Consider the following 72,089-nt stretch of genomic DNA (forward strand, 5'->3'; position numbering starts at 1 on the left):
CATGGTTCTTTGCCCCAGAAGAGGAGATCTCCTACCTGGGATAGGATCTTTTTACAGAACCCTGACATTTGTCAAGGAGAATGTCTTCTCCAAATAATAAAAGCAGCTATAGACTTGGTTGTGGTACCTTTGGCATAGATCATAACCTTGAGTCTTGTCCTTGAGTTGAGCTGGCTCCCTGCAAGGGTGTTATCAGATCCTTCTTGACTTCTGGTAGAATAAATTCTGAAGAGGAATTGGACGAGGTAGTAGCTTTTGGTAGCACCTAGCGTGACGTGTCACATAATTGCTGGTATGAACTAGAGAGTATTGGATGCATATATCATTTTTGACAGGGTGGGTATAGTCTCTTGAGGACATGAAGCTTAGTCTCTCTGCTGCATTCTGTGGCAGAGGGGGTTTGGTTAATACAGTAAACCATGTGTCCTGCGATGGAGGAAAATATTTTTAGTCCCTTTAAATGTGCTAATGGATAGATGGGCAGATGAGGTGTATTATCTGCCCTGACTGCACTGCATATAAAATATTTGTTTTGCTTTACTGGTCAACCTTTCTGCCAAGGTGCAAGAACTACTTCCATACCAGAAACTACAGTTTGCTGTAGTGACTCAGAAGACTTATATTAGCTTTAAGAGTGTTCCAGTCACAGTAATTCACTATAATAACCATGTTGCCCTTTTTCATAAGAAAACCTGGCTGTCATAATCTTTTTGGTTTCTTGCTTGCTTTTACCATTCTTTGTTAGGTCATCTGCTGCATTTTAGGAGATTGGGAATGAAATATTTTAATTAATAGAACTCCAGAGACTTTAAAACCTCTGGCCTTTAAATCTTGCAAATAGGAGTGACAGCAGAAACTGGGCTACATAAGCATGTAGTGAAGTTTGAGAGAAAAAACTGCATTGTTTTCACCCAGTAAAACTAGAAGGGTAAGCATACTAGATTCTGGATACTGGTATCTAACAGTAATGTTGAGCTATCAGGCCTATTCATTGCAGGCCTTATAAATGACTGCTGTATCTGCAGGCCTAGATCCACTTTGAGGTTATATGTTATTTAGCCCATTAGTGGGGCACATAGGTTCGCTGTATAAGAATTCAGCCTGCAGAGCTGGCATCACTATAAGCAGATGCAGAAAATGCAGAAGAAAAGTATTTTTAATACACTTTGGCCTTCTCTGAAACAGAGGGTTTTTTATTCTAGTCACGTGCTTAACTTTTCATGACTTTTGCAAAGAGGTTTCAAGCCCTGACAAATCTATTTCTAGCTATGTTCCTAAGCAGAACTTTATGTCTGGAGTCTTACTAGCAGAGACTTGTGTGATCATGGCCTTTGGGTTCTACAGAGTTAGAGGGTGCTTGGGGATATAGCTCTCATACTTGCATTGCTCTTTTGTGTTCCATTTTAGATTTTTAAGCCTTTTTGTGGAATCTGTCCTTCAGTAAGAGCAACAGCATGCATACTTGAAGGATGCCAGTACCATGTGTGACAGACTGTGTCTGGATTGCTTCCTCTGTTAGTCTACTAACTAGGTTTGCTGGATCTTATTTGTTTACTTCCTGAAAACATTGAAGAAGTTGTGCTCATATTAACCAATACAAACAAGTGTTTGAAAACCAACTATAGAACCTGGTGGGTACCTTGCTTTAGATATTAGAATAGGAATTCTGCTCTACTGTTGTGCATCAGTAGTAATTGATTAAGGAGTTAAGGCTATGATGCAGGAGTGACAAGTATGAGACTAAAATCTCTGCGCCAAGAAGCCCTGGATTTCAAATTGAGGAAGATTTTTCAGAGTTTGGGTAAGCACTGTTTTTTCCTGTAACAGTCCAATGAGCTTTACTGGATGTCAAATTTTTTGAGGGACATATCTTAATTGTAGGATTATGTATGGCATTAAGTACAACATTGTGTAACCTTAATAATTTTTAGGAAGAATGAGCTACAATTCAAAGACAGAAGCAAAACAGGGACTGTTAAAAATGCATTTCTCACAGTAAAAAATATGTGAGGGTCTGTCAGCATCAGTTGTGAGCCAACATACCCATGAAACGTTACATGAAATATCAAATGTCATGATGTACTTGCTGGGAAAATGAGAAAACAAAATGCAATTTATCCAGAAAAAAATGATGTTGTGACTGAGACAAAGTTTCTCTGCTCTGTGACTTACAAGCAATGCATGAAGACCTTACCAGACTTCTGACAGTGATTTAATTTGAATTTGGATTCAAAGTTAGAGTATAATAACACTTTGATTGCTACTATCCTAATTCCTCATAGGAAAAATGTATTCTACGCTATTTACAATTTCAACTGGGACATTACCATATAATAATAGGTAGAGGTTTATGATATTATAACTCACTTTACCCCGTGATGCCATCATAGTAGCAGAATTTACAGGAAAAGGCTTTTTTTTTTTTTTTATCTGTGACATTTTAAGAAATAATGTCATTAATCTGATGTGGGGATGAAAGAAACAGATCACTTCTTCCTCCTCACCTCTTATCCCGAAGGAACATATCTTTGGAGATTCTTGATGTTGACAGAAAATCAGAAGCACTCTTCCAAAGATGGTCAGCTTTTCCTCACATTCTTAAGTCACATCATCAGCTTCTATTTTCAGTTGCACAACATGTTTTTTATTATTATTTTTCTTATTCTAGATATGTGAGAGACATTTCATTCTTTGAGAAGGATATACTGGAGTTTTGAACTGTTATTGATAAGAATTTTTAAAGTTCTCTGACATACATGGAGTGATTGTAGTCACTGCGGTGCCTCTTTGCAGGAAAGATAGCCCTTCTTCTAACACTATATTAGCTCTCTGAGTAATTTCTAAATCAATACCAGAAGCAACTTCATTATTGAGTGGAAAGCTAATGAGGAAGGCACTCTCCCTATGTTTAATATGAAATTTTTGGTAGCCCACTTAAGAAACTTACTCCTTAGGGTACAAACTGCATGAACTCCCTCCTATTTATTCTACATTGTAATAGATTCAGTACATCATTCTCTTACATGGCAGAGGGGTTGGAAGGGAGAAGAGTCTTGGTTTCTACCTAGATCTTGGACTGTTAACATATTTTACATTAAAGAACTATCAGATAATGCTATCAGATAAAATATAGCATTGGAAAAGGGAATAAGGTGCCACACACTGGGATATTATCACACCTTTTCTTTTTGATTTTGTGCATCTTGCACTTCTTTGCACAGCTTCAAAGATGAACAGTTGTTTGGATAGATAACTACATCATATCAAAAATATTATTTTTGATCCTCAGACTTTGGAAAGCATGGAGACTGGATCAATCTGTTCCTAGCCATGGAACTTTTCTGTTTTGAAAGGAAGGGACCAATCAGTCAGATGATGTACACCAAAGAACAACTCAGGAGTCAAATAGAGGAAGAGATTCAGGCTCCGATTCCTAGTCTTGAGAAGTCACTTAATTCAGTTTTCACCCATGTATGGAATAATGGTGGAATTTCAGAAATAACCTCTTTTTAGTATTTCTTATTAGCCAATGTAATCAGCTTCATTGTGCAACACCATTTTCTTTCTCCTTCTCCAAATACTTTGACTGATAAATCCCTGTTATTAAGGCACCTAAGTATGTGATCAAAAGATTTAGCTGTCAGCTGAACTGGGTATTTGAACCATGTTATTTTTTTGAGAAAATATTTGAGGCTGTTCCTGTATTCTTTCTAAGACACACACACACACACAAAAGCAACTGATATATATATAATTTAACTTTTGAACTATAAAAATGAAAACAAAAGACAATTGAATACTTGAATGGAAGTGTTTTCAGTCTCTCTCTCCAACTAATGTTATACAGCAGTCCTCCTTTTGAAAAGATGAAACACTTGATCCCTTTTGAAAGCTCCAAACATCAGATGTAACACCTAATAATACTTTAACAATAGAATATTAAAAAAAACCCTTTTGTGCAATTTTTCACTGTCCCCATCTAATTTTTTAATAAATTTATAGCAACCAGAAAGTTTATTATTCAGACCCTTTACACTCTTTTACCTATTAAAATTCAAGTATGTATTACAATTTTGTAGCAGTTTATCATTTTGAAATTAAGCTGTGTGAATAAGACTTGTTTCCCTTGGAACATAACACAAAGGTTACTGAACTAGAATGATTTTCTCCTGAAGTTTAGTTTAATGAAATTATTGTATTCTGCTTTACTTTTATTAATCTAGATATGTCTAGTGTGACTCCATTGGTCTCTCTCAATATACGTACTCTGCTTCATGGTTACCCTTGGAGATTAAATTTCTGCTGAATAAAATAATGTACCATTCTATCTTGCAGGTCAAATTGTATAGGTCATGGATTAAAACAAATAGACAAACAAAAAGCACTTTTTGTATCACAGTCACAGTACACAAACTTTCCCTTTTCCTCATCTTTGCTTGCAATCCACACTTTAGAAAAGAATAATAAAAAAAAAAATAAAAAACTTAGGTGAGCCTGTGCTGAGAACTGTGTCCTTGAGGTTATCTGAAATTCAGCAGGACAGACTCATAGCTTTCCTTCTACTGTGCTTTCCACATCACAAGGTATTTTCTACCTTCTTAGATATGTTTTACTACATACCCTTGTCTCCTAGGTTCCCTTTTCTGAAATGGAATTTACAATTTAGGGGGTTGTGGGAAACAATTCAGGTAGAAAAAAATAATTTAGTTGCCTATGAATAAAAAGGCTGCAAAATATGCTCTAATTCAATCATTTGGGAGTTGAAGTAAGACTGGAAAATAATATTTTTTAAAAATACTTTCACGTGATACTGTAGCACTGTTTGGGACGGAGAGGTTTGGTAGCCTTCTAAAAACTAGAACAGCAATAAATTAACTGAACAATAAGCTGTTTTAAATTATTTCTGACATGGAAAACTAGGATTTTGAATATTTTAGTAGCAATATTTGCCCTTTAGATATGGTATATAAATTAATTTAGCAATCACTGCAAAGAGATTTGCTTGCTTTGACTAGGCTTTTATCATTATTTACAATCACAGCTTATTCTAAATGAGAAAACAATTGCTGTTTTTAAGCATTAGCAAGCTGCATAGGAATGTTTTAATGTACTGATTTCACTGAAGATCTCTAAGCATATTTCTTAGGTAAGAGATGGTTGCAGATCCCCTGAGTTTTCAACATCAATAATTTAACATTGTAGCATTCAAAATTAAACATTTATCTTAACAGGACTGCTGTGATGAGAACTGATTCAAAAATCGTTCCCACTGAAATGGCAATGTAGGACAAATAAAGCAATACTATAATTTCTGTCCATGGCTCAATGGAGGCTGTATGGAAGAAGGTGGTTAATGCTGTTTTTGAGGGTATCAGCTTGGTAAGGAAGCAGGTGTAAGAGTGCTAGATAATATTTGGAGGAGTATTTATCTATATCAGGATGAGTTATAATGTACGGCTACAATATCAATCTTAATTAAGTCAATATTATAAAACTGTTTCATGTCCTGTTCCACATGTCTTGACCTCTGCAGATGTATACTGGTCACAAACAATGTTCACCTAGCAGTTTTCATTGTTAAGAACCACCCAACTCAAAATCATCTTATGGTCAGAAGGGAACACACTGTGTATATGGAGCCAAGAATTTATAGTTAGTCCAGCTGTTTTTTTAACAGTCTAATAGTCTAAATTATATAGTTAATACAGAAAAGACTCAGTAATAATACAGTTAAAGCCATTCTCCCACACAAAGCCCCCAAACCAAGAACACCCTCATAATAGCTGTCCTTTTTTTTTCTTTGTTGGTGTTATGTTCAACTTCCCAGTGCTCCTCTGCCTTTCAGGCTGGCCATTTTGCACTGTCTTGAGGGGAAGGGTTGAGGAGTACCACAAGTCCTTGCCAGAAGGCATGTGATGTTCACAGTGGAGCTTTCTTGCATTTCTCTGCCAATGAAAACATGACCTCAGTATCACCACCTTCTTTATCCTCAGCTTGGAGGCCTATTTGGGTTTGTTATGACAATCCACCTCTTTTTCTGAGTGATCAGGGAAGCAGGACCAGTGTTCACCAAACAGTATAACACAGCCCTGGCTTACTCTGGGGAGGCTTGAGTCACTCACCCCCAGGCAGCTGGGGCGGCCAGTGCCACCTGGACAAGGACCAGGCTCCAGAAACCCCAGAGCAGCAGCTGGGAGCTTCTACTAGTGATGGCAAAAATCACATTTACTGGGCTACAGAGTTCAAAACTTTTTATAGGGATAGTTACTAGTCCTTCTTCATGTTTTTTGAAACTCAAGAGCCTTAAGTCTAAGGCTATGTTTTCCAAAGGTGACCTCTAATTTCTTGGGTGTTGGCTGACCAACTTCACTATGGTCAGAGGGTCTGTTTTTTTTCCCAAGCTGCTGAGTTCTCCCAACACTGAGATCAGTATGAACGGTGAGTACTGAAGCTGATGTGTGTCTACGTGGGCATCAAAGCTCTGGGTAAGTGAATTGTGTTGGGATGTAATTCACTTACTCAAGGTCATACTTTGTGTCAGATGGAAGCACGCAATCTGCTGATGCAAGGTCCATGGACTCCCACTCAGGTGCTGAATGCATGGATTTATACTTCCACCTGTTGTAATTCATGAAGGGAATATAATTTAAAAGAAAAAGAGATCATCTGAGTGAATAGAAATTCTGTCTTTCAAAAGGGAAAATGCTTAGTTGTTTGGGGGGCTTTCAGAAGTGGATTATGGTATGTTTAGATTTTACACAAGCAAACTCTTTTTGTTACATTTGATGTCAATGTCAAATTTAACTCTGAAGGAAATCTCTGAGGGGAAATAAAACATTGCTTTGAGAGAGTCTACTACCTGAAATATGCAAGTGAGCGCTTAAGTTCCATTTAGCAGGTGAAAAAGATGCAGTGTAATCTTCTCAATTTTTTAAATTCAGTTTTCTTTTATTGGGAGGTCTTCAGAAGTGGACTGGCAGATTAAGGGGTAGAACCAGCATGTCAATAAGAAAAGCAAAACAACCCTTAAAGGGCAGATTTTTTTGAATTATCTAGTAATTCTCCACATGAGTTTAATCTCTGTTGCTAGCAATTAAATGTTCTCATTCATTTTTGCTCTCCTTTTTCAGTATGCATCTTTCATCTGGGAGGTCCATTATCAAAACTCACTTATCAAATATGGCATCAAAAGAGCAAGATGCAGTTTAGATGGAACTCTGGGTCAAGGCTAATAAACATTTATCAACAGAGAATGTTGTTCGACTGATGAGATGCTGACTGTCTTCAGCCAAGAAATTTCTGGAAACTGAAAGCACTTCTAAACTCTGCAGAGAGAGACCCAGCAATATTTGGTACTTGCTATAGCTGTATTCTGCAACAGTCATTATATGTCTTCAGTTTTGTTTCTTAAGGTTGCACCATAACGGCCAATCATTCTATAGATTTTAATATCAGTTTTAGTATTGACGATGTTATTTTTTACATCTAGAGTTTTAGATTGCTTAATAATATATTCTTTCATAGTTTTAGTGTGTCTGGTGTGTTTACAACTGCTTGATTGTGATTTCTCAACAAAAAAACAGTTCCTAACATTTTTACTGGTTATCTTCCTATCTCCTTGACAATTAATCTAAAATATTCCCTTTCAAATATTGTCCCACAACTTCTTCTATTACAGCCCTGGGCTATATAAACTCCACTCCCTGTCTGTGGGAGCCTGGGAGGCAAATAACCTTTCTGTGCTACATCTAGAAGCTGTTGCCTAGGGGAAAGGGCAGATCTGGGGTTCTCTACCAGTGAGGGGAGGTTAGTTGTGGTTAGGTACTGAAGATGGCTCTGTAATCATACAAGCTCTCCTATCTGAAAAAAAATCTATTTGTTCTGAGAGTCTCAAATGAAGGGAGGACTTTGTGAAGTAACTCTGGTTTTGAGTTGCCTCAAACTTCCTGAGGAAGAGCACTGTGACTGAATGAACCTTTGAAACTGAACTCCCTCTGGAGCACCTCTAGCACTGCTGCAGTGAATCACAGAATAATTCAGGTAGGACAGGACCTGTGGAGGTCTCTAGTCCAACTTCCTGCTCAAAGAGGGGTCAGCTAGATCCAGCAAGGATGAGCTTTGCTGGTAGCTGTATCCAACTACCTGAAACCTGGAGGCAGGGTAAGTTGCTTTCTATGGTGCTGGAGAGGGGTTATACGGGGAGAAATTGTCGCTGATAGATGGCTTCACTATTGTGTTTAAGGCTGCTTGCTTATGACTAATGTTTTGAATGCTTCAGTACTTGCAAAAAATGTCATTTCTTAGTTGTAGTGATTAATAATCCTTATTGTTACCTTGTAAAAGATCTTTGTAGGTGTTTTTCTGTAGAAGTTTTGATGAGATCAGATGAGGCTGATTTAAATGAAACCTGCACTGGTTTTAGTACTTCTAGTAGTAATAGCCAATATAGCAATTCCCATAGGAAATGTTTCCTCACTTTAAATAAAGAGAATGTTTGAGTTAGAACTTGGTAATAGACCTTGTATAAAACAGAAGAATGGAAAAACAAGGCATAAGTCTTAGTTCAATGAATTGCTAATGCTCTCAAAAATTGCGTTTAGCAGCCTGAGGCTTTAAAATAACCAAAGACCCACATAATGCCAAAATGATTTAATTATTTGATGCAAATTTGTGTAGGAATAATTTTCTTACTCAAGTGTTTGAGTGTTAACTATTTTGAACCTGATTTTAGGCATATTTAAAACTGGTTTAGTACAAAATTAATTACTCCATACAAAATCATCTATCAGTTGGTCACATTTCAATTTCTGCAAATGCACAAAAACATTAAAAAGATTAGCTGTGTGTTTAAAGCACCTTAAGGATCTGGTGGTGCTGTTATTTTTCCTTCTTACTGTAGTGAAACTTTTTTTTTTTTTTTGACAAGACAATGAAACTTTTCTAAGTAGCTTTTCTGTTTGAAAAGGCAAGGTAGGCTTGAAGCTTCTTTTCCTCAGCAGATTATTAAGTACCTTGCTGCTTATTCTTTTTGGAGAAATGGAATAAAATTGCTAACGTTGATATAATTCATTCAATAGGGTGTCAACAGGTAAGTAGGGCACTTTATAAAATGTGATAGGCATCACAAATGATATCCTTTCATTTCTCTGTGCTAGGCCTTTGATAATGTCAGGTAGACTTACTACTGATTTGCTTCTAATTCTTTCTTATCCACTTAACATAAAAGCTTCTTTGCAATTTCCTTGTAACAAAACAAAAAACCCCGTGTTTGCTATCGAATATTGAGAACGGGGCAAAATGCAAACAGAGTTCATGCATCTGGTTACCATTTGATCATCTTGAACAATGGTAGAAGTGGTTCCAAATCAGAACTCCAGGTATTGTTATCTTTTTCCCCTTAGGAAATGCAAGATCTGGATGGGCATTTAGGCCAACAACTGTAAAACCATGTACAGAGTTAGATACCTAAATAGATATCAACTTCTGCCTCTGCCCTGTCACTATTTGGGAGCTTACCTTATGTGGGGAGATGATCCAAAACAAGTGGCAGTGCTTTGGTCAGGGGTCTCTCCTCTCATTGTGCTGGGCCCGAGGTTGCCCGGCAACAGTGAGTCCTGAGCTTGCCCAGCGACAGCAACATGGTGCTGCTGGGAAATGACCACAGAAACCACCAAGGAAGGGTGTATAAACCGCTCACTGAGAGCCCGATTTGAGCACTCCTGAAGAACGGCTGGCCCATGCCTTGGTGATCTTCCCTTACTTGTGATGCCAGGTAAGGATACTTTCCCGGGAACTGAGTGATACCTAACAGGTAGACTATAAGGAATTTCGAATAGAAGCAGAAGAGTCCCCACTCTCAGGCTGGTGTAATTGTTACCTACTCAGTAAGTGTCTTATCCTAATAAACCTCACTTTGTGCCTTGGACTCGGAACCTCATTCCTTCAAGGAATAGATAATGGCAGAGGGTCTGACTGCAGCACCTCAGTTATTTCCTTAAATCAATGAAATCTGTCTGTTGAAAGAGCATTACAGAGTATACTGAAGAGGCTTTTCTTTTTTTTAAACCACTTTCACCAATAGGAATATGGATTGCTGAATTTTAATCTAACATTCAGAAGTCAATTTGAGAGGGCAAAAATGAAACTAAAGTTGTTTCCTTCAAGGCTTATGTATTTAATCTTACTATTATTATTTTTTAAATCAATTATTCTTTTTTTCCACAAGTGTATTGGTACTGTCATTGTTATTAACTTATGTAACACATTAGAAGTTTGAGGACTTTGACAGTTAAAGGAAAAGCTCTTATGACACTGCAAGAAGCCCATTCACTCTTAAAATGTCCACTGTGTGTACTGCAGTGAAACTGTGCAAATCTCTCGTATTAGGAAACTTACTTGACCTATTCTTTCCAGGAGATCCAAATAGGCCAATGTCTTTCTAAATGAAATTTTAAACACTGAACTGCTTTATGTTTTAATATGATGATACTTGGAGAATAGTATTCTATAATAGTCTGCTTGTTCCACCCAAAATGAACATAGTAGAAACCAGAAGACTGAAGAGATTTACTGTCTGAAAATTGTGATGAGGATGCTGCCAAGCCTCTGATGTTGTGAGACAAGAGTGAAAGAAGTTTTATCTGTTTCATGTATTTTGATAATAAATATTTATGTATTCTTATGCATTCTAGCAAAGAAACAAGATGAGCTGAAAAATCAGAAAACAGACCAGAAAATATTTTCCCTCAGTTATCTAGGGAGAGGTCTTATATTTTTTTTTAAGGTTGGTAATAATCTGTTACCTATGTATCTTAATAGGAGGAAGATTGTATAGGAAGTGGTCATTGTCAAAAGTACCATTGGTGCCGTGGTTCCTTGATGCTGCTGGTGAAGGAACAAACTCAGATCTCCATTCTTTGTCAGTTACCCTAAAATAAATTCTGTCAAATTTTTTCTTTTTTTTTTTCCCCCAAAAGGCATTTTCTGGAGGACCACGTACAATACCAGCTGCTATGAAACAGTGATGGCAAAGTTTCATTACAGTGTTGGTATGTGTTGAAGTATTTTCTGAAACAGTTACTTAAAACATCTGATAATAAATTCCCTAACAGTTTTATAATGACTAGTTTTGATGCTAAGCTGCATTGGATCTAAGTATTTCCTTCCTGTTTATCAAAGTCCAATATGATTAAATTAGTAGAATGAAAGCCGTGGCTCTCCAGTAAGTCAGAACCTGCGAAAACATCATGGAATGAAATTACAACAATAGCAAAACTTTTTATATGAAATTAGTATAATCAAACTGTAGGCAGTAAAAATGCTTCAGTACTAAAGTATGTAGAACTACAATTTTAACTAATATCAGCATATACTTCCTTTCTTAAACAAAAATAATTAACAGGGGTAATAATTGATTTATTTTCAGCTAAGTGCCTTTGTAGGCATACTGTGTAGTAAAACATTAGCAAGAAGGTAATTCAGTGGCACTACCGCTTGTACATACTTGTTTAGGAATACTGAATTAAGTCACTCAGAATATATCTGAAGCTTTGGAAGAATTTTTGCTTTTTTCTTATCTGAAATAAGGAAATGTACAGGTTTTTTTATCATTTTTCTTAACCTCTGCTTCTCAATTGGCCGTGAATTCATAATTCCATTTCTCTGACTTTTCCACGCTTTTCCATTGTGAAATTTGAGACTGTTTGTCTACTTTCTTTTAGGAGTTTTATGCTATGTGACAGTACTGAAATAAATTCAGTGCATAAAACAAATATCAAAATATCAGTATCTTTTAGGAAGGTTCAGTTGACTGATACAGTCAACACCCTTTACCTTGATATTGTAGCATAGTTGAAACATAAAGGCAAATCTGTCCTATAAATGATTCTTTAATGACAAGAGTAAATTAAATATTGTGTGGGGAAAAAAAAAAAATCTGCACTATTCTGAGATTGAAATCTTGGTGGAGCTGTTGTGAATTAGGGGCCTGATTTTCATCACTTCAGCATAGCTCCATCAATGTGAGCAAACTGTATGTTAGCATCCTGCACATGAATTCTCTTTGCACAAAGACTGACTCCTGTTTCTTGCATCTCCAGATATACAGATGGTAGTCAGTGAATAAACACTAAGCTTTGTGTGTTGCATGGCTTCCCTGTATTGGGGAGTTGAAGACACTGTTTCTCCTTTAGCACCAGACAAGTTTGGAGGCTTAAAGAGGGAGGCAATTCAGCAGAGACTTTCACAACATTAGGTCTCAGCAGATGTCTGAAGACAGCAATTCATTAGTTGTCAAGTGCAGAATCAAAAGATACGTAAGAAATACCGACTGTGAATCATGTTTTTGGGTTCTTCTACTCAAAGTGAAAGACTAGAAATGCTAAGTCTGTGATTTGTTCAACTATAATTACTAAGGGCAAATAAAACAAACAAACAAACAAACAAATAAATAAATATGTTTACCTTGCCACAGAGATTTTTTTATTTTTATTTTCCTGGGTTAATTGTAAAGGTTCACGGAGGTGAACAAAGTCTTTTTCTAATCTTACTTTTTTAGTGGGGAGAAAAAGTGATAAGAGAAACTGAAGACTAGAGTTGCAAGTCTTCATTTAGACTAGTAAGATTAAGTAATTTAAAATAGTATTAGTCTGTCTAGTCCTATTCAGAAACTTAATATAGATCATACTTTCTGACACCTCTTAGTACATTTGTTTTAGTTGTAATATGCTTGCATTTTGCAATAGCAGACATCCAGATATAACTTCTGATTTTTTTCTGAGACTTGAAGAGATTATAATTTGATTCTATAGGTATTTTGATCTCTAATACCATCTGTCATCATTTTCTCTTGCATCTTAATGTAAATACTTCAAGTGCTTTGTATCACTTAATCCTAACGTACTTTTCAAGATAAAAACCAAATGCATGTAAGTGATTAATTAAAATGGGAAAATAATTGCTTGACTTGTTCAAGATCAGAAGCAATACCAGCTTTCTTCCTCTAGAGACTGGTCCAAATATCAGTGCTGGAGTATGTCTCAGCAGCTCAAACATGTATTTTTGGATCACTGCTTTTCTTTCAACCTATTACAAAATTAGAGATAACCCATTGCAAAATTAGAGACTGTTTATAGACTTGGAATGTTTGGATTTGTTTCCGATTTGGGTCTATTTCGAAATGTAACGTTTTTATGAGCAGTAAGCTATATGCTCTGTGCTAAATTATCTCCCATGCGTGTGAGATACTAAAAGCTGAAAGTGCCTTACAGACCCCCATACATGCTGCTGTCAGCATTTTCTTCCTCTTTTAAAGATGTATTCTTTTCCTAAGTCCCTTCCTTGCAGTGTTATCAAATCAGGGGAAATAGATGTAGTTTATATAACTTGGGAATTCATTTTGATGAATTCCCATTAGCAGTTTTCAAAACCTCTTTTCATTTGCTCTTCCAAGTGTTTACAAATCTTCTAAAATTATAATTTGTTTCCCAAGCCACTAGCAATGATCTTTGTGATGTTTCTTTTTCAGCTTTTCAACTGCCAATAGAGCTGATTTATGTTCTTTTTTGAAATCTTCCCTTTGGTACCAGTGATAGGGCAATTGTATTTTGCTAAGCAGTAACATGCTGAAAATTAATAGTTTCCTACTGACATTGTGAACTATCCAACACTCCAGGCTTCAGCAGTTTTTTGTTGTTGGGGTTTTTTTGTTGTTGTTTTTTTTTAAGGAAAAAAATTTATCCATTTCCTTCTGCATGTTCAGTGTCTCATTTTCTTACATGAATGTTATTAACCTGAGTTATACAATTCATTAATTTTTTTTCTTACCGTGGCATTCTTTAAATAGTAATAGTCAAAGCACTGGCAAGGCACATAAAGGGGAAAGGGCTATAAATGAATAAACAGACACATGTATTTCCCCCTCTTCTTCTTAAGGATGGAACTGTCATAATTAAAAGCATAAAAATGTTGTTTAGTCAGTGAGTAAAATTATGATTACTGTATTGTCCTCAGAGAGAGTTAATTAAAAATTTTTAAATCAATTGATCCATTACGGAACTCTGAATATTGACAAACTGTGAGTAAAACTTAAGCCAAATGTAATGTTTACAAACTACAGATGGAGTTAACCAAGTAACTTGATGGAAATTTTAAAAATTCCTTTGGAAAGGTGCAGCTGATAAAGTTCAGTGTGAAGTTAAGACAAAGAAATCTTTTAAAAATTTCAAACTAATTAAAAGGCTAGAACGTTTCCTTGCTTTTCAGTCTTTTATTATTGCGGAAGTAGGTAAGTTACCTTTTACGGATTCGTTTCAACTGCTCTATGCATCTGTGGGTCATATAGGGTAATTTCCACTCCCCACTCCTCTTCCCCCACTCTATCTTTAGATATTCATGTGCTGCATAGCTTTACTTCTAATCTTTATTTCCAGAAGGAAGGAAAACTACTTCTCTGATGATTCTCTAAAGCTACAGTGTCACAGATGATAAAGGGTTTCCATTCACTTTGCTTGGTCACCAGATTACCTGACTCTTTCTTTGTGCAGTGTTGCTGCTGTTTTTTTTTTTTTTTACCTGAACAAATGATTTATTAAAATCAAAGTAGTTTCTGTTATGGTAGTTAAATTCCCTAGGAATAGTCTCCTGGAAATTGCTTGCTAATGCCAAGAACACTTGAAAGGTTTCAGTCTTTTACAGCCATTAGTGTTATTGCCTTATTCACTACCTGAACGAGCTGTGTTATATATCAGCTTTGAGTTATTACAAATCCTAAAACTTTTCTCAAGATCAGAGGGAAAAAACGTTGGAGTTCAAATTATTTAGCTTTATATAATTTGTGTTGTGATTAGTTTGGTAGCCCAGATTAAGAGAATGGACTGCAATACCTTGCTTAGCATGCAAAAACATTGCTGCCCTCTACCATTGCAGTGAACTTTGTTGATGTGGTGGGTTGACCTCGGCTGTCTGCAAGACCCCACCCAGCCACTCTCTCACTCCCCATCCTCAAAAGGACAGGGGGAGAAAACAAGATAAAAAAGGTTGTATGTCAAGATAAAGCCAGGGAGATCACTTACCAATTACTATCAGTAGCAAAACAGACTCAACTTGGGGAAAATTAATTTAATTTATTGCCCATTAAAATAGAGTTGGATGGTGAGAAACAAAGACAAAAAAATAAAACACCTTTCCCCCTGGCCTCCCTTCTTCCCAGGCTCACCTTCACCCCTTCATTCCTGACTCTTCTACCTTCTCCCCATCAGTGGCACAGGGGGATGGGGAACTGGGGGCTGCGGTGAGTCCATAGCAGCTCCTCCCTGCCACTCCTTCCTCCTCACACTTTCCCCTGCTCCAGCATGGGGCCTTCCCAGGGGCTGCAGGGAAACACCTGCCCTAGCAGGGTCTCTCCCGGGGCCGCAGGGGAATCTCTGCCAGAGCGCCTGGAGCACCTCCTCCCCTCCTTCTGTAATTTCAGATTTGTTGCAGATTAGTTTCAAAATTGGTTTGCAGTGAAGGCTGTTCATATAACTTGTAACAAGCACCAGTCATAGCTGAATTTTCAACAAGCTACCCTGAGGTAAAGGGTATTGCATTTACTGTCAGGTCAGAGAACATTGGTTTAAACTCTCAGCAATACATTTTCTTCTTGACCTTGCCACCAAAAAGCATCTTTGAGTCCCTAAACATGTTGTCAAAAGCTATATTCAGTGACACTTGGTTTTTATCAATGCCCTAAGATATTAAAATGGTGTCTTAAAATACTTAGAGGATACTAATTATGGATTATAAGTCCACTTGTGTTAGAACCTTTAACTGTAAACAATAAATACTTCTTAAATAGGTTTTGAAAGTATTGAAAATGCTAAAAATGACACAGGATCTGTGCTCCTGGCATATTTCAGGATATCCTGTACCTAATGCAGCCACATTCCTACAAATTCACTTCAGGTCTGTCTGCCTGCCTCAAAGGAGAATATTTCATTTCCTGTTTCCTTCCACAAGACTTCTGTAAACATGATAAGTCCAGGATTTTTTTTTAGTGAAAAGCTTTAGTAAGAAATAAGCTTTAGAGCACCATTTAAGAAAGGTGCCGACTGTGACAACCTGGAGGAAGATGGATGTGGACAGTGCTATCAAGTTATGATACCACTGAGATTGCAGGAAAGCTGTAGTACTTTTCAAGAACAGAGTTGAAGTTTGGGATCTCCATGCATAGCCCAGCAAATGTTATATTTTTTGTCATCACTAGCAGCAGCCCCCTGACTCCCCAGTGCCCTGGGGTGAGGGGTCTGGGGCTTGCGGAGCCTGGGCCTGGTAGGGGTGGTGCTGGCTGCCCTGGCTACTTGGGGGAGATTCTTGCCTCTCTGGGTTGAACTGGGACTGCGTGATACCATCTGTGCTAATGGTGTGACAGCCATGGTCATTGCTGCATGACAAACCCCAGCCTGGGGTGTCCCAGAGTGCCAGACATGCTGCCCTGGGTGCCTGCAGAAGGATGTGGAGGGTTTCTGAAGAAAGGTATGAAAATAAACCTAATTAGGCTTAGGGCTGAGGAGGAGGATAGTCACTTCCATAGATAGTGAACACCATATTTCTCCTGGGAGAGACCTCAAGAAGGTGATGCTTTGTCACAACCACCCCTACTCTTGTTGCTGGGGACTGAAACTCTTTGCTTTAGGAGCCAGAGGAGCCCTGGAAGGGTGAGCAAAACACCAAAAAGGAGGGGTAGAGACAGGGTTAGTTGGTTGTTTTTTTTCTGCAGAAAAAAATTAATTGTATCATTGAGACTTTCCTGTAATAATCTGAACTAGATGTGTTGTACATAGACTAACAATTTCTGTTACTGGTCTCTTAAAACATGTATTAGACTGTCAATTCTTAGCTCCATAGCATGTATTACACGCAACATCCTGCCCTGAGACTCCTCCTTGCAGGTTGTTTGTATTTCTTTGAGATCTGCCCTTTTCCATATTACAAAATGAGTTGGCATAAAATTTGGATAGGAAATTTTCTTTGCAATGTGCTTTTCCCATGCTCGGAAAATTCTGAGCTGTGTGAGCTGGAGAGGAGGTCTCGGCTTCAGAGTCTGCATCAAAAATTGAAGTTAGATGGTCTTGGGAATATCTGTTTAGAAGACTTAGTTGTGCGAGTCTAGTTAAGCAATAGGTAATGCTTCGTGATGATTAAGTCAAACTCTTAAGTATGTAAGGACTTTTTTGACATATATATGAAACCCTACATATAGGTGATTGTTATCTATATCTGTTTTACTGAATAAGAATCATGGCACCTTCTGTCTTGCTGCTTAATATAGATATCGAGCTACTAGCTGAGTCATATGAATATACAGTTGGACTCGATGATCTTAAGGGTCCAACCTTGACAATTCTATGGTTCTATGATTCTATGATTCTATAACTTGTGTTTCTTGCCTTGGCATATTCTGACAAACTTAAGCTATTGAGTGACCTACTTTACCTGCCATAATGATTTTCTTTAAAGCTATTTCTTTGTTCTGTTTTGGAAAGCTAGCATGCACTTGTACTGGCCACAGTATTTCATATATGTCTATTTATATATGGTGTTTTGAACTGTCCCAATATGAAACTTTGGTCTTGATCATATTCTGTCTTCAGTATTGATTTTTTAAGAGAGCAGAATTGGGGGGGGGGCAAGGGGAGGGGCGTCGATTGGGAAGAGTGAATTGGGAGGGATGGAGAAATGAATCATTTCTTGGTGACTTCTGTGCTTGCTTCTTTGTGCATTGTTCCAATGTTCACATGCTGACACTTAGCTTGGTTAGATGTATCTTATTCACTGTCCTACGGCAATGGAAACATGGTACTTTTTTTTTTTTTTTCAATTACTTTGTTAATTTATTCAAACTTGATTATAAACATATTGGATATTTTAACATTCCTCCTATTGATGTAGTAGGTTGAACTGAGTGTTGATTTAAGCAGGCAGTGCTGCCACCCCTCTTTTAGGCCACTGTGTTCACACATTTTAAGACAGAATCATAGAATCATAGAATATCTCAAGTTGGAAGGGACCCATAAGGATCATCAAGTCCAACTCCCTGCTCCTCACAGGGCTACATAAAACTAAAGAATATGACTAAGACCATCATCCAGATGTTCCTTGAATTCTGACAGGCTTGGTGCTGTGACCACTTCCCTAGGGAACCTGTTCCAGTGACCGACCACCCTCTCAGTGAAGAACATTTTCCTAATGTCCAGTCTGAACTTCCCCTGGTGCAGCTTCATTCCATTTTTCCATTTCCTCATGTCCTGTCACTGGTCACCAGGGAGAGGAGATCAGCACCTCCTCCTCCACTGCCCCCCTTAAGAAAGTTGTAGACTGTGATGAGGTCACCCCTCAGCCTCCTCTTCTCCAAGCTGAACAAACCAAGTGACTTCAGCTGCTCCTCATAAGTCTTGCCCTCGAGACCTTTCACCATCTTGGTCACCCTCCCCTGCACACACTCTAATAGTTTGAGGTCCTTCTTATATTGAGGCGCCCAAAACTGCACACAGTACTCGAGGTGGGGCTGCACCAGTGCAGTGTAGAGTGGGACAATCACCTTCCTCGACTGCCTAGCTATGCTGTGCTTGATGCACCCCAGGACACGGTCGGCCCTTTTGGCTGCCAGGACGCACCGTTGACTCATATTCAACTTGCCATCAACCCAAACCCCCAGCTCTCTTTCCGTGGGACTGCTCTCCAGCCTCTCATCCCCCAATTTGTACATATAACCAGGATTATCCCAGGTGCAGAATCCTGCACTTGCTCTTGTTAAATTTCATACAGTTGTTGGTTGCCCAGCTCTCTAGTCTATCCAGATCTCTCTGTAAGGCCTCTCTACCCTCGAGGGACTCTACAGCTCCTTCTAGTTTAGTATTGTTGGCAAACTTACTTAATGTACCTTCAACTCCTGCATCCAGTTCATTTATAAAAACATTAAAGAGCACTGGCCCTAAAATTGAGCCCTGGGGAACCCCACTGGTAACTGGCCACCAGCCTAATGTAACCCCATTTACTGTAACTCTTTGAATCCGACTCATCAGCCAATTGCTCACCCAACATATTACGGACTTGCCTAGCTCTGTGCTGGACATATTGTCCAGAAGGATACTGTGAGAGACAGTACCAAAAGCTTTCCTAAATCCCCAAACCCCACATCTACTGGCTTCCCTTGGTCAGCCAGATGGGTGACCTTGTCATAAAAGGAAATTAAGTTGGTTAAGCAGGACTTTCCCCTTGTGAACCCATGCCTGGCTATGACCAATGACTGCCTTGTCTCTCAAGTGTTTTTCAGTAACCCCAAGAATAACGTTCTCCATAATTTTACCAGGCGCTGAAGGGAGACTGCCAGGCCTGTAATTACCAGGGTCTTCCTTCTTACCCTTCTTGAAAACTGGGACAACATTTGCCAGCTTCCAGTCGACTGGGACCTCTCCAGATTCCTAAGACCATTGAAAAATAATGGAGAGAGGTCCCACGATGACATCAGCCAGCTCTTTCAGTACCCCTGGATGAATCCCATCGAGCCCCATAGATTCATGCATGTGCAGCTGGAGTAGCAAGTCTTGAACAAGTTCAGAGTCGGCTGGGAGTTTATCATCCCGCCTGTCAAGGTCTTCCAATACAGGGCTCCGGGGGTCCCAGGGCCCATCATCAGTGTTGAAGACAGAGGTGAAGGCGGCATTAAATGTCTGCATTGTCTACATCCCTATTTGTGAGGTGACTAACCTCATCAAGTAACGGACCAATGTTATCTCTGATCCTCCTTTTGCTGTTAACATATTTCAAAAAGCCCTTTTTGTTATCCTTCACAGTGCTGGCCAGCTTGAGCTCTAATCGAGCTTTGGCCACACAAATTTTCTCCCTGCAGCGGCAAACAGCATCTCTGTAGTCCTCCTGTGTTACCTGTCCTGGCTTCCAACGTCCATACACTTTCCTTTTCCACCGAAGTTCTAGAAGAAGATCCCTGCTTATCCAAGCTGGCCTTCTGCCCTGCTTGCTTGACTTCCAACACTTTGGAACTGTGTGCTCCTGTGCAGGCTTTGACCTGTTCAGGAGCCTGATTGACAGAGTCCCTTGGCAAGCAGTCCTGAAGGACAAAGGAGTCCAGGAAGGCTGGACATTCTTCAAGAAGGAAATCTTACAGGTGCAGGAGCAGGCAGGCTGTCCCCATGTGCTGAAAGACAAGTCGGTGGGGGAGAAGACCAGCCTGGCTGAAAAGAGAGCTTCAGGTGGAACTCAGGAATAAAAGGAGAGTTTATGACCTTTGGAAGAAGGGGCAGGCCACTCAGGAGGACTACACGGATGTCATGAGGTTATGCAGGGAGAAGATTAGAAGGGCCAAAGCCCAACTAGAACTTAATCTGGCTACTGCCATAAAAGACAACAAAAAATGTTTCTACAAATACACTAGCAACAAAAGGAGAGCTAAGGAGAATCTCCATCCTTTATTGGATGCAGGGGGAAACACAGTGAGAAAGGATGAGGAAAAGGCTGAGGTACCTGACGCCTTCTTTGCCTCAGTCTTTAATAGTGAGACCAGTTGTTCTCCAGGTACCCATCCCCCTGAGCTGGAAGACAGGGATGGGGAGCAGAATGAACACCCATAATGCAAGGGGAAATGGTTAGTGACCTGCTACACCACTTAGACATACACAAGTCTATGGGGCCAGATGGGATCCACCCAAGGGTACTGAGGGAGCTGGTGGAGGTGCTCACCAAGCAACTTTCCATCATCTATCAGCAGTCCTGGCTAACCGAGGAGGTCCCAGTTGACTGGAAGTTAGCAAATGTGACACCCATCTACAAGAAGGGAAGGAAGGAAGGCCTGTCAGCCTGACCTCAGTGATGGGGAAGGTCATGGAGCAGATCATCCGGAGTGCCATCATGTGGCACGTACAGGACAGCCAGGGGATCAGGCCCAGTCAGCATGGGTTTATGAAAGGCAGGTCCTGCTTGACTAACCTGATCTCCTTCTATGACAAGGTGACCCACTTAGTGGATGAGGGAAAAGCTGTGGATGCTGTCTACCTGAACTTTAGGAAGGCCTCTGACACCATTTCCCACAGCATTCTCCTGGAGAAACTGGCTGCTCATGGTTTGGACAGGTGTACACTTTGCAGGGTAGAAAGCCAGCTGGATGGCCAGGCCCAAAGAGTTGTAGTGAATGGAGTAAAATCCAGTTGGCAACTGGTCACGAGTGGTGTTCCCCAGGGCTCAAGTACTCGGGCCAGTTCTATTCAATATCTTTTTCAATGATCTGGATGAGGGGATCAAGTACACCCTCAGTAAGTTTGCAGACTACTCCAAGTTGGCTGGGAGTGTCAGTCTGCTGGAGTGTAGGAAGACTCTACAGAGGGACCTGGACAGGCTGGATCGTTGGGCCGGGGCCAACTGTATGAGGTTCAACAAGGCTAAGTGCCAGGTCCTGCACTTGGGTCACAACAACCCCATGCAACGGTACAGGCTGGGGGAGGAGTGGCTGGAGAGCTGCCCATTGGAAAAGGACCTGGGGGTGTTGGTTGACAGCCAGCTGAACATGAGCCAGCAGTGTGCTCAGGTCGCCAAGAGGGCCAATGGCATCCTGGCTTGTATCAGGAATAGTGTGGCCAGCAGGACTAGGGAAGTGATAGTGGCCCTGTACTCGGCACTGGTGAGGCCGCACCTCGAATGCTGTGTTCAGTTTTGGGCCCCTCACTACAAGAAGGACATCGAGGTGCTGGAGCGTGTCCAAAGAAGGGCAATGAAGCTGGTGAAAGGTCTGGAGCACAAGTCTTACGAGGAGCAGCTGAGGGAGCTAAGGTTGTTTAGTCTGGAGAAGAGGAGGCTGAGGGGAGACCTTAGTGGTCTCTACAGCTACCTGAAAGGAGGTTGTAGCGAGGTGGGAGTCGGTCTCTCTTCCCAAGTAACAAGTGATAGGACATGAGGAAATGTCCTCAAGCTGTTACAGGGGAAGTTTAGGTTGGATATTAGGCAAAACTTCTTCACTGAAAGGGTAGTTAGGCATTGGAACAGGCACCCCAGGGAAGTCGTTGAGTCCCCATCCCTGGAGGTATTTAAAAGATGGGTAGACGTGGTGCTTAGGGACATGGTTTAGTGGTGGACTTGGCAGTGCTAGATTAATGGTTGGACTTGATGATCTTAAAGGTCTTTTGCAACCTAAACTATTATATGATTCTATGATTCTATGATTCTTAAGAGATTGCTCTTAAAAAGTGACCAGCATTCATAGACCCCAATACTTTCAAAAGGAAATTCCCAGGGGACCTTACTGACTAGCTCCTTCAGCTGCCCAAAGTCTGCTCTCCCCGTATCCAGGGTCGAAGTCTTGCTGGCAGTTTTTCTCCTACCTCCAACGATCTGAAACTCAACTACTTTGTGGTCACTGTGACCAAGACAGCCATCAATCACCACTTCACCCACAAGACCCTCTCTGTTTACAAACAACAGTTCTATAAGGGCACCTTTCCTAGTTGGCTCCCTTAGTACCTGCACCAAGAAATTTTCTTCAACATGCCTCAGAAATTTCCTGGAGCTGTTTGTGTCTGCTGTATGATATTCCCAGTTGATGTCTGGGAAGTTAAAATCACCCATAAGGACAAGGGCAGTTGATCTAGAGATATCCCTTAATTCCTTGTAGAATAATTCATTGATGTCGTCATCCTGGCTGCGTGGTCGACACTAGACTCCCACAAGAACACCCGCTTTATTTGCTTTCCCCTTTGTCCTTACCTAGAGGCTTTCAGATGTGTTGTCACTAACTCTAAGTGCCATACAATCCAACCCCTCCCTTACATACAGCACCACCCCCCGCCTCACCTGCCCTGCCTGTCCCTCCTATAGAGAGCCTATAACTGTCCATCATGGCACACCAGTCACAGGACTCATCCCACCAGGTTTCGCTTATGCCAATGATGCCGTAGCTCTGGGAATGCGCCAAAGCTTCTAGCTTCTCTTGTTTATTTCTCATGCTGCGCACATTAGTATAAAGATATTTCAAATGTGCTCCAGTGTAGTCAGCACATTGTTGAGCAGACTGAAGGAACTCACTAGCACACCGTCCCTCTAACATTGGTGTGCAACACCCAGGCTTATCTCTAGCGAGCCTGGTTTTATCCCTTTCCCCCTTTAAAACTAGTTTAAAGCTCTTTCAATGAACCCTGCAAATTCTTGCATAAAGATCTTTTTCCTCCTTTGAGAAAGGTGTAAGCTGTCTGAGGCTAGCAGGCCTGATGTCTTGTAGACCAACCCATGATCAAAAACCCCGAAGTTCTGCTGGTGACAACAGTTTCAGAGCCAGGTATTGATCTGCTGGCTCTCCCTGTTTCTTCCCTCATCATTCCCTGCAAATGGAAGGATAGAGGAGCACACTACTTGTGCTCCTTACACCTTAACCAGTTGTCCCAAGGCCCTGAAGTCTCTCTTGATTGCCCTTGGACTTCTTGTTGCAACTTCATCACTGCCTACATGAAAAAGCAATAATGGATAATAGTCCGAGGGCCATACCAGGGTAGGAAGCTTTCTCTTCACATCTTTAACCCAGGCCCCAGGGAGGCAGCAGACTTCCCTAAGAAGTGGGTCTGGTCTGCATATTGGGCCTTCTGTTCTCCTCAGGAGAGATTCTCCTATGACAATTACGTGTTATTTTTCTTTATGGAAGTGGTGTTGACATAGTGCGTAGGCTGACTTAACCTTGGTGACACCTCCATCCTAGATGAGCCATCATCCTCATCATTGTTTGGTTCCACTTGCAGAGCCTCATACCTATTATGCAAGGGCACCTGGGAAAGTGGGGTAGTCACAGAGGAGATTTGCCTGCTGTGCCAGGCAGGAACTTGTCACCATTCTCCCCCTATCCCTTAAGTCACCGCATTCTGTGGGATGGAGAGAGGATAGGGAATCCTCCGTATCATGTGTCCTGTCTGCCTGTGGGTCCTGTCCCAGGGAAGGTAGGGTGTGGTTCCAGTAGTCTCTCTCTCTCAGACTTCCTGATACTCCTCAACCTACTCACCTTCTCCTGGAGCTCTGCCACTGAGCAGAGGAGCTCCTCTACCTGGGCACACCTCCCACAGGTGTGCTCACTGCTGCCATCCGTTAGTGGTGTAAGAGTAGGGCACACCCTGCAGCCTGACACCTGGGCAGTAGTGTGTTCCCACCAGCGCTCTGTCTGCGAAGCTGTGTCAGTTGTGGTGGGTGCAGAGCTTAGAGAGGACAAGGCCTTCTGCCTGGTAGATACCATTGCTCCTTGGTCCAGCTGGCAGAGCTACAGCACTCTTTGCAAACTGCTGTGCCACGCCCTGGTCACTAGCACTCCTCAGGGGCTTCTTTTATATGTGTGGGGAGCTTTGGCTGCCGTTGGTCCTGGCCCAACCAAGGTCTTGTCAGCCACTGTCACATGAGCTGCGGGCTCCTGGCAGGTCTCTCCACTCCCCCTGAGGTTTCCCTGGTTCAGGAAACCCCACTGTGCACCACACTAGAGCTCTTCGCTGTGGATCCTGCTGGCATCAGAGCTGCTTGCCTTGGTGAGACGAGTGCAGAGAGATTGTGCAGGTGGGATATATACAACTTAAATGTATAAAGTAACTATTTACTGGTACACACATACATAAAAGATAGTCAAGGCTTAATGAGCTGTTGGGTTAAGCGTTTGTATGTTCACCACCACCAGTAAGCTATCCAAAGATGCTTTCCTCACATGTATTGGTCAGGAGGGGAAGGGCTGTCTCCAGTGTCCTCACCATTCCTAAGTCTGTCTGCCACTAGCTCTGATGCTGATGACTTGGCCAGATGTTTCCTAACTGTCCCCCTTGTTTATTTATTTTTAAATTATTTTATACCATACCCTGTTGGTGTTTTTCCTCTTGAATCTTTTAGCTACTGATGATCACCATCTCACTCAACTTAACTTTTGTCTGGAGTTTTAGCTTATTTTTCTCCAAATATTCCTACAATTTTTCTCACTATTTAACAGTTTTTAGTGAAATCTGAGCTAGGGTGATGCAGCTTTGCCACAAGAGCTGGGTCTTGGATCCTTGATACACAAACAGCTAAACCTCTATGTGGGAAGCAGGAACTTTAAAGCAGGGGACTAAAGAGAGGGTTACAGCTCCACCCCTCAAAGACTTCGTATATTTTGAACCATGGTGACATTGACATGGCTATGCTTGGTCATAGGGTCTGGTATCAGGCTGAGCCTCTGCTTGCTCCTCTGTCTAGTGGGAGGTAGCCACCAGCAGGGTTAAGGATCTCCTTACCAGTAGCAATAACAGCTAAGCCTAGTCTTGCCCCTGTTACCATGGTTCATTCAGGATGTGATGCTGCTGTGAATTCAGGCCTTGAGCTGTGATTCAATTCAGTTTTTCTTAAAAACAGAGACATATTAATGAATGCTTGACAATTTCCTGAATATTTGTTAGTTCAAGATACCAAAATTAATGAAAATTGTCTGGCTTCAGTCGTTACAAATGTAATTTTACCTATTAGATGATGTAATGCTCTGTAGTGTATATGTAACTTTAAGTACACAAAAAAGTTGTTAAATACTGGGTTTTATGTATATATGTGTGTCACATACATATCACTGAAAAGCAATTAGTGAGGGAGCAATTGTGCTAGGGAGAGATTTGGATCTGTCTACTAGATATGGAGATTGTTTCAGTTCCCTTTCTATGTTGGGAGGGGAATAAGAGCTAAAGAAGGCAGTGAAGTAATTAGGGGAAAGGATGTAAATGGTGGAGGGATTACAGTAGGGAAACCACTGAAATGGCAGACAGTCACTTTGGGCTAGATTTTCTCTAGATATGTGTCACCCATGCTGCTGCTGCAGAAGCAAACAATGTATGTGTGACATTGCTTGCAATCAGTCTGCAAGCTATCTCTATGAAAATATGGTAAAAAAACTTCCCATAAAATGTTCCAGTTGATAATGATACATTCTGCATGTTTGCTTCTACCTGATGGAAAAAAAAATTGACTTCTATTTAAAAAAAAAAAAAAAATCCTTTCAAACTGAATAAGGAAATGAAATTCCTTCAAAGGATCTTCTGCTTTTATTAATAACATGAATGAATTTGCAAGGTGTAGAAAGATTCCTTCAATTATTTTTGTGTATAACATTGAAATGAATGACCGTTTAGACAATTGGATGTGATCTAATGTAATTAAGAGTACCAGTCTACTGTGATAAAACTGTAATAGATGATTGTGTATTCATAAAGGATGTTTAGAATTAGTGGATCAGTTCCCATCTTATCAAATATTTAAATTACCAGCATACTTGGCATTGGTATAACTGACAGTAGAAAGTTGGTAAGTACTTACCAGTTATCTCAGCTGATGATTTTTTGGCAAGTTCAGCTCAGGAATGAATTTTGGTTTATGTGCAAACATTAATTGCCTTCTCCCAAATAGGTTCTTCCCTTGTTTAACTGAGGAGAATAATAATTTGGAAGAAAGCCTTTGAAAATTTCAAAAGGTGTGTTTTTAGAAATACTAATTTTAAAGGTCTTATACTTGCCTTCAGCATCATTAGTGATCTCTCTTTGTTCTGTAATTATAACACTGAATATGATAAACCTTTACATTCTCAGCTTGATATAAAAACAGTTTTTCAAGTCAAAGTACTTTACAGTGTAAGATTTTTCTCTGTAAATGGATAGTATTCCTTTACTCAGAATTTGTTTTTTGCTAGTGTGCAAGTGATTTTTCCTTGCTCTTCTTAAACCGGCTTTTTATCTTAGGCATAATCTTTAATCCAAACTTCTAGTTGCAAAATATCAGAGCGAATAATTATAGTGAGAGGCTATTGCAAATGAAATAGCAATTGTAAATTAGTTTCTCTGAAGTTTTACTAATTTTTCCCCCCTTAATATGTTCTTCTTCCTTCATTGCTGGAAGCAGTAAACAATGTACTTGTTTATATCTGATATATTATGTTGCTTCAGGATATATGAAGCTCCCATGGGATATTTTTACACTTGGATGCCATGTCTTCTGCTTCCCCAAAGCATTCTTTCTCAAGGTCAGTTGTAGTTTATTCATATGTTAGCAGACAGAACATTGTTTCAAAAGCAGTCGAAGTAACAAAGTCCCATTTCCTATGGATATGTGCTTTATATCCTCTAGGGTTTCTTCCCTCCCTTCTCTTCATTGAACCCTAGCTGTTCCTCTGGGTTGTAATATTCTACCACGAGACAGAGGACAAAAGTGGCTCTGCTCTTGTGGATCATTGTGTCTTTATGGCCAATGTCTGTTGTCAAACCATGTGTGATGGCTGCATTCTTCTTGCATTTCCCACTGCAAGGACTTGCTCTGTCTCTACAAAGTGCATGGGAATTTGATTCTCATTTGAGGTCTTTATTGCTCTGTCAAGTCTGGTTGAAATAGTCCAATTGGTGAACAGTTTACTAAGATTATGCTGAGTTGGCGTAACAAACTGAAGCAGCGATAGGCAAGTAATTTTAGGAAAGTTTGGAAAATTCTGCAATTTATTTCATTTATCTGTTTGCATCCAATAATGTTGAATAAGCAATGAAATTTCTGACATATCTCTAGCAGTTTAATAGAAGACACTATGTTCCTAAACGTCATCACATTTACTATAGCCATGTATTAGGTTCCAGTTCAACAGCTCTTATAATTTAGTTTTGACAAATTGATATCTCAATATTGTTGAAGTATTTTTCTTATCATACTGTGGTTAGTAAAGCCCTCTTTTGTTACCATTTCATCACATTTTCTTCCTAAACTATCACTTCATCTTATGTACAATGATTGGCTCTGTTTTAGTACCTTTTAAAATGAGTACTAAACACAAGCCATAGATCTTACTGGTTCATATAACAATAAGTATATTGTTCAGTATTGCAGAGCATGATTGAACATGTCTGTGATAATTGATGTGTACAAAGACACTTCAGCTGATGTCATTTTTGTGATTGCTTAAATGAAAAAATCCTTATCTGCACAGATGGCTTTTCCTATGTGTCTTTTAGTGATCCGACTAATTTACTTTTGGAGTATAAATTGCATATGTTGTAGATAAAATAAGCTAGCTTTCACATCTAAAGATTATATTTTAAAAGAGTATTAATATAATCTTAATATCAATCTTAATGTTTTCTTGAGCAATAGCTAGTTTTAAAAGTTCAATGTACTTTTAACCATTTCATCAAATTATGAGTTAGGATCTTAGTTCAGAATTGATATAATTTGGATAACAAAGTCTTGGTGAGCGAAATGAGCTAAAAAAGTAATAGCCTCTCTCTAAGATTCCACATAATTGCAGAGCTATCCGTATGATAAATGATATTTTGTGCTGCTTAAACTAAGGAAAAATGGGAACTAATGAAGAAGGCAGGACCTCTAGTTTGCTTATTCAAATCAAATGTACTGTGTGCTGCAAGAATGTTAAATTGTTGGAAAACGTCCTTTTGAATTACTGCAGATGCAGATGTCTCCTCCGTTCTTCATTCTTGAACTGAATGTTCTCAGTAGTTCTAGCTTCAGCTAGGCTGCGCTTCAGCACAGGCTGTGCAGATCAATATGATGGGGTGTTTGTGAAACTTTTGTTGTCATCTAAACATGAAATTAACTTATTCAGACAGATCTTTCTCTGGTGTTTTGAGGGGAGGGTTTGTTTACGTTTTGACTTTAAAAGTCCATGCATTGTAATAAAATTGATTCTCAAATAGCCTTCACTTTGCAGGTTAATTTTTTTGCAATTTATGTTTGGGCTTTTTTATTTATGTAAATGCATACTTAGAGAGCAAACGTGCATTTTGCTAGTTCACTTCTCTTCTGATTGTGTTTATATGTCACAGTTACTGCAAATCTAAAAATAATTTTTCTGGGTTTTTATCCTTCAAATTATCTCTTTCTATATCTTTTATGGGAAAAACAATTTGAATACCCATACTAGTTTAGATCTTCTGTGGAAATAAGAGATGGTGCTATAAATGCTTTCACGTCAAACAGTTTTAAATGCCTTTTGGGGAAGAGGAAACTTGTTCAAAGTGTATGTTTTATTCAGAGTGCATGCATCTTTGATCACACTGATGTTCAATAGGTACTGCAATATTTCAGCAGAGAAATACAGAAAATTTCTACAAGCAAACAGTTTTCTCCAAATTTTCTCATACATCTCCATCTTGGTGAATGGAGTAAAATCCAGTTAGCAGCCGGTCACTAGTGGTGTTCCCCAGGGCTCAGTGTTGGGGACGGTCCTCTTCAATATCTTCATTGATGATCTGGATGAGGAGATCAAGTACACCCTCAGTAAGTTTGCAGACTACTCCAAGTTGGCTGGGAGTGTCAATCTGCTGGAGGGTAGGAAGGTCCTACAGAGGGACCTGGACAGGCTTGATTGATGGGCTGAGGCCAACTGTATGAGGTTCAACAAGGCTAAGTGCCAGGTCCTGCACTTGGGTCACAACAACCCCATGCAACGGTACAGGCTGGGGGAGGAGTGGCTGGAGAGCTGCCCATTGGAAAAGGACCTGGGGGTGTTGGTTGACAGCCAGCTGAACATGAGCCAGCAGTGTGCTCAGGTGGCCAAGAGGGCCAATGGCATCCTGGCTTGTATCAGGAATAGTGTGGCCAGCAGGACTAGGGAAGTGATAGTGGCCCTGTACTCGGCACTGGTGAGGCCGCACCTCGAGTACTGTGTTCAGTTTTGGGCCCCTCACTACAAGAAGGATATCGACGTGCTGGAGCGTGTCCAAAGAAGGGCAATGAAGCTGGTGAAAGGTCTGGAGCACAAGTCTTATGAGGAGTGGCTGAGGGAGCTAAGGTTGTTTAGTCTGGAGAAGAGGAGGCTGAGGGGAGACCTTAGTGGTCTCTACAGCTACCTGAAAGGAGATTGTAGCGAGGTGGGAGTCAGTCTCTTCTCCCTAGTAACAAGTGATAGGACAAGAGGAAATGTCCTCAAGCTGTTACAGGGGAAGTTTAGGTTGGATATTAGGCAAAACTTCTTCACTGAAAGGGTAGTTAGGCACTGGAACAGGCACCCCAGGGAAGTGGTTGAGTCCCCATCCCTGGAGGTATTTAAAAGACAAGTAGACGTAGTGCTTGAGGACATGGTCTAGTGGTGGACTTGGCAGTGCTAGGTTAACGGTTGGACCTGACGATCTTAAGAGTCTTTTTGAACCTAAACTATTCTATGATTCTATGATCTCAAAAAAATAGATTTTTGTCCAGGAGCTTTTTGATTGTATGCTAAATTTCTAAATGCTTTTTACTATTTTCTCTTCACTAGGTCTACCTAGGCTCTGCTCTTGGCTCTTCTTTTGCTGTCATGACTTGAGTGTGTTCTATGGCACTCTCAAACCTTCAATAATTTATGTAAATATAACTAAAATAAAGATTGTGTAATAAGGAACATCTTAAAGTCTCCTATGCAAAGTTCAACTGGCAGAACAATTCAACAGAATTCAACAAAAGAATAATTCTCAAGTTGTAAAATAAGTAACAGTATTTAAGGAATAACCCAACAGTTTCTTTGTTTTTTGTTTGTTTTTGGTTTTTGTTTGTTTTTAATGGTTCACTAGTACTAATAACATGGTTATGTTATATAAATGGTGAGTTTAAGAGTTAGTACAACAGGTTGTCTGTGTTGGACCTCTCTATTCAAATACTTCTTGCCTTGCATTGGACATCTTTCTGTTTTCCTAGTAAGAACTGGTGCAACAGCATGCTGTCATTCACAAAACCAGATTTCTGTCCAGGTGCATCTACCATTTGGATTGCCTAAGATTGCCTGCTGTGATCCATCTTGGGCCCCCGTTTGGGTTCTGCTGCTGCTGGGTTTCTGTGGTTGTCTTGAGCAGTCTCTTCTTTAAAAAAAATGTTCAGTAGCAAGGTTCATCATGCCAATGCTATACGAGCACTTTCGTTTTGGCATTAGAGGTGACAGGAGCAATGCAGGAGCAAGAACAAAGATCTGAAAAGGCAAAAGATGGTTATGGTTTTTATGAGGATCATAAATCATCAAATGTGACATGAGTCTTGAGTACAGCAACAATGAGGAACAGATAGTCTTATTCTGATCAATAATACATTTGGTAAAGTCAAATAAGGCAGACTTATGTCAAGACACTTCCCTTCAAAAAGGAGATTAGGATAACACAGACCTCTTTAAGTGATGTGTCAGGGTTTATAAAATTGAACTACACACCAAGGGACTGATGTCGTGGTTTAACCCCATCTGACAACTAAGCAGTATAACACAGCCACTCACTTTACTCCCACCTAGTGAGATGGAGGAGAGACTCAGGAGGGTAAAAGTGAGAAAACATGAGAGTTGAGATAAAGACAGTTTAATAAGTAAAGAAGAAGCTGCGTGCACAAGCAAAGCAAAGTAAGGAATTCATTCACTACTTCTGATTGGCAGGCAAGTGTTCAGCCATCTCCAGGGAAGCAGGGCTCCATCACACGCCACGGTTACGTGGGAAGACAAACGCCACAACTCCGAAAGTACCCCCCTTCCTTCTTCTTCCCCCAGATTTATATGCTGAGCATGACATCATTATGGTCTGGAGTATTCCTTTGGTCAGCTGGGGTCAGCTGTCCCAGCCGTGTCCCCTCCCAGCTTCTTATGCACCCCCAGCCTACTTGCTGGTGGAGTTGTGTGAGAAGCAGAAAAGGCCTTGACACTGTGTAAGCACTGATCGGTAATAATGAAAACATCCCTGGGTTATGAACACTTCACAAATCCAAATCAAAGCATGATACAAGATCTTATGAAGAAATTTAACTCTATCCCAGCCAAAACCAGTACAGGTGACCAAGGAATCTTTTCCTAATTCTTTGAAAGTAAGAGAAAGCAATGGAATAATGGTGCTCAGCCAACTTTGGAGACCCCATTAAGAATCTAGCAAAACAGTTTCAGACTCTGAATGTAATCACAGAAGTATTCCATGCTGACAAATAGGTATACAACTGGCTGTCTGAAGGATGGAACTTGCTACTGATAATTCTCAAAGCCCATTTTCTAATTGCATGTACCTATCATATATGCTGAAAGCTCATTATCCAGAAACCAAACATTTCATATTGACATCTATTACCATGATGTCTGATTACCTTGTATTTCAATTTTGGTAATCTATAAAAAGACATAAAATTTACAAAGGCAAGCTGATGGGGACTTGAAAACATTTCACAGGACTAAGAGAAACACTACTAAGTAAAAATAAATCTAAGCTGAAATTTGATTATAATTAGGGCATAATAATTGTCTTATTTGTTCATAGGGTTTTTTGGTAGTGCATAAAATTAATAAGCAAAACACCTGTCAAATATGTTGGCAAGCAGGGTTGTATCACCTTAGTGTAGTTCTGAAGTATTGTCAGGTAAAATCTTTGAACTCAGAATCCTTGATATTAAACACTGTGCACCATCAGTCCTCTCTCTCAGATGCAATTAGACATTCTGAGCTTCACTCTGTAATATTGTAGGTATAGAAATAAGATATAGAGTGAAATTAATATCAGAATAGATTTTTAAATGGTAGTGCATTTGCACATTTATTGGTTATGTTTTATATTGAGAGAGGACAGTAGGTTTTGTTGGTTTTTTTAGATACATTTAAGAAGATATGCACTTCCTTGAGGTATGTATACACACCAAAAGAGAATCCAAGAGTTCAAAACTTTCTTTTTTTGCTCGCTGTTTATTTCTAGCAATAAAACATGTTGGGTGATAATTTTTGACTGACTGAGGGATAAACTTTCCAACATTACTCAGTTTACACATTCATCTGTCTTACAGTAATGCTTAGTTGTCTAGAAAATAATAAAATATACAGTTTGTGAATATTTACCTTCCTCCCCACTGTTTTGTAGTAAGGGAGATAAAATCTGTTTGGATACACATCTCCTAGTAGTTGGCATAGACCATTAAGTAGGTGCATAGGAGAAAAGAAGAAGGAAAAAAAGAGAGTGGAACATAATTCAGAGTGTCACTGAGTACCTGACTAGGTAGGGTTGCAGAACCAAGGTTGATTCCTGTTTTAAAGTGGAAAGTCTATATTAGTAGTAAGCTAGCATTCCACAAACTCTACTAAGGAATTTGTAGTAGTTTTGTGACAGAAACTTCAGGTTTGGGTAAAATGTTTGAGTTTTACTTGTTAGAATATTTCTTCAGTTAAAGATCTAAACTCCTTTGAGATTGTTGAGCAATACTGAAGATTTTTAGGTATAATGAAAATCAAAGTGTTTCTTTTTCTGTTTCTTTATGACCTAGAGCAGTCATTACAGATGTTACTCTAATAAAACCTGGTATTTGTAAATATTTGTATCTGAATGATCATGTGATATTTCATTCTTACTTTCCAAATTTTTATCTGTATCTCCCATTCACAGTACATTATAGAAAGACATTAATTTCTGTAGTGTATATGTGCAGCACGGAGTACATTGGGTGTGTTCCCGCTTACTAATTTTATTTATAATGTTAAACATTTTTAGTAAGGTTGTTTCATTTTCTTTCTGCAATGATGGGTTCTTAGAAAGGAGGCGGAGTAAGGAGTAAAGGTGGATATGAGTGTGGCTTATGTTCATAATCAGCTCTATTAACCCTCTGTGTTCATTCGATTTAATCACTATAGTGAGGTTAGCCTCTAAAAGTTAGGCCTCTCTAAGGCAAAGAGGTGTTAGACTGACGAGTACCTTTTTGAAATTTTCTCTGAGAAATAAATTTGCTCCCTACCTTGAAGTAGTCTGTGTTTGGATTTACAAATACGAAAAAATAAAATATATTCAGTTTGGAGGATAAGCCACTGATGTCAGTGAGCTTAATATGACTTCAACAGGTCAAGAATTGAGCACATCAGACGCTTTCTTGAGGGGCCATAGGGTTTTCTTCTTTGTATTTACACAGTCCTTTCAGATGGAAGGAAACAGGGATAACAAAATCTATCAATACTTCTCCCAAGGATCATGGAATATGGCAGAAATAAAAACTGAACCAAACTTCCACTGGAAGCTTAAATGCAGAACAGTTTTATTGCTGAGAAAGTTCCGTAATAAGATCCATTTTTCATTTTGAATAACTGTAAGAAAGAAAGATACAGATAATACTACCAGACTCTTTAGTATTCTGGGTTTGAATGTTTGCAATGTAATTGTTTACACTGAGATTGAAAATCTTAATTCATCAAGTCAGGAGGTATATTTAATATGTATAATGTGGTATGCTATATATATGCACATTCTGAAAAGAAGGGGATTTATAAATTTTGTTTAAAAAAATGAAATGGAGAACTGATGCATACTTGTTGAAAATTCAGAATTGCACAGGAAGTCTGACAGGTGAAAGCTTAAATAAGCTTCATTTATTATTATTTTTTAAACTACTTTTTATAAGTAGTCAGTGGAATGCCGTGATTGGGAATGACTATTGTTGGACCACTATTCCAAAGAAGTCAAACTTGGAGATAGACTTCAAATAGAAAGATGACCTTTTTAAAAAGATCAGTTTGTATTAATGGCATCATCTACTTGTCACTGGTTTCTTCAGGAAAAAAAAAAAAAAAAAAAAAAAAAAAAAAGGAAAAATCTGAGCATTGGCAATGTTTCTCAATGCTACATGATAATGATACTTTCAGTAGCAGGTCCATTGTATTTATGTCATTAAATTCTCTGACTTCAGTATTATGTTTGTCAGCTGCCCCTTTTGATTCAGCAGTCCTACCTGCTGATGAGATGTAGCATCTAATACATGTCTTAAAGCTTGAAAGAAATATTCTTTCTATCTGTCTGGTGAGAGAGTCAGTCATTTCCAGAAGATCACAACCACTACTCTGCGTTTTGGAAAGGGAGTCTGTCTCTAACAGACTGACTGTAGCATTAACTTCCGCTGAAACAGCTTGCTTCTCTTGCATACCAACACTGTAGATCCTATAGGTAATTGTAATTTCTTCAGCCTGTAAGGAGACGCTAGAATTCAGAAACCTTCCAGTAAGATGCTGACTCTGGAGAAAAAGCTTCATAGTAAGAAAGTTCATATTTCAGATCTGATAATGGTCATAAGAGATGAACAGTTACAGTTCTGCAAGAGTACTACCGGCCGTTTGAAAAGTTACTGCAAAAGAAACAACTAAAGGCTGAGAGCTTTGTTCTTTCAACTTACCTAGTCCTGGGAGTATGTTTCTGTTATAAAAGAAATCAGAGAAATTCTACTCTCAGCCTTGTCTTCACTGCAGGTTATCTCAGCATTTTCAGAGGATGAAAAGTCAACACCATCATAATCACTGCCTCTTTAAAACAGCATATCTGATGTGTTCATTGGGACTGTTAGTCCGTTGTAAAGACACACATGACTAGTTACCCTCCCAAACCTCTTGATAACCTCCTCCTTTTCAGAGTGCTATGGTAGGCTGCAAAGGCATCAAGTAGGGTGTTCTGTTCAATTCCACATGTTTACATACCCCTTCCCTATCCTTTTTAAAGCAATACATTAAGTATGTTTTCTGTTTTGAGAAGTTCAGTATTGTTATCGGACCCAACTCAGTCCATCTGACATATCCATGACTCAGTGGGAAATCCTTGGACTTCTAGATCCTGTGCCAACATCCAAAACCTGACTTTGGTGTCTTTCAAGTAGTGTATCAGTGCATCAGACATTGGTGGAGAAAGTGCAGGTCCCTTTGGAAGTCAGAGTTTTGCCTTTAGGTTAGTGGCAACATCTGACAAGCTTAGATGTTGTGAGAATGGTATTCTTCCACTACCATCCAGAATCTTAGTAACAGATTAACTTCATTTGGCTTGCAGGTTCACTCAGACTTATATTTTTTACTCATCTTCCAGTATTGTCTGAATGCCCCAAATCCTGGACTAAATTGCTAACAATGATCAAATCAGAAATTTGCTGTTTCTCTGTCAATTTCTATTGCTCGCACTTGCAATGAATAAATACACTGTCAGGCACTGGCATATGGTTAATAGCTCATGATATGTAATAATCTCATCTGTATGATTCTGATTGTAGTCTTTTAAGAAAGATAAATGTGCCATTCAATAGTCTTTCTCATGTAGATATTGTATCATTAAAAGTTTTATGATCAAGCAGTCCAATTCCCAGGCCCTCTGAAGTAATTTGGGCTAGCAGGTGTATCCTCCTCCCAAAGTCGCTGCAATCACCTGTCAGTCCACTGCCAAAAGTGTTGGGCAGTTGCATTGTGAAGCATGTATAAAAAGGGCAAAGAGCTCGCACATCTATGTTGGACAGGAGAGAAGTAGCATGCTAGAAAAAATAAAAATTCTTTCCCTTGTATTCTGCAGAAAGCAGTCACAGCTGGATGCATTTTCTTCTCTAACATTTCTAAGTTACATTTTCTGCTCCCCAAGCATCATCCTAGGGATTAGTCCATCCAAGGTATTTTTAACATTGTTTCTAAGCATCATTTTGAACTTCCTGTAGGCTGAGGTAGCTGTTCAGTTTGTACTTACCATATAAGTATACTTTAGAGATTCCTGACTTAGATTACTAATAAATGGAACAGCCATAATCTCCTACTCCAGAAACATTGCTATTGGACTAGTAGCAATGCTTTTGGAGCTTTAAAGCAATTAACTCTTCTATGCAGACACTTCAGAACTTAGCTGATTATATAAGGAAATAATTGACTATGGAAATGCATCTTATCTTGGCCATGACAGACTACTGACTCCACAGTCATGAGCTCCTAGAATGCTCTTGCTGTTTTCCTGACAGTCAGTGAAAAGTAAAATTTCATTTAGATACCTATCGTGAATGGAGCTATTTTGAACTGCACAGCAAGACATGCTAAACCCTCTATTCTCTGTTGGCTGCATATGCTGCCCTTCCTAATTATGGAAGAAATTCTCTGTGTTGACTATTGTTTTCCTTGGTAGACTCTTTGGATTGCTTCCTGCAAGTTTGGGAGACTTATAAAACCTGTTTCACACATTGATAGAATGAGAATCGATTGAGTTGTCTATTGCATTACTCATTTCAGAGCATGAGGTCATTTGGTGTACAACTCTGGATATCAGCTGGTACTTTTAGTCAAGAACATGAACTAAAGTATATGAGATGCAGGTGTAATATTAATGGAAATATGATGGTTTTTTTAAATATTGCATTTCCTGTCATGGGAATAATCAAGTTTTAAAGGTCATGCTAGAAGAAAGTGCTGCAACATTATCTTTATGATGTCTTTGGGTATGTTATCTTTGAAACAAGTCATAAGATGTCTAGTTATAAATCTGATGAGAGACCAATTCACTTATTCCAAAGAAGTCTCTAATATAAACTAAGACTACATTGTAATACATCAAATGAAAGTATAATTGATCTTGTCCCTTCCTTGCAGTACCTTGTTTAGTTGGTCATGTTAGTTTAGCTTATGGTTCCTAAAAAAGTTCAAAGCATTATTTCCAGGTATAAAACTTCCTACTTCAGGATTCCTTAAAAGAAATTTCTCCCATTACATACAGGGGGATAGAATGATTATCTAAACAGTTTTATAGTATACAACTTGAATTTATTTTTGTACTAACATTTTTGTTTACCATTCTTTCTTCTCTATGTCAAGACAGCACAAGCAAATCTACAGGAAAACATTCAGTTAAGTCAGCTTTTCCTTAGCCAGCAAGAGCTTCTGAAATGAAACATTATAAGCATCACTGATTATTCAGAGTAATGTTCCCCTGTTAAAGATCTAATTTCTTACTATACCTTGCTTACTATTCTTGATTTTGATTTGCTTAGTAATCCCTTGTTTAAATCAAACTATTGATATCTAAATGTCCATGACAGCAAACCCTTTTTTTTTTTTTAATCTGGTTGTTACTCACTGCTAAAATGTGGCTTTGGTTTATGGTGATTTTTGTATCAAAAAAGAGGAAATTCTAAAGGTCAAAATAAAAATTTTTTGATTCAGAGCTTCTTTGTCTTCCTTGAGAATAGTCTGTGGCACGGATGATGTAGGACAGACAGGAAGCACCCTGAAATAACAAGGGATTCCATAAATTAATAATAAAAGTTTATATCTAAGAAACTACCTAAGGAGTCAGTCTAGATTTAGTCTTATATTCACAACCAGTTTCTAGCATCCTTACGTTCTTACACTTGGAGAGAGATTCTCAAGGAGAACAAATCAATATAGTTCCCCTGAGATAAGCTAAACTATACCTATTTGCATTCATCATGATTTTGATATTACTTGATTAATAGTTTTCCTGTAACTTAGTTTTGTGGTTATTAATATTTCATGACATAGAGATATACTTACTTATCTTGTGATTGACACTCAAAAATTTCAGAGTTGTCAGTGTTTTTCCCCACATTTTTCTGCGTTTCAAATCCTTTCCATAATTGACACAGCACAGGCACTTTTTATAAAGAATCTTTCATGGAAGTGTACTAGACATTGGTCTTTAAACATGTAGTGGTAACTGAAGATGTCATAAGCAAACAAAGCAGAGTTCTTAAAAGGTAGCTGAAAATCCTATGCCCTTCAAATTGTTTGCGTTTCATTTTCTTGAATACTTTGATGTCAATTTCACAGTTGTCACAGATACTTCTAAGCTGGCCAATCCTAAATTTATCATCCAAACTGCAAGCAGGAAAATACCCCAGTATTTTGTTCGTTTCAGAAAAAATCCATGCTGACTTTATGCATAATGAGGTGACACCAGTAGCAATCTAGGCCAGCCTTCTCCATCTAATGGTGGTTGATACCAGCTCTTTCACAGAAAAAAGCAAGAATTCATAATGAACAATAAAGACCTTAAGCTTTTAGAAAAACAAGGCGGGGGGGGGGGGAGCACAAGCTGATCTTATTCTTTTAAAACAACAAATACAATGAACGAGGTGTGATGACTATGCAATCCTTGTGTGTTTTGCTTTTTGTGTATGAAGTTTCTAAGATTTTTAAGATAGGAAAAGCAAAGGATATCTGACTATACGATTTTATCGTGCTCGCACTGGACTGGAAGTGGTCCAGTGCAACACTGGAATCTGGATCTGTTTTTTCATTTTGCTAGATATGAAGTTCACTTGTCCATGTAACTGCTTCATCAAAAGACCTATTAAAGTATAGCAGTTGCATAATTTTATAAGCTAATTTTCAAGCAGTCTTAGAAGGAAAAACCTCAGCCCAAAAACTGACAGTTTGAGAAGAGCAGTGATTGAAAAGAGGAGTTTTATCTACACTGTAAGGATTGTAATTTGTTGATATAGAAGTTCTACAAGAACTTATGTCAGTGTAGATGGCTTCTTTTGACAGATGGATTTTTTTCTGCTGATACGTCTGCATTGCCTTTTCATGTGATGTGTACTAAGATATCAAAAGTTTTCTTCTTGGAGGCTGTCTAGACCTGTTTGAGACCTGTTTATTATAGTGAGAAACAACATTGAAAGGAAAGAGGGAGGGGTATTTTTAGTACCTTCTGGCATTGTGCCTGCAGTACTTTGTAGTTCATATACACTGGGACCATTAGCATGATGGAGGAAAGAAAAGACAAGGATTCTCAGTTATATTTGTTGTTAATACTCACAACGATAAAAATGCAGTATGTTTATAGACACTGTGCATGTTAAAAGATTCACTTTATGATCCATTGTAATCTATTTTACCTGGGATGGTTCTCAGATAGGCTGGAGTAAATTTCTTGATTTTTATGAAGTTGCATTGGATTTGTACCAGAAATACATATGTGTTTCTTTTTTCACACTGTATATGTCAACCTGTCATTCTCTGAAGCTGCATTCCTTGTATAACTTACCGTGTACCATATTGCTGATGTAAGGTTTATTGCCTGATGAAACTAATTGCTACGGATTATGAAATGCTATACAGCTCTTTGAGAAATCTAGCAGTTTTACATGACTACAAGATTAGTCTTTTACTATATAATTAAAATAATAGTGTCTTTGTCCAGATTACTTTATGGTTTGATTGACATGCACACATGCATGCATAAAATAGTTAATACATACAAAAATGAAATTTGCTCTGCCAGCCTTGGTCATTCAGAAATGATATATGGCAAGTGCAAAATCACATACAGTCTAGTGATTTAGAGAAAGACAATGAAACAGGAGAAAGGATTTATAGAGTTCATCCTGTGCCACCTATTCTTATGGGTATGGGAGGGAATTTATAATCCACTCTGCTTTTTCCCTTGTGTGTAAACACAAATAACAGAACAATTATTTTTTTGTGACTGTTTGAAGATGGAAATTATGCCTTGGGGGGAAGTTTATCAACACTTTGCAAGGCCTTTGCTGTAGGGAGATGTGTTACTGGAAAAATATATGTATAAATATATATATACACACACACATATGTACAAATATACATGCATGTATGTTTATATACCAATGGATCTTACTTTCTCAGCTTGCCAGGACTCTGACCAACAGTGTTACTCTGGAAGAGTTAATAAAGAGCAACTGAATTTCAATCCAAACAGGGTGGCCTTCTTTTCTGGGTGGTGCAGCTGCCTCTGAGGCAGAATCTACATTAATAACAGCTTTGCCTTTCCATTTGGCAGGATCAAGACTCTTCTTCTGGCATAGGAGTACAAAAACCAGCAGGTAGGAGATGCTGATGGTAACCCTCTGTGTTTGCCAGATTTTCGTTAAAGGGATAAATGTTCTGTAGTATTTGGCAAAGACCAGTTGCTGCAATAACCACTGCTTTCCGTCACAGCTTCCTTTTCCCTTCTTTCAATTACTGTCATCATCTTCTGGATAGTTAAATAGGTTCATTCTTCCTATTGTTCTAAGAGTTTTTTTGGGATGTTGTTTGTCTGGGGTTTATTTTTGTTTTTCTTCCCCTCTGTCTCGTCTTACAGTTTCTTCTTGGGGAAGTTAATCTCTTGTACTATAATTATCAGTGTTATCTCTTCTGGAATCAATGTGTATTCTGGAAAGCTGCTTTTTAAACTGTAGGGTTTTTTTCTCAGACATTTTAATCCAAACTCTCAAAATCTGATACTTGGCATTAATTTGAAATAATTTTGCATGGAAGTGTCTTCTGAATGCATATCAAAGCATTCAGTAGTATGTCAGTGCAAATCACTTGAATTTAAGGGGGATGAGGAGTGTTTTGTTTTGTTGTTTGTTTTTTTTTTAATTTACCACAGCTGAAATGGACCAAAGAGCAAAAGACCCATGTGATCTCAGAGCAGTGCAAGAGAGGAGAGCCAATGTGGCTCTTTCTTCTGTAATGTTGATGATAGCAAAAATAACCATAGTCAGATAACTGAATGCTGTTAAGATTTTTGGAGCAAATGGAATGCTTTAAAAGCCTGAATACATGACTAAGACTTAGAAATAGTTATTAAAAGTAAGACAGAAAGAGAAAATACATTGTACCAGTTTAACTTTTTAATTCCAAATCTAAATTGAAAATACTCCTTAAGAAATTCAGAGAACAAAAGCAAGATCTTTGAATCTTTCCTTATGTTCTGCTTTGTCATCAGTCTTCCCCCCCCCCCCCCCTTGTCGTTATGTTAACTTATCTGGTTTTAAACTTCACCAATAATTATTAAGAAAGAAGAAAACAAACTGACAGCTCAGTAGATTTGAAGCAATTTTGTTTTGTTTTGTTTTATCTATTCTAGGTTATGCGGTTTTTTTCCTGATACCTGCACTAGAGTTGTGATGCTTCTTCTATGCTTGTATGTGTTCCTGCTCCAAAGAAATTTTAAAAATCTGAATAGCTGCTGCAACAACTCAGAAAGAAGCAACAGAGGGATTTCTTCTGAAGTGTTCACCTGGTAAGATACTATATCTGACTATTCAAAAGTTTATTTCAGAAGGAAAGAAACCTAGGACTCACATTGTCACTCATTGTTTGAAAGTTACATATGCCTTTTTATTTACACAGTCTATCATTCCTAGTTGGCTTTATTTAGATGTGGAAAAATGCCACAAATTTTTTGAGGACTGAGCTATTTGATAGTAAATAGAAAGCATGTGTATGTTAATGCTTTCACAGTTAAAAGAAAGCATAATATACCATAGCATTTTTGAACAAAATGAATAGCATTTAAACAGTTTTGATCCCAGAGTTTCTAATCAGCTTTTCTTTGAAACAGCTGTAGTATGAATACTTGGTTGACTACCAGAGTGATAATGCCGATTTCAGAAGTATTACAAAATTCTTCTAGGTTTCTCATTTACCAATTGCATTGTTAAGAGTGACTCTAGAAATACTATGAATTAAAGACTGGCAAGTTTTCCTATCTGGAACTTGATTTGTTATAGGAAGGAATAATTTTGTTCAGAATCTGAATGGTTTAAAAAGAAGTCATCAAAATGTGGAGGGAGATTCAAACTAGGACAGGTGCTGGGTGGTCTTTGTGGCCTCTTTATTTTGGTTGATAAACAGCTGAGGCATCTGTTGACATCAGCTAGATCTGGAGTGGTTTGTTATCACTTAAACTGGTGCAATTGTGAGAGAGAGGCTGTCATCAGAGTATATGATCATCTTGATATTTAGGCCAGTGAACTTCAAAGAGAAAAAGGGTCATTAATTTTCTAGTTCTTGGCAGTGTAAATTTGAGCCTCCCCTTTCCTGTCAGAATAAAGGAGTGCTCAGCTTTTTTATTCTTCTCATAGGGAAAATTCTATTTCTCTTCCTCCCAGCTTCCCTGATTAGCACAAAAGTAAAAATAAGCTTCAGCTCTATCTCTCAACTCAGAGTGGACAAAGGTACTCTAGCAAGACACAAACGTGTCATAAAGAAGCAAGGCGCTCAAGAAAGAAAGCATGGAAAGTGAAAGTGTTCCATTTCCATATGCTATGTAGGTCATGGCAAATCTGCCACAGCTCTTCTCATTGGCTTTTATTGCATAAAATCACACAGGTTTTAAAGTAGGAAAAGGAAGAATTATCCTGGCCTTTTCACAGTAGAACGTAAGCTCTTGGTCTGGTTCACTTCTCATCCAGGCAAGGAAGATCAGCTTATTTTGACACCTGCTGGCAGCTTAGATGATACCTCAGAAATTATATTTACAACATGATTAGCTGCATGTGCACGTGTGAATTTGGAAGTGGCTATGGGTGGGCAAGGAGGGATTATTACTATTCTTCCACTACATTAAGTTGATTGGATTTTGGACTGGATTGGATTTTCTATGGAGCCAAGTAGTATACATTTGCTTAAGCATGTATCAATACAAATGCGTTTGACAAAGATAGCTTCAAATCCATTCTTTGCACGTCATTTAAAAGGTAAAGCAGAGGGTGTTAGATTGTTAGACTCTGTTGTCATCTAGCGGCCACTGGAGCAATGGCAAGCTGTTTAATTTTTATGTTTTATAAAGGAAGTTTCTAGGGAGAACAAGTCAAATTACAGTCCTTTGTAATATTTTTTTTTTTCTAATCAGTAAGAAATGTGAAAATAGTTATGCTGTTTTAACACTCCTGGTGATTGGTTGAGATCTTCCACTACAGAGTTTGAATAATGTTATTCTTGAGATTTGTTACCCTTTAAGAACTGAAGGAAAACAAATTGTTTATTCATATAGGCCTCTCTCACACTGAATGCCCAGTATTATTTCATTCTTCCCTGTGTTTCGCATGACTTTAATTCTTCATTGATGCGATTTTTACTACGTAGACAGCATCAAAGCTCAGTCTCAATTTTATCCCATTTCATTTTAATGATGCAAGGCAAATGATTATCCAGATTTTTTTTTAGATTATCTACGAGGCCCTTGTAGGTGGCTGAAAGTATGTTCAGAGAAACTACAGTTTATTAGAAGGCAGTCAGAGGAGTTTGTGTGGTTTCTGTTTGTACGTCTGAAAATACACCTATCTTTTTTAACATTAAGCATGTTACAATTTTTCTCAAAAATAACTGCAGTTGAAAATCTTTACTACTTTTTTTTTGTTGGTTGGTTGTTTTTTCATTTGTAGGTACAGAAGGAACAGTTGCCTTCCTATCTCTTCTATGTACAACATACTGTAAAACTAGAAACTTTCTCAGAGGGAAGCTTTTAATGATTTCTAACCTTTAATGGGTTTTATGCAGCTGTGATCTTCAAAACTACTCCTGAATTATCATCTCAATATTCAGATTTACTGCAGGGTTAAAAGACATTCATGTGAAGAACCCTTTCAAAAACTCAGTTTTCTGTACCATGTGGACTTTCCGTTCACTGTTTCATGCTTTCATTTTAAATTAACTTCATAAGAATAAAGGTTATGCTTCTGTACTCTTCAATGTGATTATAACAGCCATGGTAGAAAAGAAGAAAATCATAAGCTGTTCCTAGTTATCTAGCTGTCTGTGAAAGTCTAGACGAAAAAAGCAGTCTGGTTTAGGTCTTGCTGTCCTTTTGCCTCCATGAAAATGAGAATTTATTTTATAATCAATTACTTCTTTTAGTTAAGGCTAGGCAGAAAATACCAACACCTATGGAAAATCGCATATAGTAATCACGTTTGAGTCTGAGTTATGTTTGCTTGTATTTGAGGAAACAGTTTGAGTAATCTGGCAGTTTATATATTTATGTAAAACTTAGTGGTGAAGAGTTACCCAGTTTACATATATAGAAGCTGTGATACATTAACTTCTCTTTATGTATCTATCTCAACCTGTTTTAGTTGTGATAACTTGCAGTTATCTTATCTCCCTACAATTTAACAGGGTTTTTTTTTGTAATTCCTGATTGCCTTACATTTAAACTACAGTCAAGCAGATTAGTAAGACTTGTTTACTACTGGAAAGGGAGTGGTAATACCACTGTATAGAATATTTTGGGCCAGAAGAGGTATTATACAGTTTAATAGAAAATCATGCTTAAGCAAGTAATTGCTAAAAGGTTCATGTTTTTGTTACAGTGGGTCGAGCTGTGGTTTCTGGAGGGTTGTTTTAAGGAGGCAACGTATCTGTTAAGAGTTGAATGCCAAAACCACAGAGCTAATAATCGAGTTGTCAGTCTCCAAAATGTTACTGTTTATTTAACAAGCAATTTAAGGAATATTTGCTGTCATTTAATATACTGGAAATAATGGTGGTGATGGGTTGGTTTTAAAGGACAAGCCAAGTTAGTACAACAAAGTGCTCAAAGTCCTATGCAAGCTACTATTTAAAAGGTATCAGTGTGTAGAAGGTTTGAAATCAGATTTTAAAACACATTGCAAACTCCACAGTTTTTCTGTGCTTGGTTTGTGTGCACTGCCATCTGTTTTCTATTTTTTCTTATAGCGCAGCTTAAATATGGAGTACAGCAGTACTGTATAAATATTCATATTGAGGATACCAGCCTTTATGACATGTATTTTCTGTTTTTATTATGGCTTGTAGACAAGACTCATCCAGAATGGGAACACCTCTCACATCTGTCATAGGCTTGAAGAAAGATGAGAAGGAGATACTGGTCTCTGGATTAGTATAAGCAATTTGTAAGTAACGGGCAAATCAGGAAATCAAAAACACAATGTATTTGAATAACTTGTACATTAGTAGGTACCAGTGAATCATTTCATGAAAGAACTAAACTAGTTTAGAAGTTTAGAGCTTTAGTTCTTTGTTTGGAACTAGTAAGATTTAATATATTAGATCTTAGACTACAGTCTATATTATAAATAAATTCCTTCTTACCTAAATAATAATTAAAAAAAACCCCCTATCTTTCTAGACAATTTAGTAAACTAAATGAATACTCACTTACCTGATTTTTTTTCATTCTTCCATGGCATTTTTTGGTCAGGGTTTTCTGTATCTTTAGACGTTTTTTCCAAACTGGAAGGAAAATTCTCAAGTCTATTTACTTTGTTTTCTGTTAACCAAAAATATGTTCTCTTGTTTTCTATTTCAGTTCTTCTTATGCCTTGGATATGCATGGGATATGCACCTTTATGCAACTAGGATCCTTCCCGCAAGAAAATGACAGTGACCAAGAGTGTTATCTTTATTTGTATTACAGTATTGCTTTCTTCCTGTGCAGCAACGGACAGAGTCCCTCCATCACATCAGGTAACCACTCTGCCAGCAGTTACCTGTATCCTCTGGGGATCCCTCTCAAGCATCCTCAGTAGGAGAGTGGGCTGTGCGTTCTAAACCAAAACATTTCAAAGTTCCTCAAGCTCAACATATACTTTTTTTTTCTATTTCTGTTGCTGGGCTTGCTTGCTCTATGACCCTCCAGTTTTAAGATGAGTCATGTGTAGATCACAAGTGGCTTTCCACTTGTTACTTGCAATCATACTGTTAGATCTTGCAGAAATTTGTTGATTTATTGTCCTGGAAGTTCAGATCTGGCCTCTGTCAGACAGTCTTCCTTATAACAATTCTCAGTACTTTCTGTTCCTCACTAGTTTAATTGTATGTAAATTACCAATTTAATTTGGACCTTTAAGGTGTTTTGTTGGACTTAGTACATTTACAATTAGTTTACAGCATATCTTTATCATGAGGTCACACTTCTTGGTTACTGAGGTTGGATGGTAAAATCTGATCCATTAGTTTTCTGACTCTCTTTGTTTTCTGACTTGTCAGGCAAACAGTGTTTGCTTTATTTTATCTTTGCAGATTTTTGATGTATTTAGCATATAAATTATTCTATCTTGATAAATGTTCTCATGTTGTTTGATGTTGCTATAAGTTGAATGAAATTTCAGTGTAAACTTAGCTTATTTATTATTTTAGCTAATAGCAGTTATCTATTTCATTCATCTGTAACTATTCTAAAGCTTCATAAACAAAAATAAAACAAGATAAAATAATACAAGCTAAAATCATAATATTTATCTATTATTAGATAATACTAGATGTATTAGATCTAGTATTAGATAATACTAGATGGATACTAGTATTTTGGAGATACTGGAGCAAGGAAGCAGATGGCAGCTTACATCAATATTTCACACCTCTGGTAAGAGATAAAATAGAAGGATTCATAATACAGTCTCCGAAACTTCACATAGGGCCTTAGTGTACGTGTTTCCAAAGAAAAATACTATATCCAGTTTCCAGAAACTTAGTAAAGAGAGAGTGACTTTTCAGTACTGATAAATGAAGAGAGCAGAATAAATAATAAGGGGCATGTATAAAGAAAATGTGCAGTGGAGGACCTGAGTCTGAAATGACAGTAGGGCATTTCATTAGATGAACCATTCTGCTATAACCCAGATAAAATTCTGATAGTATTTGAATAAACATTTGAAGACTAACTCCTGTGGAGAATGCAGTGCTCAAAACAGTGTATTGAACTGTCAATAGACAGGTACTGTGAAGACACAGGGATAGTTCTAACTACACCTGGTACTTGTAGTAAAGCGAAGACAGGTTATTCAACAAGCTAAATAACATGAGAAAAACATGCATTTAAGTACTAAAGGCTAAGCATAACAGCATTCTTTGTGGGAACTAAGGGAACTTTCAGTGTAACAAAATGCATTATCATTTTATCTATTGGATGTTAAATGTAATAATGAAATTATAGAAGAAATGTATTTTTTTCCTATATATCTTGTTCCTGGAATGACTCCACAGCAGTGCTAAGGAGGAGAGTGATGAGTAGACTGAGACAAGTAAAACTATAAGGCAAAATGAGATAAGTTACCCCAAAAAAAGTGTTTTCCAGCATTCTCTGTGGCAGTGACATTTCATTTAAAATACTTGGGGGGGTGTGGTGGTGTGGTGTGAAATTTTAATTTACAGTAAATTTAATTTTAGAATAAATTTAATTTTAGAATTGGATAGAATTTTTTTAACATTAGGTTATTTCAAGGTGTAATTCCCCTTTATTTTGAGTAATGATGAGAAAACCATATAGAGTTATAGTACTATTTTACTTCATCAACTTAATTTTTATGGCTGGAAAGACTGGTTTTTATATGCTTCATACTCTACCCAGTAGACAGTGATAATTCATTTTAATGTTTCCAGGCTAAGGACAAACTTCTGGATCTATCAGAATTCAGGCAGTTTTATGTTAGGTACCCTAGCTAGTTTTCTTAGGACTCGTTCCTTTATCTTTTATGCAGTGTTTGCTCAGTTTTACTTATTGTTTCACTCTTCCTTTCTGCTACCACCAATCATCTTTGTGCTCATCATCTAGTAACTACTTTTTACTTGTCTTATGAAGATTGCTAGCTGTGACATCAGACTGTGCTCTGTATCTGTAAAAGGAAAATTTAGCTGGGATCAGTAAAATCACTTGGAAAAGTGGTGGGCTAGTCAACATCAGACAAACTAGACTTATCTTTGTGGTATATGGTGGTATACTTAAGGACACTTCTTTTCATGATATAAGATAAGGTCACTGCACTTCCTAATGGTATCTCTGCCCAGATGGTTGACGACAGATGAGGAAGAAGCACAAGAACTGCTGCATATAGGAACAAGGTACATTAGTACCTCTTAGTTTTTGCTGTTACAAGAAGAATGTATACAGATTTAGCAAACAGAAGTACAGATATCTGGCATAAAATGACATCCTAAATATCTCAGCATTATAATTTTTTTTTTTTTTTGATCCAGCTAGGATTCCCATAAATACTGACAAACTACTTCAATAATATGGCATTATCTGTCATTATATCATTACCACAGAAAACACATATCTTCTGTTTCTCTCAAAGAAGCATTTTGGAATTTCTGTACCTCGGTACTTTGGTAACGTTTAACAACAGAACTAAAATCCAGAAGACTTTTTCACCTTAACTTTTAGGGCTAGCTGGATCTTCTCTGGATGAAATCCTGACCTTTGGACTCCGTTCAGCAATTGGTGACACTTTACCTGTCCCTTATCTAACTTTAATACCTTGGACAGAAGACACTTATTTAAAACTCCCATTTGAGAACGGGGTAGTGCTCAAAAAGATAAAGTCAAAGAGCCAGTTAATAACTAAACAAACTCTACAAGTAGACCATTCAGCCACTGCAGCAGGATCTGTGGTACTGCTCTAGTAATGTAAAGACCCTAAGTGGCTTTAAGCCCTGAGTAATTGTAGAGAAAGAGGGGCTGCAGTTGAAAATCTATGCTTAGATTCAAGTATTCAGCAATAAGAGTGGCACATCCTGTTCCCTACAGGACAGACCTCCTCTTGCTCTCTCAACTAGATGAATTTCAATAGACTGTTTTTTTCCCTATATGACACATTCTAAAGCTGCAATGAGATTTGCTTGTCAGAAGAACTAGAGCATACACTGCATATTTAATATTAAGAGAATGAATATATTGTATTGCTTCTAGCATGTTTGCTGTATTACAGGATAGTATTACACATCTACATTGCTTTTCAGACCCTTTGTAACTATATTTGACACACTAGAAAAAATTCACTTCATCGTATGCGTGTCAGCTTTTCTTGGGAATCAAGGGGATACATCACCAAAGCACAATCAGTTAATTAGTCTGAGAGCTACAAGACAGAAACATGGAGTTTTTCCTAACTTTATACACTTAGTAGGAGCAGCTAGGTCCAATGCCAAAACCGGGAGACAAGTAATTGGTTGTTGCTATTGAAACCTTTCTTTTGATGCCCAGAAAAACATACACCTTGTTATTCTCCTTTAGGATATAATCTCTGAAGAATAATTGACTCTATATGCATCAAAAGCTTTGATATTTTGAGGTGTGTAATGGCAGCATTGAACACTAATTTTTTGTTTAATACTTAAAAATAGGTAATCTGGGATTTGTGCAGTTTTTGCAATGGAATACATGCCTATCTATCTATGCACATATCATGGATCACTGTCTTTAGAATGTTTAAAAGACTGACAAGTCAGGTGAGTTTCAAATTTCAGAACAACAGTAGATTGACATTAATTAACAATGCATACTGCTAATAATTAGTTCTTACCCATTATCCATTATTGTCACTCCATATAGAATACAATTAGTCATTTAAAAGTTTATCTACAATTACCTGTGAGTATGCTACACCAGGGAGTGGAAGCCATAAAGTTAGCACGGATGGCTGTGATCCTTGATGGTCTTAGCTGTGGAGATCAAATTAATGAGGCTTGAGGGCTCTCAATGCGGGAACTGCTGCGGGTTACTTCTTTATTCCCCGTCTTTCCAGTTTCATTGTTTTATGTTCCTCAGCCTCCTCCCCAGAGGAAAACAGGGAGATTCTATCTGCTTCTGACATAGCCCGTCTTAATTCTTTTGGATCAGGACTCATTCTGGTTTTGTCAGTCATTTTTCTTGTTTGTTTTGCAGGATTATTTTGGTTTTACCACATTTCTTTCCTGCCTGCTTTCATCTTTGGTTCTCATCTTGCAGATTTTACTATGTGCATGCTTTCCTGTATGTTGTTTGGACAACTATACCACAAGTCCCTATTTGTCCTTTTCTGGTTACCTATTATTTATACTTAATGGCACTACAGTGTTAACGAAAGCTTATGTACAGTCACTTGTTATGCATGTTTCTATGTCTTGGTTCGAGGGAAAGTGTGGTGGGTTAGCCTTGGCTGGCTGCCAGGTGCCTACCAAGCTGCTCTCTTAATCCTCCCTCCTCAACAGGAGGGTGGAGAAAATACAATGAAAAAGCTCATGAATAGACATAAGGACAGGGAGACCACTTATGAATTACTGTCATGGGTGAAACAGACTCAACTTGAGGAAATTAATTTGATTTATTGACAATTAATAACAGAGTAGGATAGTAAGAAATAAAAATAAAACCAAAATCACCTCCTCCCTATCCTCCTTCTTCCCAGGCTCAGCTTCACTCCTAATTATTCTACCTCTTCTCCCTCCCTGAGCAATGTAGGGAGAAGAATAGGAGGTTGTGTTCAGTTCATAACACTTCGTCTCTACCACTCTTTCCTCCTCACACTGTTCCCCTGCTCCAGCATGGGGCATGTGCAGGATAACCAGGTGATCAGGCCCAGCCAGCATGGGTTCATGAAAAGAAGATCCTGCTTCACCAGCCTGATCTCCTTCTCTGACAAGGTGACCCACTTAGTGGATGAGAGGAAGGCTGTGGATGTTGTCTACCTGGACTTTAGTAAAGCCTTTGGCACTGTTTCCCACAGCATTCTGCTGGAGAAACTGACTGCTCATGGCTTGGATAAGTGCACTCTGCACTGGGTTAAAAAATGGTTAAGTGGCCGAGCCCAGAGAGTGGTGGTGAATGGAGTCAAATCCAGTTGGCAACCGGTCATGAGTGGTGTTCCCCAGGGCTCAGTGTGGGGCTGGTTCTGTTTAATATCTCTGTCAATGATCTGGATGAGGGGGTCGAGTGCACCCTCAGTAAGTTTGCAGATGACACCAAGTTGGCTGGGAGTGTTGATCTGCTGGAGGGTAGAAAGGCTCTAGAGAGGGACCTGGACGGGCTGGATTGATGGGCCGAGGCCAACTGTATGAGATTCAACAAGGCTAAGTGCTGGGTCCTGCACTTGGGTCACAACAACCCCATGCAAGGCTACAGGCTTGGGGAAGAGTGGCTGGAGAGCTGCCTGGCGGAAAAGGACCTGGGGGTGTTGGTTGACAGCCGGCTGAACATGAGCCAGCAGTGTGTTCAGGTGGCCAAGAGGGCCAATGGCATCCTGGCTTGTATCAGGAATAGTGTGGCCAGCAGGACTACGGAAGTAATAGTGGCCCTGTACTCGGCACTGGTGAGGCTGCACCTCGAATGCTGTGTTCAGTTTTGGGCCCCTCACTACAAGAAGGACATCGAGGTGCTGGAGCGTGTCCAAAGAAGGGCAACGAAGCTGGTGAAGGGTCTAGAGCACAAGTGTTATGAGGAGCGGCTGAGGGAGCTGGGGTTGTTTAGCCTGGAGAAGAGGAGGCTGAGGGGAGACCTTATTGCTCTCTACAACTACCTGAAAGGAGGTTGTACCAAGGTGGGGATCGGTCTCTTCTCCATAGTAACAAGCGATAGGACGAGAGGAAACAGCCTCAAGCTGTTACAGGGGAAGTTTAGGTTTGATATTAGGAAAAACTTCTTCACCGAAAGGGTAGTCAGGCACTGGAACAGGCAGCCCAGGGAAGTGGTTGATTCCCCACCCCTGGAGGTATTTAAAAGACGGGTAGATGTGGTGCTTAAGGACATGGTTTAGTGGTGGGCTTAGCAGTGCTAGGTTAATGGTTGGACTCGATGATCTTAAGGGTCTTTTCCAACCTTAACTATTCTATGATTCTATGAATCTATGAAAAGTAGTAGTGATTTATTGGGATGTATTGGAAAGTGTGGGACCTGGGCATGACATAGCTCGTACAGAATAAGGGGTGGATACTGTCCTGGTTTCAGCCGGGATAGTTTATTTTCTTCTTAGTAGCTGGTATAGTGCTGTGTTTTGGATTTAGGATGAGAATAATGTTGATAACACACTGATATTTAGGTGTTGCTAAGTAGTGCTTACACTAGTCAAGGACTTTTCAGCTTCTCATGCCCTGACAGTGAGAAGCTGGGAGGGAGCACAGCCAGGACAGCTGACCCAAACAGACCAAAGGGCTATTCCGTACCATATGATGTCATGCTCAGTATATAAGCTGGGGGGAGTTGGCTGGGAGGCAGGGACTGCTGCTCGGGAATTGGTTGGGCATCAGTCAGTGGGTGGTGAGCAATTGCATTGTGCATCATTTATTTTCTATATTCTTTCATCATTCTTAATAATATTATTATTATTTTCCCTTTCTTTTCTGTCCTATTAAACTGTCTTTATCTTTATCTCAACCCATGAATTTTATACTTTTTTTTCCAATTCTCTCCCCCATCCCACTGGGGAGGGGGCAGTGAGTGAATGGCTGTGTGGTGTTTAGCTACCTGCCCCATTAAACCACAACATCTCTATACTGAAATATAAAGTTTATAGATCTTAAAGGATGCAATTCTTCACCACTTCTTTGGTAACTGCCTGAAGGGCAGACAGAACATTTTGCCTAACTTGTCTTTCTCTCTCTCTCTCTCTCTCAAAATCTATGGGTTTATTTCTGTCATATCTGAAAATCTGAAGTTTGCCTCCTCTGTAAAATAATCTTGTTTTTCAAACTTCACACTAAAAATTCTTTGCAAGCATAGTGACAGATTTGCTGCTAGCAAGGAAATGAGTATCACAGGAAGAAACAAAAATACTGTGTACTATCTTGCACAAGTTTTTGCCCTGCTTTCTCCCCACACCCCAGGACATTATTCTACAGCATTATTTTAGTGCCCTGTGGTGCTGAATATTGTAGGTTGATGGAACAAAATGTTGAAAAATTGTCATAGAAAGTAGAACTAAATGACTCTCTGACCTTTCAGTAACATGCCGTCATAAGATGGTGACAAATTTGCATGCAGGCTGAAAGGCTTAAGTTACTCAAATGTATTTATATTACATAGTTTTATATTTAAATCCTACCATTTCCTTCAAAGAGTTCTTCATTATCTTTCAGAAGAAAAAACAAAACAAAACAAAAAACAAACAAAACAACTGTTGATAGAAGGTCTATATAACAAATAAAAAAATCCATTTGAAAATTATTTCAGAATGGAAATTCTATACGTTTTATTCAGGTTTAGTTATATTTTGCATTATATTAGAGCAGAAAGTGATTTTCATATTTTAAAAGAAAGGGGATTTTTGTTTGGTTTCTTTAAAAAAACTGGTATACCACTTGTCATTTAAATGAACAAAATAATGAATTGCAAATGGAGAGAACTCAGTGAAGCGTGAGACCATTTAGCAAAATATTTATACATCTCACACAGATTCTTGTTTCCCTGGAAAGGTTATTTGAGTGTAAATGTGACATTTTGAAATGTGTGACTGCAGTGAAAACTAAATCAATCATAAGTCATTTACCATTTAGTAATGAAATTTAATGTTTATCTTCATTTTCATTTAAAGAGGTCTTGTCCCTGTAATTATTGGTTTTGAGTCTGACCTTCATACATTTTCCAGGCAATTAACTTCTTTCTTGCTTACGTCTGACCTAGATAGGGGTCTGTTCTTCTGTAAGAAATATATATTTTAATAAAATTAATAACCCAGTTTCAGTCATTGATATGTCACAGTATTTTTTATAATGCAATTCCACAGCACTTGGCACATTTACTATATTATTATCACCAGCTTTATATCCTTTGCAGCCATTTTAGGTAACCAGACAAACTATGGTCTCTAGCTTCACAGTTCCAATCTAAACTTTTCTTTTGCTTGGGCTTCCACTTAAGAGGACTGGTTAAATAAGAACAAAAGTTAATATATTCTGTGTACTAGCAGAATAGCCTACATGTTCACTAATGTGTAATTTTCCGTTTCTATGTTATTTGAAGTTTCCCAACTTGCATTCATTTCACTTATGTATACATATGACCTGCACAAATACAATGGTCTTACAGATATACTCCTGTAATATTTAAGGTATCTTGTACTATTTCTGTACACAAATCAAGGAAACATTTCCCCTACCTCAATGTCTCTACCAAATAAAAGGAAATATAAAAAACCACCACCACGTGATCAGGAATTTAAAGGTTGGTTAAAGGTTTTATGTACATACTGGGTCAATAAGGCAACTTATGTCTAAACAAACAGCATTAAACCTAATTCTCATTTTCTTGATCAGAAACTGCTTTCTTCTAGCTTGGTTAGGGAATTTACATACACATATGCGTGTGTTCCTGATTCAACATACTATTAAACATGATATCCCATTCAGGGCATGCATTTTATAAAGGTTTGTCTCACAGATCCTTCTGATGGCAACAGCAATTTTGATGTTGCAGAAAACTACCTTTTCATCAGAGTTATAACGGTGCTGTGGGGAAAAACAGAATACAATTTAGATCAGGTCAGGACAGAAGTAGTTTATTACTGCAGCTATAGGAGAGAACACACAGCAGCAATGTGTCAGAATCTGCTGATATGAACTCTGCCCATATGTACCTTTAGGTTATACAATCCATTCTTCACCAGCGCTGTGCCAGATAAGCAGGATATGGTAAATAACAACAATTGAAATAATTCTGATAAGGAGGCTCTAGACAGTACACCCTGTTAAGAATAATCCACTCCTTTGTTAACTAAATCGTGCTGATTGGCAAGACCGTTAGCTGCAAATGTGCAAATGTTTCTTAACTAGTGAGGCCTGCAAAGGTCCATGAGACCTTAGCTCTCTTGCTTCCAGAATGGAAATGTGAATGATTTTAACCACTCAGGTGTGTGCCAAAGATAAATCACAGAGGAGAGGGGTATAAGCTTTGGTTCTGAATCTGTACTTCTTTCAGTAATGCAGAAAGACTGCTTTACTAATCTCTCCACCAGTAAACAAGTTCATCACTGCACATTTTTGGCTGGTGCCAGTCATTTAAAATAAATACACCTTGTGGTCAAGCTATGCTCCTAAGGCAAGAATGTGCCTTTCACACAGGTATTGTTCATCAATGAAGGACAGTGTACTTCTTTTTGCTCAAGTGGAAGTTATCTGAAATGATAATGCTGAGTTTTTAGAAGGCAAAACCCAAAAAATAGAGGAATCCTATGCATTTTCCTCAGACAATATATCAGATTTCACAAACTTTATTAAGTTTGAGTGTTTGAATGACCAGAATTTCTGCTCAGAATGGAAAGAATTTATTTTATTGTTGGGTTATCCCGGGATGGATAATTTCTTATTGTTAATGATAATTCCCTTACTCGGAAGAAAGTTTACTTCTTTAAAGTTTTTATGGGACAGTAAACCCAGTTTCCTTCCATTTCAGTTGAAGTGCCAGCCTGAAACTACATCCAACACAAGCTCCAAAGGATTAACAAGTTCTACACTGTGTTAAGTTGGATCACCTGTACACATTTCATCTCATGGGACTCCTAACAATTTTTGGTATCACCAAATGTGGTATCATCTTTCTCTCTCCAGTCCCACCCACCCCCACAAGTTCCTGTGTTGCCTCTGGGACAAAACTTAAGATAGGAGGAAGCTTATGGCTTAAGCAAATTATCTCATATCTGAGGGACTCAGCTTTTGGGTTACTTATCCAGATTTACACATGACAATTCCTGTATCTGTCCTATCAGGAAGCTGCTCAGTAGTATGTTGTGTTATACTGCATCTAGGTGGCAATTGTCTCTGTGCATCTCTGTAGAATTTTCCTGGAGCACCATTAATATCAACATCCGAAGAAATGGTTAAAAAAGGTATAAGATTTACAATTATAGTTCAGGTAGTATCGTTCAGAGAATCAACCATAAAAAGTGAGAGTTCAAAGATTAAAGTGATAGCCACTTCCAAGTTGCTGATCCACACAATTGGTTTTTATGCACAGCCTGTCAGAGATGTGGGTGAGGGAGAGGCTGTGACACCACACACAAACTCATATGAGAGTTTGACAACAGGTCTTTCTATTCTTTTGGAAATATTTCGACCTACATTTACAAGATCCAAACTATCTTTGTAATTTGATAAGTCGTACTCTCCAAGAAGCCAAGTCTGCAAATAAGATAATGGCTTCAGCATAAAAGTATAACGCAAATTCAGATTTATATAACAGGATTTCCAATGAAACTATTAGCTGAACTTTTTGATATATTCTTCTTGTTTCTAAATCTTATTAAGGCACTTATTGAATACAAAGAGGCAAGGGAAATTCATACACGAAAAAAGCATACAAAAGAGGAAAGAAAAAAGAAGTTATCAACTAATGGTGGCAAGGGACACAGTAAAACATTAGGAAGAGATAAAAATATATATTTGTGTCAAAGCCCTGGAAAATAATATGTCAAATGTAAATGAGCTACTGAGTGGTTTCAGAATACACAAACCTGGAAATAAAGTGATTGCATATATGTTTAATCCTATTTAGTAATTACACTTAAATATAAATCTAGCTAGCTTATCTACTTCAATTAGCCTCTCTCCAGACATAGGTTGTCTACTACTATGTATTTATACTCGAGCTTATGGCAACATGCCTTAGGCTAAGTTGGCCTTTGAATATATACCAACAAATAGGTATAATTATTAATAATTAGAAAACCTTTGGATTTGTTTGAGAGCTTTTCATGGTTAAGTAATTTTTTTGTTTGTTTTGGTTTTGAATATAACTTTGTGCTAATCATTTAGAAACATTATAGACATAAGAAACGCCCTCTTACAATTTATCTGGCATTTTATACTTCCATAAAACACTCCAGGGTGCCCATTACTGTATGATATCAGCATGCATACTAAACTCAATGTAGGTGAACTGTGTTAATATTATGCTTCAACAGCACACCCTGGAGTGTCTTGTTGCTTAAATGATGGAAAGGTCAAACATTTACAGCATACTACCATGTTTCACAGAACAATTCTACATTATCATTGTCTGTTACCTCATCCTTTTGGGAAAAGTCATTGCAAGAAAAAATAACAAACACGATTCAATTAAAACAGGGTTGTTGAAGTGCTAATATGCAGCATAATCTTGTAGTTCTCTTTGGGTAGTGAGTAAGGTCACATCCCTTGTATATAGTGTTAGCATAAATTATGTATCAGTAGAAAATCCAGTAAAACCTCCGCTCAAAAATCTAACTAGATATTAATATTTTTAACTAAAATGAAAGGACTGAATCTTGCAGAGGCTCATATGTTTACTGCATAATATATTAAACTTAACAAAAAACAGAGCTACGTTAGGGGGGGAAAAATAGAATTTTAGGTCAACATCAGCGTCTCGCTACGCATCTCAGCTGTTTTAGTACAGAGATTTTCATCCTAAGAATCTCTCTGGGTAATAGCACACTACAACAGAGCAGATTAGAAGAACCTGCAGCCAGATGCATGTAGCGTGATTGTTCTGTAACTATATACTTGTGGTATCCAGAATTGTTAGCCTAGTAGTAACCTTTAGTAATAAATATCCAAAAGGAGGGTATTTGTTAGTGCTTCCTTTACTTACTCTGCCTTTGATTAATTCAACTGGTCTGTCACACAGCAGTTCTATATACTATGAAGACTGAGATTGCACAAAATACTATTCCTCCTGAATAGTACTTTATCTTTGATTCGGACTCAGAAACATTTGACGGGTCCTACAGGGGTCAACCAGGAAAAACTAAATATGGATTTTGAAAGCAGAGTATTTTTGCTCAACATGCTAAAAGTTCTGGTTCTCTCAGCACCCCAGCCTTCATTCCAGAACACAAGAAATTTTCTTCAGTTGTGGAGAGGGGATGCTGCTTCTTCAGGCACCCAGCATTATCCATTTTATGGTACTAAGGCTTTTCTAGAAAGCATCAGATCCTTTTCCTCAGCTTACTTTTCCTGATGTTGTAGGAGTAGTTATGCCAACATGCCCTGTATTTCTGTAGAAGAAATTCTGGGAGGTTCCTAAAGAAGGCTGTAGGCACAAATTGCTTCCTAGATGTTATTGAAACAGCCTTTCCTCTCTGTGAGAGAACACCACCACCTCAGCAATACCACCTCAGCTTGACCTGTAAGATACCTCCGAAGTCTGAATACCATTGAAAGAAAACAGTCTACCGTTAAAAAAAACAAACCAAAACAAACCAAACACACACCCACTTTTAGTTGTTGTCTACTATCCTCCTGGCATTTTGGTCTCTGAAGAGCCCTATCAGTCCTGAATCCAATCCTGCTTTTTTTGTTGTTTTGTTACTGTCTATGGTGGACAAAGTAGAATAGGACAACATTGGAAATATGTGAGAGTTCATTGCAAGTGGTGTTGCCAAGCATATGTGCTGAAATATTTTCAGTAGTGATTTCTCCTGATTTGTAGAAAAAGTTCCATTTAAAAGTTAAAATAATTATTGATCCAAATTCCTGAGTATCTCTTAGAAGGGAAGTAAAAAACTTCTTTCAGGGTGAAACAGTGCCAAACAGCTACTCATTTTGGATACAACTGTACTTCAGTTAGAAGAACGCTATCTTCCTCACGATTCTAATAAGCAGCACTGATGACGGTATCAGTTCATTTTGAAGTGTAGAAAAAGTTACTTACGTGGTACAGATTCGTTTTAATTTTCTTTAAAGTGGCCCCAGTGAGGCAGATTCCTTTGCCTCTTTAAGCTTTAACTTCAACTTAAAACACTTTTTCAGTAACCTTCAGAAGCTTCTTCTATCAGAATGGATTTAAAAAGTCACATCTATTTTATGCAACAGTATCTTTAGTGTTTCATTTATGTGCTGCCATTATTTCTTCTTTTGATTTTCTTGTCTTTTATTAGGTATTTCTGTGAAAAGCAATTACATCGTGTGTACACACATAACTAAAAATATAAAATAAAAAGCAGAAAATTTTACATTTTGACACACCTTTCTGATTCTTCTTTTCTCCACAAATTGGGACTGTTCAGTGACACTGGGAATGAACAGACCACAAATGCTGCTGTAGGCTTTTTAGGACAATAAATTGTCAGTACCAGTTTGAAAGTAATTAATCAGTAAAAAATGACTTCTTTTTCTCACTTAAAGGGAAATGCTTCCTTTGCCTGGTACACAGAGGTAAAAGACACTTTGCTATTTCTCCTAGTTTTTGTGCCCTATCTGAGGCTTAGGCAGGCTGCTGCTATCCTTAGACCATATAGAAACTATAGCTTTCCTTCTTCCTGCCAGTGCTCACTTCCTAACACATAGTTACAGATAGAAATAAACCAGAATGTAGGTGCTTCAAGCATTGCTCACAAAATACGGCAGATATTTATGAATTAATCTTATAAACATTTTTCTGTAGAGCAAAAATGTATGTATAGACAAATGTATAACACTACTTTTTTTTTAATTTTAATACAGACAACAAAAGAAAAGTGAATTTTAGCAGGCCTCCATGTAAAAAAACCCAGACCACTCCCTCCTTTCTACACCATATAGGTATTTCTTTGACTCTACCATTAAAAGCTGAGTGCTTCATGCTTTAAAAATTTAGCTCTCACCCTGATTTACTCTGCTTATAAAGAAAATGTAAGAGTATCATGAATACACATTTTTCTTTAAAGTACTTCTTGAAAATTTCCTTTAGTTTATCAATCACTTAAGTCCTTCTCTTGCAAATATGCCTTGTTCAGTGCTATCAGTGACCCATGACTACACTGCAAAATAGGCTTCCAATGCAGAAAAAAATCCCCTCCAAATGCTAGAATTTATGTGCTTCTAAATAAACAGTTTTTATTTTTGTAACATTCAGGAGTAAGGCAGTGCTTTAATCAAACAAGTGCATGCTGAAACTTGGACCGGCTAGAAGCATTCTCAGCTATATCAATCACACTGTCATTCATCTGGAAGAATGAGTTACTAAGGAACAATCAGCAAATACAAAGAACAAGAGCAAAATGGGAATGTTGCAGGAATTAAAAAGGAGAAAACAAACATGTGCCTTTACTATGTGAAGGATGCTCGGTAATCCACAGGTTGCACAATCTTTCTGATATCTGTAAGTATTACTCCGCAAAGGCAAAGTGGGAAGTAAAATGAACATACCACCTTGGTATTCATAATTATATAACCAGAAAACTAATTCTTGGTAAAAATTACTCCAGTAAAGGTGCTACATCTGATCAAAGAATGAAGAAGATGGGTGGCAGTAAGCTGTAACAGTGAAAGAAGAGCTCTGCTAATTGCAATCAAGGGGTAAGTGGCAGTTTCAAAGTTTAATTAATTAAACACAGGTTTTGAAGACAAATTAGCAAAGCATCTGAAACATCTTTCTACAGATAAATAATGATGACTTTCTTCCTCTCAAGAACCTTAACTCCAGATTTCTACAAACAGAAACAAATCTTGGAAAACAGGCAACAGAAATTGTTTTATTTTTTAGATTCTAAGAACCTTTTCCAAAATCCTACCACCCTCCCAGCATCTCCCTGCACAAAAGGCATTAAAATAATACTTACATTTCAACTACATTTAAACTGGCCACTGATTCTGCAGCAGAAATTAATCTGTAAGTTAAGACACTATTTGAAAATGTTGTGAGAAATTAGATATAGCATCAGGAAAATGAGAGGGCAGAGGAGCAAGAAACCTACACCTTATACATCTTTCAGAACATTGACTAACAGCTATTGACTGTCACATAGATGTCAACAAATCTCAAGTCATTTCCCCTTTTACACAGAAAGTATTGAATACATGCATGTTTAAATGAACATGCCCAAGGTGTTAAATAAATAAATAAATAAAACATCTCTTGGCCTTGAGAATTTCTTTAGTCATATACCAGGAAACTATCACCTACCATTATTAGAATCCCTAATAACACGCACACAAAAAAGTAGTCACAGCTGGATCTTATTTTAAAGCTTCCCTGACTGAAAGAATATTTACTGTCATAGTCATCCTAGAAAGTAAATGAAGTATGTCTAGTTTGTATGATATATTCTTAAATTTGCCTATTTATACGTAGACATTGTAGTAAAAAAAAAGACAAAAACAAGGAAAATTTTACAACATGAAAATAAATATATTTATTTATTTTTTCTAATCTTTTATTTTTCTAACCTTTTTTTTTTTTCTAATCACTGTGCATTAGGTACATTCTGTGAGACCCGGGATATTGGTCTTCACTGAAAATTTAGAGTGTAGTAAGAATCATTGTAGTTAACTTAGTTTTCCTGAATAAACTCTGAATTTAAGCTTCATACTCCAAAAGAAACATTTGCATCTTAAAATCAATATAATCCATTTACTGGTAAGTATAGAAAGCCCTTCTCTGAAATCTCACTGTCCCATATGCAAATATAAAATTTGCTTGCTATTCCTTTGATGTTGATATTAGAATCAAGAAGGTGTGCTAAACTTGAATCAAAATACCATGACTGTGGATAACAGGAAAGTAGCCAAAGCTGTTCTGGAATAGAATAATTAAAGGTAGTGCTCCATATATAAAAGGTTGAAGAGAAATGTTTTTAAAATTCCTTCCATCTCTGGAGGGAAGAGTTTGTCTTTAGTTACTGGAATAAAATAAAGCTAACTCTGTCATATGTTTTTCTGAGTATTGCATGTACTCAGGTAGATGTTTAAACCTTTGGGGGATAGGGGAGGGTACTCTGCAAAAGTGCAAGTTTTTACCATTTCACATGAAAGCCTGAGTAAAATGTCTTATGTTATCATTACTTTATTGGAGTATAATGGTCATTACAAACTCCCCAAAAAAGTTTTGACAGAATCACAAAATCATAGAATAGTTTGAGTTGGAAGGGACCTTAAAGATCATCTAGTTCCAATCCCCCTGCCATGGGCAGGGACACCTTCCACCAGACCAGGTTGCTCAAAGCCCCATCCAACCTGGCCTTGAACACTTCCAGGGATGGGGCATCCACAACTTCTCTGGGCAACCTGTTCCTGTGCCTCACCACCCTCATAGTGAACAATTTCTTCCTTATTTCTAATCTAAATCTACCCTCTTACAGTTTAAAGCCATTACCCCTCATCCTATCACTACACTTCCTGATAAAAAGTTCCTCCTTTTCTTTCCTGTAGGCCTCCTTCAGGTACTGGAAGGCCGCTATAAGGTCTCCCCAGATCCCTCTCTTCTCCAGGCTGAACAACCCCAACTCTTTCAGCCTGTCCTCATAGGAGAGGTGTTCCAGCCCTCTGATCATTTTTGTGGCCAGTCCTCTGGACTGAACACTAAAAAAAAAAAAAAAGGTCAAACCCATGTCTCTCCAATTTAGAGACAAGGCTGTTGTGTGGGACAGCATCAAATGCTTTACACAAGTCCAGGTCGATGACGTCAGTTGCTCTTCCCTTATCCACCAACACTGTAATGCCATCATAGAAGGCCACCAAATTTGTCAGGCACGATTTGCCCTTAGTGAAGCCATGTTGGTTGTCACTAATCACCTCCTTATTCTCCATGTGCCTTAGCATAGTTTCCAGGAGAATGTGCTCCATGATCTTGACGGGCACAGAGGTGAGACCAATTGGCCTATATTTCCCCAGGTCTTCCTTTTTTCCCTTTTTAAAAATGAAGGTTATGTTTCCCTTTTTCCCGTCAGTGAGAACTTCACTGGACCGTCATGACTTCTCAAATATGATGGATAGTGGCTTAGCAACTTCATCCGCCAATTCCCTCAGGACCCATGGATGCATCTCATCAGGTCCCATGGACTTGTGCACCTACAGGTTCCTTAGATGGTCTCAAAGCTGATCTTCCGCTACAGTGGGCGGTTCTTCATTCTCCCAGTCCCTGCCTTTGCCTTCTGTGACTTGGGTGGTGTTGCTTGAGCGCTTGCCAGTGAAGACTGAGGCAAAAAAGTCATTGAGTACCTCAGCCTTCTCTGGGTAACCAGGTCTCTCATTTCCTTCCAGAGAGGGACCACATTTTCCTTAGTCTTCCTTTTATCACCGGCATAGCTATAGAAGCTTTTCTTGTTGCCCTTGATGTCCCTGGACAGATTTAATTCTATCAGGGCTTTAGCTTTCCTAACTTGATCCCTGGCTGCTCAGACAATTTCTCTGCATTCCTCCCAGGCTACCTGTCCTTGCTTCTACCCTCTGTAGGCTTCCTTTTTGTGTTGGACTTTGTCCAGGAGCTCCTTTTTCATCCATGCAGGCCTCCTGGTGTTTTTGCCTGACTTCCTCTTTGTTGGGATGCATCGCTCCTGAGCTTGGAGGAGGTGATCCTTGAATATTAACCAGCTTTCTTGGGCCCCTCTTCCCTCCAGGGCTTTATCCCACAGTAATCTACCAAGCAGATCTCTGAAGAGACCAAAGCCTGCTCTCCTGAAGCCCAGGGTAGCTTGCTGTGTGCTCTCCTTGGTGTCCTAAGGATCTTGAACTCCACCGTTTCATGGTCATCACAGCCAAGGCTGCTCTTGACCTTCGCATTCCCCACAAGCCCCTCCTTGTTGGTGAGAACAAGGTTCAGTATAGCACCTCTCCTCATTGGCTCCTCTATCACTTGGAGGAAGAAGTTATCTTCAGTGTATTTCAGGAACCTCCCAGATTGCTTAAGCCCTGCTGTGTTGTCTCTCCAACAGATATGAGGCTGGTTGAAGTGCCCCATGAGGACCAGGGCTTGTGAACGTGAGGCTGCTCCTATATGTCTATAGAGGGTCTCATCCATAAGTATTTGCCCTAATTCCTCATTTAGTGTGATGTTCTGTTCTTAAATAATTGATTTCCAATGTAATTGATTTTCAAATAAGTTGAAAAGGTCGAGAAATATTAGTCAGAAACATCTTGTAGGAAAAAACTGAATAGCCTAGAAAAGGCTGCTGCAGTTTATTTTCATTTTTAGATCTGTGCAGAAGTACGAGCAAATCCTACGTGCAGTTCTTCTGATCATACTGGTTACTATTTTGGAAGTCTCATATCTGTTTTTCATCACATAGTTAAAATAATTATATAATTCCTTTATTCTCTATGATCCTATTTGGTTGGTTTTGGCTTTGTTTGTATTTTGATATTTTTTTAAAATATAATATGAACTGGCTGTTGTTCTTCCCCAGTTCTCTTAGGACTTAAGCTTAGTGGTCCTCAGCAGAAATAAAATGAAGACTCAGTGTGGACCACAGTATGTATACCTGCGCCCACTCCTCTTCAGATTTCCTCTCGGAGTTCAGGACAATGGAAATGAAGCAGGTCTGTCAGGTCACTGGTTTCTGATGTAACATTCAGTAACTAGTTAATAGCGACTTTCTGTCTCAAGTCCTGAGTACGTATCTTCTCAGATAAGCATTGTGCACTCCTGAAGAAGAGGCAGATTAAGCTAGATATATTTGACATTTGCTTCTGTATTGTGTTTCTGTAGCAAGGTTTTTGTAGCAGGGGGGCGCTCGGGGGTGGCTTCAGACAGAAGAGGCCAGGAGCTGCCCCCATGTCGACAGAGCCAGGTCCAGCTGGCTCCAAAACAGACCCACCACTGGCTAAAGCTGACCCAATCAGTGATGGTGATGGCATCTCAGTGATAACATATTTAAATTTATAGTGCAGGCATTCATAGAATCGTTTATGTCGGAAGGGACCTCTGACATCATCGAGTCCAGCCTGTTAGCCTAACTGCCTGGTCCACCTCTAAACCATGTCCCTAAGCACTACATCCACACATTTTTTGAATACTTCCAGGGACTGTGATTGTACCACTTCCCTGGGCAGTCTGTTCCAATGCCTAACCACTGTCTCCATGAAGAAATTTTTCCCAATATCTAATCTAAATCTCCCCTAGCACAACATGAGACCACTTCCCTTTGTCCTATCACTTATTACTTGGGAGAAGAGACTGACCCCCACCTCACTACAACCTCCTTTCAGGTAGCTGTAGAGACCAATAAGGTCGCTCCAGACTGAACAACTCCAGTTCCCTCAGCCGCTCCTCATAAGACTTGTGCTCCAGACCCTTCACCAGCTTCATTGCCCTTCTTTGGACACGCTCCAGCACCTCAATGTCCTTCTTGTAGTGAGGGGCCCAAAACTGAACACAGCATTCGAGGTGCGGCCTCACCAGTGCCGAGTACAGGGCCACTATCACTTCCCTAGTCCTGCTGGCCACACTATTCCTGATACAAGCCAGGATGCCATTGGCCCTCTTGGCCACCTGAGCACACTGCTGGCTCATGTTCAGGTGGCTGTCAACCAACACCCTCAGGTCCTTTTCCGCCAGGCAGCTCTCCAGCCACTCTTCCCCAAGCCTGTAGCCTTGCATGGGGTTGTTGTGACCCAAGTGCAGGACCTGGCACTTAGCCTTGTTGAATCTCATACAGTTGGCCTCGGCCCATCAATCCAGCCCGTCCAGGTCCCTCTCTAGAGCCTTTCTACCCTCCAGCAGATCAACACTCCCAGCCAACTTGGTGTCATCTGCAAACTTACTGAGGGTGCACTCGACCCCCTCATCCAGATCACTGACAGAGATATTAAACAGAACCAGCCCCACACTGAGCCCTGGGGAACACCACTCATGACCGGTTGCCAACTGGATTTGACTCCATTCACCACCACTCTCTGGGCTCGGCCACTTAACCATTTTTTAACCCAGTGCAGAGTGCACTTATCCAAGCCATGAGCAGTCAGTTTCTCCAGCAGAATGCTGTGGGAAACAGTGCCAAAGGCTTTACTAAAGTCCAGGTAGACAACATCCACAGCCTTCCTCTCATCCACTAAGTGGGTCACCTTGTCAGAGAAGGAGATCAGGCTGGTGAAGCAGGATCTTCTTTTCATGAACCCATGCTGGCTGGGCCTGATCCCCCAATTGTCCCGCATGTGCCACGTGATGGCGCTCCAGATGATCTGCTCCATGACCTTCCCTGGCACTGAGGTCAGGCTGACAGGCCTGTAGTTCCTCGGATCCTCCTTCTGACTCTTCTTGTAGATGGGTGTCACATTTGCTAACTTCCAGCCATCTGGGACTTCCCCGTTTGACCAGGACTGCTGATAAATGATGGAAAGTGGCTTGGCAAGCTCCTCAGTATCCTCGGGTGGATCCCATCTGGACCCATAGACTTGTGGGTATCTAGGTAGAGGAGCAGGTTGCTGACTGTTACCTCTTTGATAACTGGGGCTTCATTCTGCATCCTATCTCCATCTGCCAGCCCAGGGGCCTGAGTACCCTGAGGATGACCTCTCTTTTCATATATACACACAAATATCATTCCTTTAGTCTATGGGCCATCCCTATAAAATGTTCACTGATCTCATTTAGTCCATGACTTTGGACCCTATCTGTCCTTCAGGGCAGGTGCGATGGTGTGTGGTGTTGGATTGCTGCACACTGAAGTCAGTTCTGGTTCCATTATTGCTGCACTTGTCCGGTTCTATCATTACTGCACTTTGCTCAGTTTTATCAAAGTCAATTCTTCATTAATCTAGGTGATTTTTACTGTAATACCATTAATATGGCATATAGTGACCATAGAAGTGATGATATACAGTATTATACAGGAAACACAGAATCACAGAATCACAGAATGGTTGGGGTTGGAAGGGACCTCTGGAGATCAGCTAGTCTAACCCCCCTGCTAAACGAGGTTCACTTAGAGCAGGTTGCACAGAATCATGTCCAAGAGGGTTTTGAATATCCCCAGAGAACGAGAATCTACAACCTCCCTGGGCAGCCTGTTCCAGTGCTCTGTCACCCTCAAAGTAAAGAAGTTTTTCCTCATATTCAGATGGAACTTCCTGTCTTTCAGTTCGTGCCCGTTGCCCCTTATCCTGTCGCTGGGCACCACTGAAAAGAGTTTGGCCCCATCCTCCTGACAGCCACCCTTAAGATTCTTGTAAGCGTTGATAAGATCCCCTCTCAGTCTCCTCCAGGCTAAACAGACCCAGCTCTCTCAACCTTTCCTCATAAGAGAGATGCCTCAGTCCCCTAATCATCTTCGTACACCTCTGCTGGACTCTCTCCAATAGTTTCTTGTCTTTCTTGAACTGGGGAGCGCAGAACAGGACACATCACTCCAGATGTGGCCTCACCAGGGCAGAGTAGAGGGGGACGATAACCTCCCTCGACTTGCTGGCCACACTCTTCCCAACACACCCCAGGATACCATTGGCCTTCTTGGCTGAAAGGGCACATTGCTGGCTCATGGTTAACCTGTTGTCCACCAGGACTCCCAGGTCCTTCTCTGCAGAGCTGCTTTCCAGCAGGTCAACCCCTAACCTGTACTGGTGCATGGGGTTATTCCTCCGTCCTCCTGCCACAATGTGGCAGCCCAGATGGGTTTGCCTCTGTGCTGCCAGTTGCTTTGCTTCCATTGCTGCAGCCACCCCCACAAGGCATTTGCCACCATCCATGAGTCAGTATAGAGATAGAGCATTGGCCACTTTTCTCGTTCAGCAATATCTAAAGCCAGCTGGATGGCTTTCACCCCTGCAAACTGACTCGATTCCCTTTCTCCTTCAGCAGTTTCTGCGACTTGTCTTGTAGGACTCCATACAGCAGCTTTCCACCTTAGGTACTTTCCCACAAGACAACAGGACCCATCAGTGAAAAGGGCATATTGCCTCTCATTTTCTGGTAGTTTATTACACAGTGGGACCTCCTCAGCACGTGTCACCTCCTCCTCTGGCGATATTTTGAAATCTTTCCCTTCTGGCCAGCCCATAATCACTTCCAAGATTCCTGGGTGACTGGGGTTTCCTATTTGAGCCCGTTGTGTGATCACTGCAACCCACTTACTCCACGTAGCATCAGTTGCATGATGTGTACAGGGGATCCTCCCTGTGAACATCCAGCCCAGCACCGTCAGTCGGGGTGCTAGGAGGAGCTGTGCTTCAGTACCAATCACTTCTGAAGCGTCTCGAACCCCTTCATATACTGCCAATATCTCTTTTTCAGTTGGAGTATAACGGGCCTTGGATCCTCTGTATCCCTGACTCCAAAACCCTAGGGGTCAACCTCGAGTCTCCCCTGGTGCTTTCTGCCAGAGGCTCCAGGTAGGGACATCTTCCTGGCTGTGCTGTAGAGCACATTTCTTACATCTTGTCCTGCCCACACTGGCCCAAAGGCTACTGCATGAACTATCTCCTGTTTAATTTGTTCAAAGGCTTGTCATTGCTCAGTGCCCCATTTGAAATCATTCTTCTTCTGGGTCACTTGATATAGGGGGCTTACAATCAGATGGTAATTTGGAATGTGCATTCTCCAAAAATCCACAACACCTAAGAAAGCTTGTGTTCCCTTTTTACTAGTTGGTGGGGACATAGCTGTTATTTTGTTGATTATATCCATTGGAATCTGATGACATCCATCTTGCCATTTTACTCCTAAAAACTGGATCTCCTGTGCAGGCCCCTTGACCTCACTTTGTTGTATGGCAAAGCCGGCCTCCAGAAGGATTTGGACTATATTCTTCCCTTTCTCAAAAACCTCTTCTGCTGTGTTGCCTCATATGACAATGTCATCAATGTATTGCAGGTGTTCCAGAGCTTCACCCAGTTCCAGTGCAGTCTGGATCAGTGCATGGCAAATGGTGGGGCTGTGTTTCCACCCCTGGGGCAGTTGATTTCAGGTGTATTGGCCATGCCTCCAAGTGAAAGCAAACTGTGGCCTTCACTGTGCTGCCAAAGGGATTGAGAAAAATGTATTAGTGATATCAGTTGTGGCATACCACTTGGCTGCCTTTGACTCCAATTTGTATTGAAGTTCTAGCATGTCCGGCACAGCAGCGCTCAGTGTCACCATGGCTTCGTTCAGGCCGCAATAGTCTACTATTAGTCTCCACTCTCCATTAGACTTTCGCACTGGCCATATGGGACTGTTAAAGGGTGAGAGAGTCTTGCTGCTCAATCCTTGGCTCTCCAATCGACGAATCAACTTATGGATGGGAATCAGGGAGTCTCTGTTGGTGCAATATTGTCACCAGTGCACCATTGTGGCAGCAATTGGTACCTGTTGTTCTTTGACCTTCAGCAACCCCACAATAGAAGGGTCCTTTGAGAGACTGGGCACAGTAGACAGCTGTTTAATTTCGTCCATCTCCAAGGCAGCTCTACCAAAAGCTCACCAGTACCCTTTTGGGTCCTTGAAATACCCTCTCCTGAGGCAGTCTATGCCAAGGATGCATGGAGCTCTGGACCAGTCACAATGAGGTGCTTCTGCCACTCATTCCCCATTAGGCTCACTTCAGCCTCCAATACAGTCAGCTGTTGGGATCCCCCTGTCACTCCAGAAATACAAAGGGGTTCTGACCCTTTATAGCTTGATGGCATTAGGGTATGCTGTGCACCGGTGTCCACTAGAGCCTTATAATCCTGTGGGTCTGATGTGTCAGGCCATCATATCCACACAGTCCAGTAAACCTGGTTGTCCCCTTCCTCCACCTGTCTGGAGTCAAGGCCGCTCTAGTCCTGGTCATAGTATTTGTTACTCACTTCTTGTAAATGCGAACCAAAAGTCCTTTTATTAAGATTGGAAGCAAAATCAGCCCTTCCACTCTGTCTGGGGAACTGCCTACTGGTCACTGGAGCAGCAATTTTCCTGGAAGAACACCCTTGTGTGATTGTTTTTCCTTGCAACTCACATACCCGTGCCTCTAGGATCAAGGTAGATTTTCCATCGCACTTCCTCATGCCTTCTCCGTGGTCATGCAAGTAAAACCACAGGATGGCCTGTGGTGTGTACCCACTATATCCTCTCTCTTGAGCAGAGGGATGCTTACTCCTAATGGCTGAGATACTGGTCCGTACAGGTGGAGAGCAGGACATATCCTCTTTGAGTTACTGAAACTCCTGGGACAGTTTTTTGGATGGTTTTTCCATAGCTGAGATGCAGGCCTGTAGGGAGTTAGAGAGACTTTCTTTGTATTGCCAGAGTTGGCCAGCCAATTCATCTACCACTTGTCCCTCTCTGTCTCTCCAGGTTGTTACTGCCAGTGAGTGTGCATGCAACAATGGTGTGCTCCGTGTGCAAACTTCCACCACATGGGTCATGTGCACCTGATTTCATCGGGATCTTTGGATAATTGCTCGTTGTTCAGGTAATTATAAATCACCTTCAGCATGGCTAATTCCTTCATTCCTCTCTCCATGGTGGTCCACTTACCTGGGTGACATATAACATCTTCCTTAAGGGGATACCTTTCCTTCGTGCCTGACAGGATCAGCCTCCAGCAACTGAGGGCTTGTGCCCCTTTTCCAATCACTTTGTCAATGCCCCCTTCCCTAGAAAGGGATCCCAGCTGCTTGGTTTCCTTATCCTCTAATTCCAGGTTACTGGCCCTGTTATCCCAGCATTGGAGCAGCCAGGTGCTGATATGCTGACCCAGATGACAACTGATATCTTTTGCATATCTTGCAGCTCACTCAGGGACAGGGATCAGGCAGTTACCATCTCATTTATGGGTTCTGCCTCTTCCTCCTCCTGTTCTCGTGATGACTCTGGTTCATCTTCATCCCTTACTGAATGAAATCTTGTGTATTTCTTCTTGTGTATAGGGGCGACTGATACCAGCACGGGCTGATTCTCTGATTCAGTCACAGTGGCTGTTGCTGGGGTTTGAGTAGCCACAGTGCCTGTCACGAGGGCTGGAGTAGCCGCAGTGCCTGTCGTGTGGGTAGATCTCTGGATGGTATTCTTAAATAGTTGTTTAACCCTAAACAAGACCTGAACCACATTCAGGAGACATAGCAATAGGACCATGCTGATTTGAACATCTAAAGGATATTCAAAATTCTCAAGAGCTGCTGTAACTAGCCTGAAGAAGGGGAAGATGGAGGAAGGTGTCTCCCCCATAGGCTGGCTTTCTGAGGAAAAGTAGTAAAAAGTGTAATTATTAATAGTTTCCGATAGATGGCTCCCGAAGTACAGAGGTGACAGCAATGCTGAGTATAAATACCAGATTGGTGTCATGACCAATAATTTTATCATACCATAAGCCAGTGTTACAGAGTACAGCAAAGTGATAACCTTAATCCAACTCCCAGACATGATAAACAGCACATAAATACTGATAAACAGTATATATGGCAAGTAAAGTGTTACACAACACAGCTCTGAGAGCAAATAAAACAACTTTGAGAGCAAGTAAATCAACATTGTGACCAGCGACTACTAAACTAATATAAAGAATGTTTATAAGAAATTTGTTTTAACACACTCCAGTCAGATATGTCTTTATCTCAACCCTTCATGGCCCATGTTGGGCACCAATAAGACTGTTCTGGTTTAACCCAGCAGGCAGCCAAACACCACACAGGTGTTTTCTCACTCCCCATCATGACACCGCAGTGGGATGGGGGAGAGAATCGGAAAAAAACAGTAAAATTCATGAGTTGAGATAAAGACAGTTTAACAGCACAGAAAAGAAAGGGGGAAATAATAATAACAATAATAATAATAATAATAATAATAATAATAATAATAATAATAATAATAAAAGAATATAGAAAATAAGTGATGCACAATGCAATTGCTCACCACCCACTGACCGATGCCTAACCAGTTCCAGAGCAGCAATTGCTGCCCCCCGGCCAACTCCTCCAGTTTATATACTGAGCATGACATCATATGGTATGGAATAGCCCATTGGACAGTCTGGGTCAGCTGTCCTGGCTGTGCTCCCTCCCAGCTTCTCACTGTCAGGGCATGAGAAGCTGAAAAGTCCTTGACTTGTGTAAGCACTACGTAGCAACACCTAAAACAGCAGTGTGTTATCAACATTATTCTCATCCTAAATCCAAAACACAGCAGTATACCATCTACTAGGAAGAAAATCAACTCTATCCCAGCAGAAACCAGGACAAGAGGTTATGAAGGTTCACATGTTTA

At 39.4% G+C, this 72,089-nt stretch overlaps 1 long non-coding RNA gene across 1 annotated transcript; it reads left to right on the plus strand.

The window, feature by feature from the left end:
- Positions 1 to 24,171: 24,171 nt before the first annotated feature.
- Positions 24,172 to 46,485, plus strand: LOC148057449 (uncharacterized). The gene is made up of 5 exons (XR_015699796.1): positions 24,172 to 24,567; positions 40,539 to 40,581; positions 41,613 to 41,768; positions 45,308 to 45,405; positions 45,822 to 46,485. It is a non-coding gene; the product is annotated as an uncharacterized LOC148057449 (long non-coding RNA).
- The last annotated feature ends 25,604 nt before the right edge of the window (positions 46,486 to 72,089 follow it).

Source organism: Nipponia nippon, unplaced genomic scaffold (genome assembly GCF_047370975.1).
Source record: "Nipponia nippon isolate SJK-2023a ecotype South Korea unplaced genomic scaffold, ASM4737097v1 scaffold_1, whole genome shotgun sequence".
Lineage (NCBI taxonomy): Eukaryota > Metazoa > Chordata > Aves > Pelecaniformes > Threskiornithidae > Nipponia > Nipponia nippon.